Source organism: Acanthopagrus latus, chromosome 11 (genome assembly GCF_904848185.1).
Source record: "Acanthopagrus latus isolate v.2019 chromosome 11, fAcaLat1.1, whole genome shotgun sequence".
Lineage (NCBI taxonomy): Eukaryota > Metazoa > Chordata > Actinopteri > Spariformes > Sparidae > Acanthopagrus > Acanthopagrus latus.
In genome coordinates, this window is record NC_051049.1 from 28440022 (window position 1) to 28512110 (window position 72089).

Here is a 72089-nt window from a genome sequence, read left to right on the forward strand (position 1 = left end):
AAAAATCACAATTTACCTGTGAGTTTAATTTATTAATTGTGTTTATTAACTCATTTGCTATTTTCACATGTGAACACAGTTTTTGACACAAGAAATTTTCAGAAAATAATGTCACCTGTAAACTGGAAATTTTCGAAAGTGAGCCACTTTTTTCAAACCTAAATGACAATTTTCATTGGTGAAATTCCCATTTATATATATATATATATATATATATATATATATATATATATATATATATATATATATATATATATATATGATATGATGTGATAACTGATCACCAAGAATAAATTGTTTGAAGAAAACCAAACCTGTCTGTACATCCAAATACCTTTGGTGCTTTAATAAGACGTCTGATCAATGTTCACTTCAGCAACACATGATTTCTGAGGAAGCTGTGAATGGAAAAAAATACCGAGGAGGACTCAAATGTCTGACTTTTATCACAGTGTGTGTATTTGATCTCTCATTGGAGAAAATATGATTGGCACAATAACTGTACATAAATCTGCATTACTGTTACTGTTAAGGAACATATCGACATCTATATTAGTAGTACAAGTATACACGGGCTGCTTATGCAGTATCTTACTGGTGAGTAAAACACTATATCTTAATCTTCCTACAACAATATGTTACATTACATACATACATTCTGAGGTACGCTGCCTTTCATCCTAATGTGCAGTTTGTGTTAATATACAAAAATATATGAAAGATATATTTAGGAAAAAGAGACTTTTACGCATCTGTAAAAAGGGATAAATACTATAAACACAACACAATCAATTCATCTTGAGTACAAGGCAACCACATTTGGCTTTGTCACATGACAGTCGTTTTGTTTTAAAGACTAAAACTGGGCCAGTGGTTTGCACATAAATGTTGTTGAAACCTGATGCACACATTTTAACCAAAAAGAAAAGGTTTCAGAGTTATAGTCATGATCTACACATAAATATGTGTTTATGTTTAGATTATATGTTCCACTATAAATGTGTTATTTTTGTCAGTGTAATATGGTGCATTAACGGTAAGTTTGAAGACACAGGTGACAAAATCTGATTGTCATACTAGATCCAGTTGAGAAAAGTATCTTTTCTTTTTTGTTACAAATTTTATACAATTATTTCCAGAGATGCATCTCAGCCAGTAGTCACAGCCTCCAGTTGATGGGTTAAACTTTATACATGACAGTCTTGTCTCCCTCTTGTGGCAGCATCCCGGACTGCAGTCAGTACAATATATACCAGTTTATTCTGAAGGATGGACCGACAGGACCAGGTTCAGGAGTATGAGGCTACATCATTTTTTGGGAAGAAAAGTTGGTTCTTCACTCTGCAGCAAGTCTCTTTCTCTTTACTTCTTATGTGACCCGATCATGACTTTCGAGACAAAGTTGACGATGGCGCTCGCCGGCTGCTCAGGGTCGTGCTCAGCGAATAGATGGCACATATTTTCAGTCTCACTCTGCGATTTCCTGGCAACAAATCCAAAGATCCTGGAGGAAACGGAGGGAGATGGACGGGAATATTTATACAAGTGCAGAGAGTCCAACAGTGAGCAGGCAAAAGTTTGGTGTCATGTTTAAAGTAAAACCCCTCCTAGATCTGTTGTTTGAATATCAAACACTCAACCTTCGTAGGTTGGAAATGTCACTGTGAACGGTTTGGACTTTCCTAGTTTTTGTATGAGAGTGTTTTATATTACACAGATTACACAGTTAGCTGAACAGCTGTACGTCACATTACCAAAACATCAATTTCAGTTTAACAGAGACACATTGTTATTTGCTATTTGTTTCTTCCTGCAACCCCTCAGAAGACTCCAGACCTTCCTTCATTATCAGTTTCATCACCATTCGCCATCATTATCAGAAGAGTTCATGTGATAAAAATGTAAACACAATGTTGATAATAAAACAATGAAGCGATGAAAGAGATAAAACATTCAGCAAGTAAGAGGGACTTACTTTGCAGTGGAGCCACTGTCTCTTGTCCATCTGTTTGGGGCAGAACCACATGATAAAGTTATCGCATTGTCATCATTTACATGTCTCATAAAGTATATCTATTAACAGTACATTAAAAATAAAAATGTATAAATGACTCGGCTGATAGTGCTTCTAACCCTGATTCCAGAAAGGTCAGGATGTTGTTATATCTGGATTTGTTTGTGGTGGTTTATATCTTATTTTTTTTTGTTCATTGTGTTTTCCAGATTTGCTTTGGGGCTGCTGTCATCTCACAACCCTGCAGCATTTGTTTCGGACTAATAAGCACCTGCTTAAATACCCTGATCTTCAGCCTGCCTACTGCCAGTGATGATGTCAGTTTGACATGGTAGTCAAGTTCTCTGGCGCTTGTATTTCTAAAGCGTCTTCTAGTGTTTTGTTTGCCAGGATCCTTCGTACTGCTTCCCTATTTCTCTTCCAGCGAACCTGGATCAGCTCCACGCTCCACTTGTCCCCCAGCCCCCCCAGCACCGCCACCACCGATCAACTCTCCCATCGGATCTCAGTGCCTCCCTATTCCCAGTGTAACCCTCCAGGCCCACCGTGCGTTGTCTTCACGTCACCTCCAGCTCAAGTTCAAGCCAAAACACTCCCCTCAACTCCACCTGACCTAAACTCGAGTGGGGTAACACATATCTTTCAAACTGCTCCCTGCTCTGGTGTCAGCTTCTGGGTCTTAAAACACCTACCCAAACAGCAAGAGATGTTTTGTGAATTGTTAAACAGTTTTAAAGAATTTGCAAACAAACTGTGTTTCTATGAATTATTACAATCTCTTTTATTTATGCTTTCAAATACTTCTTTTGGAATCAGGGTTGATACAGCAATAACATATGGTTAAGACAAAACTGTGTATATGTTGTCATCACATAAATGATTTGTGTCAAAATGTGATCTTAGCAGGATAAGGATTTTTTTTTAATTTTATTTTTTTGGCCTTTGTAAGGCTTTATTGATAGTACAGCTAAAGACCGGACAGTAAACAGGATGAGTGAGAGAGACACGCAGCAATGGGCCCCAGGCCAGGATTCAAACCCGAGGCCACTTCAGCGAGGACACCCGCTCCACCCACTGAGCTAAACGACACCTGTGTTCACTTGATTAAAACCGGAGGCTCTAATTCAATATCTGGTGACAAACTCACGTGTCTCATTTTGTGACAGAGATAATAACAATGACTCTCCTCAATAGAAAAATCTGAAAACAATGTTGAATATGGGAGTAGAGTCAAAAAGTCTGTACTTATTGTCAAAGTACTTCTATTTTGCATTTGTTTCAAAAATACATGATTTGCATGACTTGATGGTGCTCCACCAAGCTTGAACACTTTCTTTTTTCAGTCTTCAAGTGCCCACATTAATGTTCGATCAGGTGAAATTCAGGCTTCACACAGACTTGAGGAGTCCATGCCAGCTCCAGTGCAGACTTTTGTCTCCACATAATTTATTATCAATTCATTAGTTTAAGATTAATCAGTTTTTTCTTCCGCTCTTACAACAGGGCTTCAGTTCTTCAACAATATGATCTAGCCAAAATGTTTCTTAACTGCATATGAAGCAACACTTTTGTGTAAATAGTTACCAAAAAAAAAAAAAAAACAGTCACTATCACTGTTAGAGTTTTCTTGTGGAACGTTTCGATTCTGCTTTAATATATAACATAACAAGAGGACTACACAGCCTGGGTGGAAGTGCTCTTTCTTAGCATCTTTTACTTCCTCCTGAAGTCCTGATACTCACTTCCTGCCCTGTGGGTCCAGAGAACAGAAGATGACCGTGTTCACAGCGTAATGTCTCCTGAAGAACAGCCTGCAGTGACAGAGACAGCGAGTGTGTGAACAGATGGATTCTCAGGGGATCACATTTCCACCTGTATGTGTGTGTTTGGACTGAGCATGTATGAACACTCACTTCCTCTGGTTGTCGGTGAGCGTGATCCCCTGAGCCGACACTTTGAAGTGGACGACGGTGGACGCCGGTGGGGGGTCCATGGAGAGCGTCTGTGTGGTCGCCTTCTGCACCGCTTGATGTCCCGTCAGAGACTCCAGCGACACAGAGCCCAGGTACCACACGTTACATGCTGTAACACACACACACACACACACAATAAAGGAACATCTCATCAACAAAATGAGAATTAAACATCTTCTGATTGTATTCACTAAAACAGACAGAGGGAATTTTGTGCACTTGTAGCAGATACAGATTGAAGTGAAGTTTCAATATTTGCGAGTGTGTTTAGATATTAATGAATATCTATCACACACACGTCCAACAAACACACAGCTTTTTGTACACATCTGTCCCGTACCTGCTCCCTGTTTGAGGAGTTCAGCAGCTGAGTTTGTCGATGTCTGTGCAGACGAGTCGTTCAGATCCTCCACCGGGTCTGAGTGCAAACACACATGTTATACACACACACACACACACACACAGTTTACTGAGCAAGAAACAAACTGTGTCTATGCACAGTGCTATCGCAATACAAATATAACCAGCAACAGTGATTTAGAAGCAACTTCTGGTTGTAATTTCAGGACAGTTTTTGATGGTCAAAGGACTGTAAAATGTCTCCGGAGGGCTCCTCTGTATCCAGCTACTTACTTGGCTGAAACTGTTTCATGCCTTGAGCACATAATTCTCGGCCTCAGTGTGGTACACTCATACACATCCATCCATACACACAATTTACCTCTGTCAGGCAGGATGAGTTTGCAGGGCAGAGCCAGAGGAGTGATGGAGTGCTGACAGACGAGAGCTGTGAGACTTCCTGACAGTGAAACAGAAAAATCCTTCAGATTGAATATTTTACAAACAGCTCCACTGTGCAGAGGGCTCATACACTGTGGCTAATCTACTGTATGATGAATAATGGAGCCAGCTGTACCTCATTGTGCTGACCAGAAGAGGGCAGCAGAGGAGACACAGTATAATATTGAGCTCCCGTCCTGCAACTATCTCAGTTGGTCCATCCCAGTAAACTATTTAACATGGATTTGAGGAAGCAAACTCCTCAGTGACTGACTGAAGACACTTTAAAATGTCAGTATAGTCTGATTGAACAAGAGTATAGTAGTCCTAGCCTGGGATCAGTGGAGAGCACTCATGCTATGTTCAGATTTTCCCACACAACACTTCAGAACATTCATCCTTTCAGCATCTAACATTATTCTTAACTCCTGGAGCAGCAGCACGATGAGTTCTGCTCACTATCAACACAGCAACTATTTCATTGTTAATTTTACTCCTGTGTGCTGGAATCTGATTATATTGGTTCCAGTTTGCATTTTCCGCTTGGCACAGCTTCATTATATATAACGCTCTGAAGTCTGATGGGTGACATGATCACATACAAGAAAACAGATGTATGTTCATAAGACACTTCTTAGGAAATTCCCAATATCACGATGTATCATGATATAGAATTAAAGACAATGTGAAGAATTGCAATTAGACATTAGATCAGTCAGAACCAGGTGAGTGAGTAACAATCAAGACACTTTACACTTGTTCTCACCGAAGTACGGCTCATTGGGACAGCCTTTCAGACGAACGCCTTTCTGCGTGCACTCTATCAGGAAGTGTCTCACCAGCTCATTGGACAGGTCCCCTAATGCAGAGGCATGGAGGAAACTATATCAGTATATTTGTATCCATAGAGTGTGTTGTTACTGACTGGCGGATGGAACTTCTTGATCATTTTAAACGGAAATGTGTCTAAAAGAAATGACATCACCTTGGAGCATCTTTAAATCAGCAGCTCAGAAAAAAAATCAAACTCTAGAAATCAAATGCTGTGAATCACATTGTTTGACATACAAAACATCAGTGAAAAGGTGAACTGGATGCTGAAAACTCAACTTCACTTGTATGGAACCTCTCATACAGACATGGAGGCCAAAGTGCTACAGAGAGCCACCTTTTACAAGCACGAACCAAGCAGTAAAAACAAAACAAAACACAATAATAAATAGAATGTTGCAAGACTTAAGAATAACGATAAAATGATTTTAAAAAGTCAATAATAAGTCAATGAAATAATGTAAAACGAAAAGAAAGTCGAAGTCACTGTGACATGTTCTGCTGTTGCTAATGAGAGTTTTTTATAGTTGTACTACATGTCTGCTGTGTTTGATGTGCTGTGTGTGTATTGCTGGTCCTTTGGATTACTGTTTTTGTAGACTGCACTCTTCTGGATACTCTTGTGTGGAGAAGGATTCTACTTTGTGAATCATTCTCGCTGCGTAAAAATGAGGATTACTGTTTTTTTTTTTTCCCTGCTTGGAGAGACGAGTAATGTCTAGAAGCGACATTCGTCTGACTCTGTGGATTTGTGAGTAAGCTCTCTGATGAGATGGCTACAGAGAGGAAAGTTAAGAAAAACAAACAGAAAAACAGACTACAGGCAACCCAGTGGCTTTTCCAAAATTCCATTACACGATAGGTGAAAAGCATCAAAACCAATGATTAACATTTTTTTAGGTTTCTTTTTAAAAAGTAAAATGTCCATTAGATCGTCAGTAGCTGAATGCTACTCTGAAGTCCCCCTCTCTTAAACAAAGTTTGCCTAGGATGTCAGCTGCAGACATTCATTCTAAAAGCAGAGATTAAATACATTAAAAACAGAGCACTTTATCAGTCTTTCCACTTACCTTTCTTACTCTGTTGTATTACAGATGGCGGGGGCGTGGCCACTTTCATGGCCAACCCATATGCCCCACGAAATGAGTGACTGTCCCTGACGATGAACGAGCCCGGCTCTTTGTCCTTTAGCACCGCGATGGCTGTTGGAGGGGGAGGGAGCACAGATAAGCTAAAGGTAGACTGGTGTTCACACTATACAGGGAGCTAACCAGAGCACAAGGGCATATTATTAGCTTGGATGTGGCCGTTCGGCTCTCCTGTCCAACACCAATATTTACCTTGGTCTCTGGAAATGTCAGGCTTGTACCAGAACTTGGACGTGTCCTGAACAAACTTCACAGTGTCCTGCTTACTGCCAAACTCTGCGAGACACAGATTAAGACTCTATGTTAGGTTTCAGACTTGGCTTTGACCCAAATATGACACAGCAGCAGAGAAAAATAAAGTGAGAGAGGGTTTTCTAAAGGGTCAGTGCACCCAGATGACAGACAGATGTGTGATCACTGAGGCATATTCATATCTAACCATGCTGAGCTACAAGTCAGTCTACCTGCTCCTGGTGACGGGGCCCCACTGAGTCCTCTAAAGGGGTCAGGGGTCATCGGGGATGAGAATGGGATGCTGAGACTACTGCCACTGTGAGGACTGGAAAACCCACTTAGAGAGGGGGACTGGGAGCCAAGCTCTCCCCCCTCACCTCTCCTCTTCTCAGGCAGCAGCGGAGGGAGGCCCCCGTGTCCCCCGAGGTTCAGACCTTCAAGGCCCTCCACAGCCTCCAGCAGGCTGTGCTCCAGGCTGCCGTTCCCCAACAACAATGAGGACAAGTCTGTGCTGTCCGTCTCCCTGTGGACACCCACACCACCACCCAGGCCTTTCAGGGCCCCCCGGGGAGAGCTGTGGGCATTGGGAGTGCTAAGGGAGAGAGGAGGTGAGGGCTGGGGGGGGTATGGGGAGTTCTGGGAGTTTGGAGTCCGGTCGTGCCACACAGAAGGAGGGGTGGAGCTACGAAAGAGAAAATAAAGAGGATTAGATACGGAAGTAAAGACATACGAGTATACAAATAATTAATAATCATGTCAATACTTAGGATATCTAAGTTCCCATGCACCTGCTATTTGCATTTAACAAGCAAAGCTAAATGTCCAGAGTCGAAAACACATCAGTGATTCAAGTTATAAGGTTGGATCTTCTAACAGTAATCCAAGAGGCAAACAACTTAGTTCTGGCAGCATCCTTCTGTTTATTCATCCATTGCTGCATCATAAAAAAGCATTTATTTGATGAAAACATTTTATTTTCCCCCATTTTGTTTCTCTGGTTTTTTTTTTTTCAGGAAATAAGAAACTCTAAAATACCCAAATAAATAAGAGTACCTCGAGAATCACTGTTGGGCCAGATATTAGCATATAGATGAGACAGAGAGTGAGACATGTGATAAAATGCTTAAATATCAATTCTGACCTCATGCAAACTTTAACAGCTGATTTTTGATGGCAGTAGCAGCAGAAGTTGCACTGTGAAGGTGCTCTAAGGACATCACACTGCTTCAAAAGATTCCTGTTTTGTGCCATAAAGCTACTGCCCTTTGTGCCGCACAGCATTTAAGCAGATTTCCTGCAGAAAGGTCAAACTGGGCTTATGCACAGGGCCGGAAAGTAAATAGGGCTGTTAGCCCTTTGTTTTGTTTTTTTTGTTTTTTGAGTGAGGTGAATATTATGTGGGAGTATATTACAAAATGTAATATGATTAATAACATATTTGTCTAGGGATTTGGTAGAGGCCAGTTTAATCCCTATGACTTGAACAAGTAAAAACACATTTCTTCTACAATCCCTCTTATCTGGAGAAGGAGTGTATAGGTCACTCAGATAGTTTAGTCATTCGGAGTTTGACTTAAATGGCTTCATCAATTACTGCTCTTCCAAGAAGGCTCAAAGAAAGCCAGAACTTTGCATTGGGAGAGAGCACAAGCAGCACAAACAGCAGTCCTATTATTACTTCTGCTAACTGTATTGCAGACTTGATGTAATAATGCACCATTTAGCAGCATTAGCCAGCCTGTGTGTTTACCTGTCTGTTTGTGGGAGGGGGCTCTCTGACGACACCGAGCACATGGAACCAAAGATCCTCTGACAGGAAGCGGGAGTGACCGACACATCTGATCTGAAGAGCTCTCCATCTGTGGAGCTGGCGGAGTGGTTCATGCTGTCCAGGAAACTCCTGGAATCTGACAAAGAAAACAAGACAAAAAAAATGATGTAAACCCTGTTTTTACTACATACTGTAGTTCTAAAATACCAACCAGATTTTTTCTTTTTTTTTCTTTCTGCATTATGATAACTGCCTTTAAAGCATTTTCCCACCATCTCATCTCAAGACAACGCCTTTTACTTCTGAGAAGGCAATTAGTTAAACTTAGCCTAAAGACTGGAAGCATGGAGAAACTGTCTCCCTCTGAAATTTAAAAAATGTTCATACCAACAACTCTTTGTGTATAGATAAAAAAAATGGAGTCTTGGGAAGGAAGTGAACATATTTCCCCAAATAATTATTCTTTCTTTAAGGTGGACCTTGTACAACCTGCTTTGACAGTATGAGAGCCAGTAAGGAACATTTGAATGTAAATTTGAATCCTCACAGGTTGACCTCATACAATGTAAGTTGTAGCGTGTGTGACGCTGGAGGGAGGGCACGCCAAACATCCCAACATGACATCCTGACACTGACAACACTGTGTGTCATTCAGCAAACATGTGGGCAGGCCTCCTCAGGCCACAGACAGGCCTGTGAAGTACGATGAGTCACCATGTAAAGAGTCAATCATTATAAAGAGCTCCTTGTTCGGGCCGGCTCCAACACCCCCCCCCCAACCACCCCTGCCTCCCCTCCACCCTCCTCCTCCTCTCTTCCGCTCCTTCTCCCCATTCAGGAGCTCTGAGATGGAGGAATCTGGCCTCAACAGCCGGCTTTGTTGGTGATCATATTGGACGAGCAGCATCACCTCGAGTGGGTTATATAATCGCCGTGTCCTGTTAATGAATTTGAGGAATGTTTGAGTGTTTGCATGATGCAACACACGCAGACACACACACACACAGAAAAATTAAGTGAAAATGTACATGTTACCATGCAAAAGTGCATGTGTAGAAGGACGTGGTGGAAATTACACTTAGTAGTTTGAGTATTTCAAATTTACATGACGTTATACTTCTACTCCACTACTTTAAAGAGGCTAAATTCATGAAGAACCTGTTTTCAAGTTCCACAACCTTTGTTTATGATGCAGACTGGAATAGTTTACAGTATATAGTGATTAGAATTGGCTCCATCATAACTGACTACAGTATTTAAATGCTGTTTATGTGTTTGTGCTTGTATTAAAACACATAAATGCCTCTTCAACGATAAAACACAGCGAAAGGGAGCATAGCTACTAAACAAAGATGTTTCCTTTTTCTCTGTTTACTGGTAAATACATTATATTGAGGAGAGTGAAGGTTTATTCTTGACTTTAGAGCACATAGACTGTAATAAACCACTTAATAACTCTGATGAATCCAGAAAAGCCAAAGATTCACTGTGTGTCTATCAATTTCTGAATATAATTAATTACTTAAATATAATGTCAATCAAGTGTGAGTATGTCCCATCATCGTCTTAGGATCTGAATATTTCCCAGTACAGTTTCTAGGGTTTACTACAATGTTCCCACAGCTAAATGCTTCCCACGCACATTTCTATAGCGCCAACATTATGCACGGTGTATCAGATGTCCTTAAGTGAGAATTTAGTGGCAGCTGCAGCCAGCAGGACTCATTAAACATACTGAGAGTTATATATTGTATGTTCAGTATCTATCTGCCTGTCAGCTCGTCAATTTATCTTATACAGGAGTACACTGTATATGGACTGCTTCAATAGCAAATGTACAATATCACTAATAATATAACTTAACTTAAGTATTTACGCTTTTAGTATAGAACAAAAAGTTTGCTCTTTTTGTACTTCTTACGAGTTAGATTGCATATTTAAGGTTTCTACTATCATTGCTATACCTGATATATGGCATCTTTGTAACATATTTATTTATCTAACCTTGTAGCGCTATAAGTCCCATTCTATAAATGCAAAAAGTTGGATGCTAGATTGGTGTAGTAATGAGTGATAATGATTATGTAGAAAGACGCTTAGTTTAAAGGCAGGAACAAACCGGCCCAACCGTTGGACGTCTGAAGTGTTTGGAGAGTCTCGGACGAGGTCGGGAACAAATATGTTTGGTGTGTTCAGCTCCATCGGAAGTTTTCGGAGCTGCGCAGACGTCTGCTCCGACTAAACGTGCGAAGTCTGAAGACGAGGGCCGTCGGACGTCTGAGCCATTGGATTCTCTGATTGGCGGTGTGCTAGTGAATCAGCGCGGTGTGTGGGAGGGGCTGAATACTGTGTGTGCATTGGTTTTCTACACACGCCATTCCGTCATTCCCCGTTTTCATGCTTTGCAGTACTGGCACAAGACTAGTTGTTATGTCCGTTCAGAAAGAATGAATTTGTGTTCGTCTGGTAATGCCTCGCTGCATGTTTATTACGCAGCTGTTTTTATCTGACATAGTTAAATGTCATTTTGATTGAAAGTAAAGAGAGTAAGCCTCTCGTTTGCAACTCGCAACACTAGCGCCGCCCGCTTATTGCATCTCGCGCAAGCGCAGAACGTACACGCTACTGTGGAGTAGGCAGCACGTCGAAGCGGTGTGTTTCAATGCAACTTTTCTGCCCAACGGGTCAGACAAGAGGCAACGGAGTGATCGGATAAGGCAGTTGGACATCTGGGCGGTGTGTGTGGGGGCTTAAGTCATGTGACAGTGATGTCATCTGTTTATAGCTTTTTACTAAAGTGATGTTCATCAGGGAAGATTATCTTGAAGAACAGAACATGCAAATATCAAAAACTTTGTCGCAAAGTTTATTTTTTGGCAATAATCCAAAATCCAATTAAAAAATCCCAGTCTTTTTGTCAAAGGAGCCAGGGTGATGCTAACTTTGGGGTTAGCCTACAAACACATACGTCATCATCACTACATCACTCTATTACGATGAATAAGAGTCTAAAATCTCAGAATGTTGTATTTTACAAAGTCAGCCTGTAATCCATGATTTTAAATCCAACACTCTCAACACATTATTTTCACATGGTGCCATCTCATGGTACCTCAGATACACCATAGGTGGTTGACACCCAACTTGAACTCTCAGGGGTTAAAGGTCAGGAGCACAGTGCCAGTTATGTTGTGGACCTTCCCATACTGACACACAGACACTCACACTAACTCACACACGTCTCAAATTAATACATTTGAGATGTGTGTGAGTAACACGCAGTAACACACGTTTTCTTGTAGTGATTTTTTTTTTTTTAATCTGCTAATGGAACAAGTGACAACTGCCTTAAAACAATTAAATTCTCTATAGCACACTGAAATATCACTTTGCAGATCATTGTGTTTATAAGTAATGTGATATGGTGACAAGTAACAGACAATAAATATACTTGGAGATATTTAGATTTTTTTGCAGTGTTCTCCATAGTTCAAGTTGTTGCTGCTTGAAGTAAACAAACACAAACAGGAGGGAATTCAATGCGGGCAGTGGGATTCCTCAAACATTCCCACAGACCATCGCTGTCAGTTTCGCTCTCTCGGGACGATTCCCAGAGAGCCATCGAGCTGCATCTCTCGCTCTCTGTTCCCACGACCGACTCTCCTCACAGCGGTTTGTCACATCTGCAGCTCCACAGCTCATCCAGTTAATTACAGAACAGCCTGAAACTGTGGCAGCACCGGCTGACCCCAGCCTGACCTCTGACCTCAGACCTGAATCTGTTCTGTCAGGCTCCACTTGTGGTTATGACACTCAAATACACCTTTCACCTCCTGTATCCATGCCGCTCCGTATCCATAGCTACTCACTATGAGCTGGACCTGTACTAATGGAGAAACCTGATGTGAGAGAACAATCTGTGCCAAGGCTCAGTGACGGAAGATCATTTATACAAAGACGTCATACATGATATTTCCCCCAAAATATTCTGGGCTCTTCGCTCTCAAAGTGAATCTGTTATGGTGCCAGAAGTGCAGTTATAAATTTAATCTCAATTTCCCTTTTGCCTTTGTCTGAGTATTTTGACTTGTCTTTCAAAATGTACATGCTGCATTTACTTTAAAGGACTAGGACAGCAACAAAAAAAAATCACTCATTATCTCCATGCTGATGGAAAGTCAGGTGACGTTTCCTACAAAACATTTTTAGGGCTTCACAGAAAAACAGCGTTGCGGCCTTCCATCCACAAGGGGGTGAGTACATTTCATTTATGAGTGAACTGTTCCTTTAAATTTGACCCAACATCGTCTGGATTGTTTCCCCTCTCTTAAACTAGCATCTGTTGACGTGCCAGAAAGAGGGCAGGGTATTGAACTGGAAAATAAAACAGAGGTCTTGTCTGCAGACTCATTTTAAAACACAAAAACATCTGACAAACGTCGTTATTTTTATGAAATATTTTGAGTTGACTCGCCTACGGTCTATTCATCAGTGTTTTTCCTGTCCATTGTTTTCTCCTCACTCTTGCAGCTCCCAGTGAGCACAAAGCCTCTTCAGTTTGGGTTGAACCTTGCAAAACCAATTCCAGATGGCACAGACCCATGTGGGCACGACTACCAGCTACCACCAGCCAATAACTCCCCCCGAAAATACCCATAGCACACACACACACACATACACACACACACACACACACACTCAAACACACACACTTTCCAGATCTCAGAGAGTGATGGTCATATGGCTCAGACTGAAGATGCGTGCATACCTTCATGCTTGCTTCAGAGGTGATCCCATTAATCAATAAAACCACAGTGAGGTTATCTGGAGCTGATACCTCAACTCACACCATCGAGCTGATGCATAAGCAGGAGTTTGAAAGGAAAGGCAGAGAGAAACAGAGAAGAAGAAGAAATGCAGAGAGATGAACAACATACAGCCGTCACATGTTGAGTGCAGCTGAAGTGCTCCTGTGTTGTGTTGTGACAAAGAAGCCCTTCTCCTCGTCTCTCTTTATATCCTCCACTCACGCATCCAAACATTTACTCTCCGAGCAACGTCTCCGTGGACAGATGGGAGAGCCTACACACCAGCATCAACACAATGATGCATATGGAGTTATGTAGGACAACAGTGGGCTTGAAGACTCCCCGATGACCACAGGAATGTGAGTGCAAGCACTCTGTCTGCACAACACAAACACACACACACACACACACACACACACACAATGAGGCTGACAGGTCTAAAGGGCTGTGGCATGTTACAGCTGTTCATAGTGATCACAGGCTGTAGTGTCTCAGGGGGATGAAGGGAAATAGGAGTGAAAGAGTAACTCTGAGAAGAAGCAGGAACAACACAATGTGGAGGAAAACACCTGCTGTGATCCACTGAAAGTCTGTTTCATTGAGTCGTAATCATCTTTAAAAAAAAATGATTCAGGGTGAAATAATGTTCTTATTTATGCTTTAAAATCTTGAGTATCTTAAACTCACATTATGTCATTTTTTGCCGTTCTCTCAAGCAAAACATAAACTGACAGTAGAGTGGGATCATGGCATGTTTTTTCTTTGTCGTTATACAGCCGCCGCTGATGAAAATCTATCTGACGTGACTCAGGCAGAAATGTTTGCAGACAAAGGGCTGTGCACAACTCAACAAAATATATACTAGACAACAGTTTGGGAAACAAATCTTCGAGGATGATCGTAGAGAGTTTAAGTGTGTTAAGTAAGTGAAGGTGCAGAGCAGGGATTTCTGGCACAACTTCCCCAAATTCCAGCATGCACAGGGAAAGGGGGGAAAGCCTGAAAAGGTGATAGCTCTGCACTTCAGAGTTTGGCCAGGGAGGCTGAGTCAGTCTCACAATAAAGTTGCTCTCCGTTCTATAAATGTTGAAGGATTATTAACCGCTAAAGCTACAGCGCTGCTGCTGGTGCCTTAAAACTGCAATGACTGACTGATCTCCGGCCACTTGAATGCCAAAAACATCTGAAGAACACAAACTCATTGTTGGCTGCTGGCTAGAATTACACATTGACACTTCCAATGCAGCATAATCACCCCATCAGACTCGTGCATGTGCCCACCTGATGAATGCAGGTCTAATAGTTCTGGTGCTCCTCTTAGCTCTGATTTGGTCTCAACCAATGTTCCACTTTTTCCACCAGCTAATTTCTTTACTGTGTCTATCTGTCTGTTCACTGCTGATTACATAGTCTACAGTTGGTTTGATGGGAGCGATGGGACTGAACTGTATAATAAATGTGCAGTAAGACCAAAACTAGGAGCCAAAAGAGCTGAAAACGTTGTGATAATTTGGTGGCTGACCCCCTTGTTTGATCCTTTAGTAATAAAACATTAATCATAAGAGCTTTAACAATCACTTCTTTCAGGAGCCATGCAGCTCTCTCCTTGGTATCACTTGGCTCTGCACCAGAATGTGATCAGTGTCTCCCTCCTTCAGTAAAAGTCAATCAACCTCAGACCCTGCTGAGTCTCTCCGCCTCCTCCTTCTAGTCAACATCTCCGAGCGTCCAAGCAGAGCATTTTTATGTAGAAGAGGACAAACTAGTAGGCGGTCGCCTGTAAATCAGATTCCTCTGCTCTCTCACAGCTTTATCGACTCAGTGAAGTGGCAGATGAGAGGAGGGAAGAATAACAACAAGAGGAACAAGTGGAGGGAGAGAAACATGGTGAAGGCTGACAGTAAAGAAAAGGTTATGGGAGAGAATGCTGTCGCTATGGTGTTTACTGGCATCTGAAGCATTCTGATAAAGAGATCATGGCTTTGTTAATCACAGTCAGACTACAGGTTTGATTTATGAAGAATATCTGACTCGCTTCATTTATCCCACCCTGGATGCCTGAGATGATGTGATGGTGCTGAAAAAATTCAAATGGATGTTTTAAAATGGAATAGAAGTATTTAGTTAGTCTGAACGGCAGAAACATTCCAGATATTTGATCATGTTTTGAGGCTGAAGTGAAATTCCTCAGACTGTACCCATCTGGGGAAGTGATCACAGACCGTAACTGCTTCTCCTTGTGCCTTTATACATGTTATAGTAGTTATAACATGCAAAACACTCTGTTTAGCATAACTTAATGATTGCTTTTCTGACTGTTTTGTGACCCTAACAAGCCACCATCAGGCTAATCATCTCAAATTTGTGTGAAACATTTCATTTCGTTTTCTTTCCGCTTATCCGTGAGGGTCGCGGGATGTTGCCGTTTCCCCCTGAGGGGCTGCAGGTCTTACTGGGGCCAAATCCAGTTCACACAATGGGCATAGGCCAGGGTTCACCCTGGAAGAGTTGCCAGCTCATCGCAGGACCCTCACCGATGGCATCTGCACTGCATCTGCAACTTCGGGGTTCAGTATCTTGCTCAAGGATACTTTGACAGGTAGCTCCGCCCAGGGGAGCCTGATCACCACCAGCTCTACCCACTGAGCTACAGCCGCGACGTCCATATAACATTTCAGTAACAATATATTCAAGTTGTATTTAGAACCTGCTTCACACTGAAATATGGTCAAGGAAGTGCTGTTAAAAACATACATAATATCAACATCTTCAAGGTTCAAAATAGTAGTTTTATTATGACACACTAGGCATAATCAATGTTTTCTGGGAGACGCATCAGCTCTGTCTGTTCACAGCTTTGATGTCATCACAAACTGACTCCAAGTTCTCCCTAAACTTGACTAGCGTTGTGTTTGTGTGTCTTTTCCTGCATGACTAGCTAAATGTAAGTAAATAACATTAATTATTTAATAGATATTTATTTGTCTGTATGTCTACTAATATTTCTGTTCCAAAGCCCATATGATCACCACAAAGCACTTGCAGACTTCAGTCGTCTTGGGCACAACTCAGCACATTTACAGTCAACATGTGATGGGCATGCAAATCAACACAGCATGGTGCCTATGGAAAGGGAAACTAATGGTAATTCAGTCTGTTATCAGGGTACCACAGCAGTTTGTTGGGGCACATTTCAAGTATTAAACCTTAATAGTCAAGTTGTGCAACCTCAGTGGTGTCTGGCATCTCAAAGACTGCAAATCAGACTTAATTTGTACTTGATCTTCAGAGCCGAACCTGTAGAATCAAACAGAGTGCTGTTGTCGGTCTGGCGAAGGTATGCACTCTAATGAGTCCCAGCTGTTCTCTTGAATTCAATCCAGTTTAATCCAGTATCAAACTCCTTGATCACCACCCATAACTGCTTACCCATAATTAAATCTCATCAGATCTAGGATCCGCATCAATTTGTACTCACTTATAGATACCAGCCACCTAAATTCACGTGGTTTTTTTCATCAAGATTCATGCATCACTCCCTGAGAAATTAACACAAAATGTGGATACATTTTGTAGTGTCAAAGGAAATGAGCAGAAACTCCTGGATCCATCCTTTTATCTGGATCCACACCAAAAATTAATGGAGTCTGTTCTGAGCTGAGACCCATACATATATTTCCCTGCTTTAATGCAGCTCTTACAGAGAACTTGACCCATTGTCTGCATATAGCCTCTATACTTCCTTCAGTATCATCTGTCTCATCATGTTGTCTACTGTAGTGTAGATAATCCAGACACCATTACATCATCACATGTAGGACCTCTGACGCTCTGGCACGTATCACTCAGGCGGAGCTTGTGACACCACAGACCACTTGTTGATTATTGCTCTGAGGAACAAAATTTCCATTCTGGTCTCTGCAGCCTGAACTGGCCTTCTGTCCACTGTGTTGTCAACATTTTCCGTCCTTGAGGTTAGAAGTGTTCTGCCTCTTTGCCCTTAATTCCCTGCAGTGCTCTAAAAGTCAAATATTTCTCACACAGCAGACGCCTGAACGGAACGGCACTCGTCAATGACTGTGTCCTTCAGGAAAATGTCAATTATCTCCACACTCACCAGCTAACGTCTTCAGCCTGCTTCAACACTGGCCAGAAATACCTGGTGTGCTTGGGGCTGCAAGTCTTTGATTACTGATTGACCTGCCAGTTATTTTCTACATTTGAAGGTGATTTCCTCCTTCTTTTCCATATCTCAATACTCTGATAGACTCTGATGAATCTGTATTCACTCCAGAAGAAGCTCCTGATTTCAGCTGTACTTGTGTTCAGACCAACAATAACACTGCTCGAAAATTCAGGAAAACAGTAAAGGCAGAAAGTTAAACTTCGCTTGACTTTTGCCCAAGCGCACATCCTGGTTGCAGACCTCTGGATCAGCACTCACATGCCCGATTTATTCAGAAATTCAATAGGTCTGGTGTTGTGCCCACTGAGAAACAGTCGACGAATCAGAGAAAAGTTTCATGTAATATAAACATTTGTTCATTTCTGTTCATAATTATTCCAGTTTCAGCACATGGAAAATATGTGCTGACGCTCTTTAAATAGGTTTAGGTTTGAAACTAATGAACTTGTGGCTCAGCAAGATGTTGTTTCATCGCGTACAACATCTCTGGGAGCAATAAGCACACCAACAAAACACAAACCATCAAAGACTTTTTTTTTCGGTTCAACTCGGGTCAGTAGAGCAGAAAAGAGGGGGAAACGGCCTCCCTCGGTTAACCACCAATACATCAACCTTCCATGTCTGCACGGCGGAGGCCAAAATAGCCGAACGAAGCGGTGAGCAGTGGAACAAACCATTTCATCATCCCACCGAGTGTGAGTCGCCAGAGTGGCTGCAGATGCCGCTGATCAGAACATTAAAACCGACAACAACAACAAAAAGTCTGTTCATGCACAAAGAGAGATGAGCCTCAGAAGGGGGGTGTGTTTGGAGGAGGCATCTGACAGAAAAATTCCAAAGGGTGTCTGCAAATACCAGCAGCCTGGAGGAGAAGGGAAGCGTTTCAGTCCATATGTGCCCTCCTTAAAATTCCCAGGAGGGACAGAGATAACTAAGTATAAACAAGAGAGAATGAGCAGAAAACAGAGGAAAACGCTCAGAGAGAGGAGGAGTGACTGAGAGGTGGAAAGTGAAGAAATTCATTCAACCACACACTCTTGTCAAGCTTTCAGACACACGTGTGTGTGCACGTACATACCCAGAGATGCAGTCATTTCCCTGATTTCCCTGAAGTGTCCCGTTATTTTCTGGTTTCCTGTTTACACCAAACTTTCAGATCACTCCTTCACCCTCCTGCTCCAAAGTCTCTGTCCGTCTCTGGTATGCTCTTTCTCCCAGCGTGAATGAAACTCTCCCTTTACCAGAATCTCCTCCTCTCTCTCCCTCTCTGCTAGAAAGCAATCTGAGCTCGACTTGCTGAAGCTTTATGTTGTCAGGGGCCGGATCGTTTCGCTGCCATGCCCAATTCCTTTCGACCCCAGATGGAAAAAATAGGCTCTCCGTTTGTTCCTGGCTTTGTTGTGACACCGTTCGACTTCTGGGTTTGTATGGAGGGAGGACAAGAGGTAGAGAATCCCCCCCCCCCTTTTCCTCCCCTCCATGCATGTCTACATACCCTCCCTCCCTCCTCTTCCTCTCACTGACCACTGAGCATTGTTCCTGCCGGGCCACAGCAAGCACTTTCAGCCAATCAGAGTGGATTCCAGAGGGGTCGGAGGTCGTGAGTGGCCTTTTATGGAGCGGAGCGAGGAGGTGGTGGTAGTTGGTGGTCGTGGGAGGGGGACTCTATGGCCTCTCTGTCACGGCATGTGTGTCCACTCCCACCATCTGCTCGCCACAAACACACACACACACATACACAAAGGCATGCAGACACACACACACACACACACACGTCTCTTGCCATGTGCCTAATCTTAGCACATCATAAATTTAACCGTAAGGCTCTTGATTGAATTGTGCTCAGTTTACTTTTGTGTCAGTGGAAGCATGTGCTGCATGCCTCGTTTAACCTCTGTGTTACAGGACGTGAGCTAGAGTGGACATCAGCTCAGTCTGTCTGTGACGCTCGTTTATAGTTTAAAGACCAAAGTCCTTGTCCATTAAACTACAAGTTACTAAATATGACAGAAACAAAAACCTTTAACAACTTCAAAAACAATGTAATAACCTACAGATGCTAATTGTTTTTCTGTCTGCTCTCTGGTGCTGGGCAGAGTTGGTTTATCACACATTTTTTTTCCTGAGTCTGCGACTGGAAAAGCATTTGTTGATGAGAGTGAACTGCGACAGTAACGTTGCAGGATGGAGAACCCAAACAATGAGCTGAAACTCCGTTCAGCCGAGGAGAAATACAGAGTTGGGCAACAATTCTCTCAGACATTTGACCAATTTTTAATATAGATATACTGATTGGTGCAGCTTTAGCATTTAAGATATATGCATGTTCCAGAGGCATTTCAAGACTGTTCGTTCAATGTTAAGTGTCAAATTCATCCTAGTTAGACCTCTGGACAGCTGTTGATCCACAACATCAAGTCTGCAAAGTCAAATCTTGCGTTGATCACTTCAGTAAACACAGGCATGTCATCCAAAGGAAATGGTTTTGGTGACATGCATGACATTTGAGAAACCTCTCTACTCTTAGCGCGAGGTCATTGTAGTTCTGACTAGATATATACTGCAGAGTGCATACCTCTGCAAACACCCAACAGCCCTTTAATCCAAGAAGTCTTATCGTTGACAGCCCTGTATTACTCAATCTTAACCACAATTTAAGTTCACCAGATCTGTAACAACCAACTACAAGAATAACAAAACATTAAATCATAAAATTGACTAAGTTTATGAAGTTTTACGTGTTCATCCATCCTTTCAGCTCCATTTTGGTAATGACCACCTCTGATAAAGTATTGCTAAATGCACCCTAGTGATTGTGGGACTGGGCCTTGCCGATTACTGTTCGAATACACAAATGTATTACTTTGTTTACTGATTTAGGAGAAACTGGGTCATATTGTATGGAGATAAGGTTTTCTTGTTTTCCCTCTGATGCTGTCGGGCTGCTCCACCTGAACCCTCAGTGATTTACGGAGGTTGCCGATGAGCAGATGGCTTTACTCGCTGCTGATGTATCTGCTAACTGTGGCTAACTGCATCTGGCTCCAAGGGAACACAGCTGGTGTTGGATCGGTCACAAACTAAGAGATCAACTGCAGCTAGTTTGATGAGATGGTTTACAGACTTTAGCTGCAGTCTACTCCAATTAGCAAAACCATGTTGGTTCCGTATTCCGTGTCATCAAAATGGCAGTCTCAGATGTAACCTTAGGTCCTGCTTGAGCCGTATTTGGTCAGCGCTCTCAGCGCGTAATCAGCAGTCAGACACTTCAGTACTAAAGCTATTGGTTATAATAAACTCAACTCAATATCCTCGACAAGCAAACTACTGTCTGCCTCCAGATTCATGAGGAGTTTAAATGAAGAAAGTGAGAAAGAAATCTTGGATCTGCTCCTCAATCCAAATCCACACCAGAAGTTATTGGGGCTTATTCTGGGCTGAGACCCATCCTCCAAGTTTCATGGAAATCTGTTCAGTAGTTTTTGTGTGATCAAACCAACTAACCAACAAACACAGGTGAAAACATATCCTCCTTGGCAGAGGTAGAGATTTATAAATGATAGTGAAAGAAATCACTGAAAAGCAGTAAAATGCTTCAGCCAAATGCGAAAACACTGAAATCAAGATAATTACACAGCTACATCATCATACAGCAATCTAATGTCATGTTTCAGCTTATGACTATGGATTGATGACAGTTTTACATCTCTCCCAAACCTTATCCTTTGCAAAGTCATTCCAGTATGTTCCTACAAATCAACCTAAAGATGAACTCTGCTGCTGTTTACTTTCCTATCCTCATGAGCAAAAAGCTCTGTAACGTTACGTAACATTTCCTTTGTGTACTTGTGGCCAACTGAAAATAAACATTGATATATATATACAGAAGCTCTCCGCCGGCGGAAGCAGGTTTCAGCCAGAGGAATGTAGATGTTATGAGCTGAGGTTCAGCAGAGGCAGATGGTCCTTTCAGACAAACACTTGACTGTCTAAACCTCAGGGGTCAAAGGTCAGGAGAAAGTGCAGGGGAGTGAGCAGAGAGGACAAAGGGAAACCTCTCCGGCTCCTTCAGATGAAGTGCTGTATTGATCTGAACAGGTTTTGTGGATAAGATGATTCTTGGTGTAATTCTAAAGAATTCTACTACTCTGTGGTCATCACTTAAAGGAGTAATTAGTGAACAAATGTAAACGAAGTGAGCAACAGATGCTGTAAAATTGATAAACGGTCTTAAAATACACAGTCGACTACAACTCATTCTTACTTAATAGTGTTTTTGGGTCCTGTTAATGGTTCTTAAATATACAGCATATGATCTATGTTAAACTCATATTTATCTGCTAAATATTAAGCTGGAGGCAGCACAAAGACTGGAAACAGGGGAAGCAGCTAGCTCTCTCTGCCGAGAACGAAATTCATCTGACAATTATGTGCTTCTGTTTTATTCATCAAACAAACAAGATTTAACGTGCACATTAATGAGCTTTTGAGGTGTTGGTATTTATTATTGTCAGAGCTAGGACAGCTGTTTCCACTGGTTTCCAGTCTTTATGCTGCCTACACTAACCAATTCCAAAATAGAGTCTAGACTTTTCTTTTTTTATCTCAAATCACCAGATTTAATGACTGGAGTAGTTTACTTTTACCAGCAGGATCCCAGTGTGATCAGCCTGGTGATAACACAGTGGAAACTCAGCTGTGGTGTTCACATGGCTCGCTGTTGTTCTGGAGCTGTCTGCTGCTGCCCACGCTGCAGTAGCCTTAGGTCCTACTGTGATTGCAGTAATGGCTCTAAACATTTCAAAAAAAAAAAATCATTTAAATGGGGAATCTGACTGTTCTGTCTCGACATTCTAAATTGTTTCCCACACAATCGTCTGTCTGCCTTTAACGTGGGAAACAGGAAACGCTCGTCTGCTCCCTGAAAGGGGAGCGAGCCGCAGATATTCTGCCTCCTTTGTTAATTCTTCTGTCCATCCAGCAGAGAGAGAGAATCAGGTGTTTCTCTGTAAACAAGTAATAATTACGCTTTCATCAGCTCCTTCTCCATCCTGCCGCCGCTCTGTTCTGACAAACATGTTTACAATAAACAGGCAGACCTGCCCTTTAAAGGACTGGTCTGATTTGTCTGCAATACACAGCAAAATGCCATCATAAACATTACTTTGCTTTTGTTAACAAGAGTTGGATTACTATATGCCAAGGTCACAATGTTGTAGGATTATTTTCATGAGAAGGAAAACTGGTGGATACGTCTCACAGTTGTGAACTGATTATAAAACATATTTCATATTGACTTGTCATCAAATCTTAAATCAATTTCATTAAAACGAGCTTGACTTAAATAGGTCAATGGCCTTGAGCTCCTCTGTTCAGGGTGGAGGTATTGACCCTAGAGAGTCAAGGGCAGTCGATTCAAACAAATGTTATTTAGTCACTTAATTTTATACTCAATTAATTTGCATCCTCTTCGATTTACAGCTATGTCGCAGAGCAGTATTGTCCTAATTAGTTTAGTTTAGTTAGTTTAGTGACTTCTTCCTATATATTGGTTTTAGTAGAGCACAACTTTGGACATTTCGTCCCCACATGTGAACACAAATTTCTGAACTATGTATTTGCGTATTTGCAGAGACCTTGCAGCCCTCTGCCTGGACTTTCTTATTTTCTCACTGTTTTGCCATTAGGGACTAAGACCAAAACATATAGTTAGTCACAACACTGTGTAAAATGTATTATTGTATTATTAATGTATTATTCAGCATTTGCAGGGGTGTGATCATTTATCATCCAACTAGGGATGCAGGATATTGAATCTTTCTTTTTCCAGTATCCAATAATCTAATATTCTCATACTTGTTTTGGCCAATTGCTGATGTGTTAATTTTTTTTTCCCACCTCATTGCAGAGAACACAATGCTTCCCTTAAGAGGAATAACATCATTATGTCTTCTCTTATCATGATGGCCCATTGGTAGATGCAAAATTATGTACACATTCCCCGGGCAAAATATGTAAACTACTCAGTCTATGATTTGCATCACATGCACATAATTAAAACTAATTATTATTCATTTGGGGCTACTTTTGTCTTAAAGCCCATCTTGTCTGATATACTGATATCTCTGAGAATTCCTACATGTTACATGGACTCTTTTGCCTATTGTAGGTCCACAACTAGTCAGAGGTCTGCACAGTCTTACTTTATTTGTCATTTACGTATTTCTAGGTTCCCTCCTGTGTTCTTGTGTTCCTCTCCAGTCTGCTTTCCCTCCACACCTACGCTGCACCTCCACATCAGCTCTCTTGGTTTCTTCCACTCATTCCCCCCCAGCTGTGTTTCTCCTCTTCTCTCTTTGCAAGCATTTGCAAAACTGTGCATATATATGGATTATTGTATTTCATGTTATTTTACTTATTTAAGGCTGCATGAGTTGTTTAATGAGTCTCTTTAGATACTGTACTGTAACAGACAAACTGAATACACCTGCTTTACATCCTAAAGCAACGAAACAAAACGAAATGTAAACATTTTTACCACTGATAAATATGACTGACATTATACTGTGTGTTGTCTTTGTTTCCTCAGCGGGAATAGTTTTTAACTCTGAGAGCAACATGACAGCCATAGACATCAGATATGACACATGGCCGCTGAGAGACACTTTTGTTTTTTGACACTACAGTGAATTCCTTCTGCAGCTGCGGGGTCCATATCTCCTCAGGCAGGATGTCCCAGCAGCAAAAGACCCTCCCCTCTTCTCCCATCCCCTCCCAGAACAGGACGTGAGTGGACATCCTGCCAGCAGTGGTCTCTTCCTCTGTTAAAGTCGACTATTATTAGCCACAATCAGCTGTCCTGCATCCCAATCCACTATTTATTAACACCTACACTGTTTTTTTTTTGTTTTTTTTTATGTCAAACTTCCAGAAACACGTCTGTCTGTCTGCCTCTAGTCTGACACAACTTACCAAAAACAGAGTCATGCCCACAGAACCAGCCAGCAGCAACAGAGCCCAGGCCAGGCATGTGTATGTGTGTGTGTTATATGCCAGGAGGACATTCCAACCGACTCTTCAACCCTATCCGGCAGCCATCAGGAGTGTTTGGGTCCACACACACACACACACACACACACACACACACACACACACGCTCATACATGCATATGGTCACACACACTCTTGGGAAAGTCTACCTTGTGTCCAGCTCTGTTGGTCCCACTGCCTGCCCATCCTGAGCTGGGAAAAGTCTGAGAAATGTTTCACTGGGAGAAGAAAACAGACATTGATTAGATTATAAAATGCTGACCCATCCAGTGGTGTCCATTCTGACTTTATCTCTTACCGTAGGGCGTCGGAGGAGACACAGGGAAGGCCGGAGTAGGAGGGACGATGTCAGTGTGTCCCCGATAGTCCACACTGTTGGTTTTGTAGAGATGCTTTTAAAAAGAACAACAGAATAAAATAAGGGGAACAGTCAACATGTTTTTATTAAGTTTTACTTCATGGTGTAACAATCCCACACACACACCAGCAGACATCAGTCTTGTGATCTGTGTGTGGCTAAAAGCTTGTGTTTTGGTCTAAACAGTTGGGCCATTCATGCCACCCAGCCATAAGAATGAGGCAGGAGCAGAAACCCCAGCTCTTAAAAAAAGAGGGGAGGGAGAAAAGACAGAGTGTTACATAACCATCATCTTTTAAAAGGATCACTGTGATTTATTTTTCTTTAAAGTCATTTGGTAACAAATAAATCAGTCTTTGGAAGTTTGGTGTGCGACTGAATCCAAAATAATGTGGTCAGATCTGATCACGGCTGTTGTCACGCAAATTGACTCTGAGACACGCAAACAGCTGGAAATGAAATTTATGATCTGGAAACAAAATGCAAAATGTTGCATTATTCACAAAAACTCTGATTACAACTCTAAGGAAAAACAATATTGGAAACCAGGGCTGTCCTGTTCTGATATGAGCCATTTTGTGTGGCATGTGAATAAATATTGATATTGAAAATAAATTATTTTCCATTTTATAGCCATGTCTTCCATAATGTAAGCTTATGGTAAAGAGTCTCTTTGGGCTAATTGCACGATTTGGCCACCATGTTAAATTAGCTTCAAAGCCTGGCGCTCTTACCGGGGGCTTACGAAATGCTGCACCAGTATTCTCTACCTGTGTTTGTCTGCTATGTGTTACTGAGTAGTGTATAGTGGGCTGTCAGATCTTTTTCTCTAAAAAAAGCTGCCTACTGTGGCCGACGAGAGAAGTGTCATTAGGCAAAAACACTGTAGTTGTAGCCGGCCTACAAAACGATAACTCTTTGCATACCAGGGTGCAGATGCAGAATCAGGGGATAATTCTCTTTATGTTGCTCACTATAGGCACCCTTTTTCACATTATTTGATAGTGACACTTTAAATAAAGGTTTTCTCAGTTATCCCTGGTATGGGTGAAGTTCACAGTCAAAGCTGCAGTCAGATGAGTTGAACAGGGAAACTGTGGTTACCTGAGTTTGTGAGAAGGAAGGACTGTGCACCTCTTGGCCTCTGAAGCTCTGAGAACCAGCCCCTCTCCATCCTGGACTATGGAGACCAGCGTAGTCCACCACGTCACTGACCTGCTTCTGCTGCCTCCAGCCTGACCAGGAGCAGAGAGATAACGAGAGCGGGGAGGGTAGGAGGCAGAAAAGAAGAGCCAGACAGTCAGATTGTGATCTGAAAAAAGATTAGTCACGTCTTCCTCTATGAAATGAACCCAAACAGTTGCGTCTGTTCTCGTCTAAAAAAATGACACTGAGCAGTAGAGATGCCGAGCAGATGCCAGCATGGCAATGAAAGGTGATGTTGATCGTTCATGTCTAGAGTGTTTGTCTCTGACAAAAACGTCTATCAGCAAGTTGATCAGCGGTGTGTAGCTCCTATCATCAGGCACAGACTGTGTGAGTAAGCAAGACTTCAGCAGACCAGATGGTGGAAAAAACATGTCGGAAAAACATCTGTTGGAACATTCAGTCACTGGTCTCAGATATGGGTAGACTGAACAGCTGAACCTTTCTTTTCGATATAAGTGGTTTTGAAAAAGATTCAACAACTCAACAAATGGATAAGAAAACACAGTATAACAGTTCTATGAGTATATTAAGCCCAATGCATCAGTATCAGACTAGATTTCAGCCAACACACAGCTTGTTTACAATTCATTAATGAGAAAACTGAAGGAATCCTCATCAGAAATGTTTGGAAATGTTACTGTACATTGGATTATATGTTGTTATCAGATTCTCAAATATAGAACTCCTTATTTGTTTTGTTCAAGTGCTCTAGAGGGATGAGCTGCACTTTGTATTGAGCTGTAAAAGTTTTAAACCATATCTTGGAGAGGAGTCATCAAACTTTTTAAGCTGTTTTTTTATCAGATTTGACTGGTGTTTCTATACGTGCAGTTTTTTTGTCCCACCGACCGTTAAAAATGTAGTTTGGGTTTCTCCCCATTCGTTTCTAAAGGGGCCTGGAGTTGTTGCCTCTTGCCTGAAAAACACAAACTGCCCTGGTTGCCAAGATGACTGCTGATTGGCAAGACTTGCCTATGAGGACTTTGGTCATAGTAACAAGGAAGTACAAAGTCATCAGCAACTTCGGTCCAAAAGAGGTTTTGGCCTTGAGGAACATCATATCTTCTATCAAATGTTTTTGTTCACAGCCGCCAAATTAACATGAGCTTGCGAGGCAGCAAATTCACACTGAGTCCTATGAGGAGCTGCTGTCAGTTACACACAGACGTACTTTAGGTGTGACGGCCAGTGAGTATAGTATATATAGTTTCCCCTAACTTACAAGTTAAAACATTTACGGATACACTACTTGTCAGAATTGACACATTTTGATGTTTCTTGCTGAGCTAAAGTAAAAAGTGAAATTAAAAAATGATCTTATTATCTTGTACTGCAGCCCCTGAAGACAGTGTAAACACCAAGAACACACCATAACACAGACCCAGACGTGTGTGTCATGACTCGTGATAGAGCCTGTCCTTACATGGGACCACATATCAGCTATAAACAGCAATGTCGGCTTTCATTGTGAGCATCTCAAAAGCACATGAGAGGGCGAGCCAGTCCAACTGAAACTAATCCAGTTACTCTGCTGCACCCGCGGGCCTGCTGAGGGTGCCTCCGTGCAGCTTCTTACAGCGCCAAGGATCACTTGAAACCCGCCGTTTTTGTGACGCGGGGCTATTCTCTGTTGAAGACTGCAACTCAAGATTACAAGAGGGAGACGGAGGGCACGATGCTGAACAAATGCTTGTGTCAAACTTCAAAAGCATTCCTGATCGCTGACAAACTCCTGCCTCCAAACATCGGCTTGAAAAACACACGTTACAAAAGGACACCAACTACACAGTGAAATATTACTGTTACCGCTTCAAATGTGCCCTGGGGTGATGTCAGCCCCCTGACAAACTCCCTGACCTATACATACAAACATGACGCTCCATTTCCTGTGCTCAAATTCCACGATTAGAGGAAGAACCACAAGACCTCTCATTGACCTGGCTGCATATAAAAACATAGGGTCAGAGGTTAAAGGTCAACACTAACGTAACCCTGCATGGCACATGGCTCTGGGTCACCCATAACTACCGCAGAGCCCCTGAGAGATATGATTTAGGAGCTGTCACAGCCCGTTATGGCGGGAGCTCCCACATGGGCCACCGGGGTTCTCCGGGGTCAGCTTTGATGGAACAGCTGCTCCGTATGTAAAGAGCTGGGAAGTGACGACATCACTCGTACACCTATGACCCGCAGTTCTCAAACAAAGAATGAATCAAGGATGGAGTCTGCAGCTGAAATGTGCTTCGTCCTCCTGGCTGCCTCCCGATGGATGCGGGAGGGAGTAAATCTGTCATACGTGCCGGCAGAGTGAGAAGAAACGGTGAGGAGGAGAACAGGCAGCATCAGTGTGACACGTTCAGGTTCAAGTTTTCAGTCCTAAATTCACCTCTTCCCACATGCCACGATGTCACACTGATTTAATGAATGTGTGCTGTGAGGAACATTAAGGGGTATATTCACGGTAAACCTGGTTTGTCATATTTACTTGTTATTTGGGTTGAGAGAGGATGTCAAGTCATTTCTGAGATGAAAGGCTAAAATTCAAGAGCGTCAAAGCTCCGATCCCATTTACAAGTTTTACCACTGCACCTCATTTCCCTTCAGAACAGAATTACAAGGACGACAAACATCATAGCGGCTGATGTTGGCAGCCTTAATGACATGAGATGTCTGACTTTCTGTTTTTCACTGACATGATTCCTGAATAACATAATCAAGGCATGTTGGAGTAACTTAGATAGGGCTAGAGTTAGCTTAACTTTAACTGTCTTTGAATTATATTAATATGACACTTAAGTTAGCTTTGACTACAAATGTCCTTCAGAGGGAGACTTTTTACTTTGATACTTTGAGTAAATTTCCGAGCCTGTACTGTAATACTTTTACTTGTGTGTAGAAGTTGAATCAGTACTTGTACTTTTACCAGTCTTTTTACACAAGTCTCTGAAGTTCTACTGGACAAAGGTTTTGTGAACCACCTCTGCAGGTCTGAATGACAACCAGCTCAATAAATCAATGTCTTGAACTATGTAAGTTACATTCAGTCTGCTCTCTTTGAATTCTGACATTAATGGAGAAGATGTTTCATGGACAAACATCTTATATCTTGGCTGCTAATTTTGTCTCTCACATAGCACCGTCAGATACAGGGCACTTCGATATGCACACATCCTGTTTACCAGCCATCCCAAATCCACACACATTCACTACATTTTTGTATTTTTGGAAAAATCCACACAACGTGGACCCTGCACAGGTGAGGGATTAATTTGGGCATTTAGGGCATTTATCAGGCAGTCACTGGTCACTGTGGCTACTGTGGCTTGAATACCATGAGAAATTGTATTACTAATATCCAGATTTAACAGCATTTCAGTGCCTAACATCCTTGATATCTTTTAATCCCATTCAGCTGCCTCAGGCAGTAGTTCTATCATAACGTCAGTGGATTATGTTTGGATGGCTTTAATTCATCCTGAGAGTCACTGTGATGAGAGGTCAGTTCGGTCCGTCCTCACACATACTTTTCTTCAAACTGTAGATTTCCATTTAAACCCAGACAGACTGCAGAGTAAACACCTCACTGAGAGGTAATACTGCTTACACTGCAGGAACATTACTGCCTGTTGAACTTAAAGCTTCCACCCTTTCAGCAAATACCATGAACACTAACAAACACACCTTCTGATGTATCCGTCTTGGTGGAGATTTCCACAATCAGGCAGCGCTTCAGTCCTTCAGTCTGAGTTATAAAAGCTTCTCTGTATGAACTGGACTGAGCTCTACAATGTAAGACGTCCAGCCTGTGAGCTTCATCTGCAGCCAGCTTGTTGGCACACCTGTATTTTCTTTAGTGTGGCATTTCAACCAGTCATAGTTTCACAGTGGACTGTTTTATGTCTCTGAACAAGTAGAGGTGTGTAAAAGGAACAGTGCACGGTTATAATTTTGCCAGCTTAAGGGTCAGTTCAACCAAAATACATTACATTTATAGAGGCAGCAATGCAGAAAACACTGGCTTAGCAGAGGTTAAATGTCAGCTTTAGACATCTCCCACCCACAGCCATGCTGGCAGCTCTGTGGAACTATACATGCAGTGCAGGGTGTGGAGCTAAATGCTAACACCAGCATGCTAACCTGCTAACAGTAACAACTGCTGCCTTCAAATTGGGTGATATTTCCCATGTTCACGAGAAGAGTCCAAACCATTGTGTGATATTCTCAACCTCGAAAGTTGAAATTTTCTGAAAGCTATGAGATCATGATTTCATGCTAGAATAATGATAAAAAAAAATGCACTGTAAAGCAGAAACCTCTCACAAGTCTAATAATATTGCATTTCCCAGAGATAATGATAACAAAGATGTCGGGGCAATAGAATAGAAAAGGCCAAAAATAATTGAATCTCGCAGTTTTAGAGCCATACTTCTTCTGTTGTGGTATAGCAACACATTTTGAGCCACGGAAGTTAATTTTTGAGTGGATAGTGGAAATACACATTCAACATTTTTTGGATAAAAAATCTTTTGTCTTTGAGTCTTCAGTTACCATGCTAACAATTCCACAGCTGAGCCTGATTTTCAGGTATTCCTCATCAATAATATTTTGGATCAGTTTGATTCCGTCACAATCCAATCAATCAAGTTGCTTCAAAATTTTACTCACGGCCACATGTTTCAACCTCATGGTGGTGCTAGAAGAAACATCCCCAAATGAGGATTTATGTATTACTAAAACCAATTAAATTTTAATCCAGAGGCAGTTTTGTAAAATGATAACAAGACAACACGTTCATATAACCTTACATTTATAACTCGCCCTTTGAGTCAAAGATAGTGCTGATGTGGCCGCGTCAAAAGAGTTTGACGCACCTTTCCATATTTTTTTCTTTGTGCATTTTCAGTGGTCTTACCCGACTGATGGGTGTCTCCTTTGTGGCTGAGGCCATTGGTGTGGAGGGAGGCCGAGCGGGACAGCGGAGCACAGCGGGTGGGAACAGGAATAAAGGTGGGGTCCAAATCCAAAATCAGCTGGTTCAGCTGCTCTATGGACTCATCAATGTCTGTGGTTAACGATGCCAAGTCATCATCGTCGCAAGACGACATGTGTGTGTTATTGAGGGACTGTATGTTGTGCATCACTTGTGTGTTTTGTGTGCCGTCCTCGTCCACCAGTCCTCTCTGCACTGCCTCCCTGCTGCTTGTTCCTCGACTTGGTGCATCAGGAGCTACCAGGGATGGAGGCTTCTCTTTTTTCATCCTGCTCACCCTCTGTCCCCCATCAACTGCAGGGTCTTTCTCAGTGATGACATCAACCTGCTGCTGCTGAACCCAGGACTGTGTGGAGTACTCAGTCTGAGTCCCAGGCAGGCTGTCGGAGGAAAGCGAGCAGACGCTGCTGGAGCTCGGCAGGTCGACAGCAGAAGCTGCTTCACCGTCTAATTCATCCTCATCATCTAATATATCAGTCTCCCTCTCGCCAGATAAAGCCTCTCCACTGACAGTTTGCCCCAGTTCAGACTCATTCCCAGAGACCCCCCTCTCCCCATTGGCAGCAAGCTCAGCCATGACCTCCAAAAGAGGCTGAGCAATCTCGAAGTCCAGCCCAGTGACCAGCTTCCGTATCTGGGCGCTCTTTTCCCACGCAGGCCTACTCTTGTGCCCTGCTCCGGTCCGTCCCTGTGAGGCCACAGACAGGCCCGAATCACTGCTGGCAGACGGAGTCCGCTCACTGCAGTTTGGGCTGCTGGTGGTCAAAGAGAACAAAACCCCTTCCTCACCACTCTTCTTCCTCACTCCAGCATACAAACCGCCATTACCAGGGTCCAGAACCAGAGGTGGAGCTGTGGATACAAAATCAGTATGGTCAGAAAACGAGGTGAAAACAGATGCAAATGTGACCTACTGAACCAAGGTTATAGGTTTGGTGTAAGAAGCGAGGGGGGCATGATGAAATCAGAGGTTCTTCAACAATATAATAAAACTAATTCAAACTATGTGAATGCTTTAATGGGTCTGAGCTCAACAGCTCCATGACCATCTCAGCCATTGATTTGACCTCACTCATGTGCATGGAAAGTGGTGTTTCGCCTTGTCAGACTGTTTGGGTGTTTTTTTTTTCTGCTGGAAACCCTCTCAAAAGCAAGCCATGTTGGTTGAAAGGATTGTGTTCATGATGTCCACATGGGAAATCCTAGGAGGGAATTCAGGTCCCATGTTTTGGAAGAAGATTTGAGTTTTACTTTTAGATCTGCTCCAGAAATGTTTCCTGGACTACAACATGTCTTTCCATCAGTTCGCCCAATCAGAGGTTTACAGGAGCCTATAAATATAGAATTTCCCAATGGGAATTAATGGAGTATAAAATAATATATAATATTAATTTTTAAAAAACTCATCTCTAATCTTTATTATGGCAGCTTCAATAAAGATTCACGGAGATTAAAGTGATTAAAACAAGAGTACTTACATTGTGAAATTTAAGCAACAAACAGAAATGATGTTGTTTGAAATAAATGTTATTGTTACATGACTCCATACTTGCTGCTTATGATTCACTATGATACACGTTACACACTGAAACACACCACCTGTTGGAATGCAGCCATCACTCCAGACACACTCCATGTAGACAATATAAAGCGTCTTTGTGTGGGCAGGCAGACGCAAACATGTGTAGTTTTGTATGCGTGTGTGTCACGCAGTGGATGTGTCTGTCACAGACATTTACCTGAGGTCAGATGAAGCCGATTATACTCAAACACACACGCACACACACACTCACACACACACACACACACACACACACACACTTTGTCATACTTTAACTTGTTTGTATCTAAAAGAGTGCACACTTCTAATTGATTAATCAATTAGTCAGTCAGCAGAAGATTAATCAATAATGGATTCTTTGTTTGATTTGTATTTCTCAAGCAAAAAAGCCAAACGTTCTCCTGTTTGAGTGTCACCATTCTGAGAATTTCCTTCTATGACAGTAAACTAAGTCTTTTTTGTGTTTTGAAATAAGATACTTGTGATATTAAACATTTTGTGGACCACACAATGTACTCAAGCACTCGAAGACTGAAAATGATCATTAGTTTCACCCTAATACAAGACAGGCAATATCACCTAAAAGTTCTTGCCTGATAAAGGTTGCTCCATTCAGATGAGATAAGCCTGCCTCAAACAGTGACTGCAACAATACATACAGTGCATACCAGAGCTGTACGAGCACAACCTCTTAAGAGTCCAGAGAGGCAATAAAACTCAAATACCAGACATGCATGGTAAAACCTCACAGCTGGTCTCTGAGTTCTCACACACACAGATGCACACAACTGATAAACACTCTGTATAACTTTCACAACAGTGTAAGAGCTTCATAATGAACAGAACTTTATCACTTCAGTAAAAAAGACACACAAAATTGAAGCTTACTTCACCGGCACTTGGGAGGAAACTTTCACTGTTCCCACTGCAGACTAGAAACAGGATGGAAATGCTCACTGAAGCGTCCCTTTGGAGTCCCAGAAAGGAAAAGAGAAGCAGATGACAAGCTGAAAGGAAAGAGGGGCGAGGACGAGGACAGAATGAAAAGGATGAGAGAGGCAGAGGGAAAGCGAAAAGGATCCAGAGCGGCTCAGTTGAAGTCTCTCCTCTGCTGTCGTCCTCTCTCTCAGGCTGCCACAGGAAGACAAGCAAAGAACATTCTTTCTCTTAAGGTGCTAACAGCCCCCCGGTGTCCCCCCCTCCACCCTCTCTCTCATGTCACTCCTGCACTCCTTCCTCGCCTGCTCCGTCCCTGCACTATGAATCCCCGCCTTCTCGGTCAAAATTAGCCTGGTTCCTCCTCCCCCTGCATCCTCCCCCTGCATCCTGTCCCAGCTGACACAGGTAGCTGTGGAGAGAGTGCGCGCTCATGCATTTTTATGTCCGAGGGGAAAGCAGTGGAAGGAAACTCAAAGGTGGATCGTTCAATCGACTGCATGCACAAACACACACACACACACACACACACACACACACACACACACACACACACACACACAGGTGGAAAAGTTTGTGCAGGGCAGAAAAGAAAAGAAAGCAGAAGGACACTGAGCTGGCCAAATATGGAGAGGGGAATGTAAACATGGGGGCGGCGCTGGAGTGTGTGCAGAAGGGGGATGGGGACACGCTGGACAAATTGCAACCTGCAACTTGAACCTGAGAGCAACATGCACGACTTGAAAAACCGAGACCGAAGACAAGATAAAGGTGAAGAGAAGAAAAGACAGATGGGAGATGGAGGCGGAGGGGAGGGGATAAGTAGAACCACCTGTGGTTGAAAACAACATTCTTGTGACTGGCTGCGTTGCTAACTGGCTGGCACCCTCATTATGCTCATGTGCATGCGTGTGTGCTGGTGGTTAAAGGTAATGGCCATGTGTGTTTGCATTTGTGTGCGTGTGTGTGTGTGTGTGTGTGTGTGTGTGTGTGTACATGTGTGTTTACATGCCACTTTTCTGCATTTCTGCCCAAATGATTGGTCTATCCAAATTACATGGCTGGTAGAGGCAGATTTAGCAACAGCATAAAACAGCTGGAACTGAAACCTCAACCGCCGGTTTTAAAGTGATTGTTTCAGCTGTCTGGATGTGTGTTTTCATGTTGGTGTTTTCTCTGCATGAACGGTTATTCTAACTAAATGGAAACCCTTTGAAAAAACAGTCGCCCTCCAAATACACAGGTCCGGTCTGGCTAGTGTCTGAATGATTGTCGTTACACCCAGTCCCAGGAACGTGAAAGAGGCCTTTTGTGACCACAACAGTTGTAAGCTGTCACACTGATGACCAGACAATTACCCACAGCACTGACCACAGTGAAGGCTTGTGTCCAAACAGAACTTCTCAGAGACTGGATCTTAGCCCACAGAGGGATAGAACTTCTGAATAGCAGCCAGAGGTACTCTTTTTTTTTTGGGCCACTTGGGGCGAGAAAAAATCTACAACAAGCTAAAAAAAAAAGAAAAAACAACTGATCTAACAACTGGTTGTTGCAGCTAATAATTTAGCAAGCATCTGTTTAGTTCCACATCCAGCAGTGAGAGCAACATGATTAATATTCCTATACACATGCAGCCATGCTTAGTCTGATTCTGATTACCATGTCCTCACAACAATTGTTTATCATGTCAAAATGTGGAAAAGGCATCTACATGAAATACACTTTCTGACGGTGGCAGACTCCTGAGTATGTCATCAAGGTAGAGGTTCCTTGGAGACCACTATTGTAGCGAGATGTAACAAATGCGGTTCGTCACGAAATTTAACAGGTTTGTGTTAAAGATTAAAATGAAGGCCAAGTTGGAAGATGGAAGTTGGACGTGGTCCGAGTGAGGGGGCCAGATGTAAGGGGTGGCCCTCCACTCGATTAATATGTGTGTGGCCCACATTTTTTTTTTTTTTTTTTTGATGCAGTCAGAAAACTTCACAGGTATATCATCAAAGTGAAGGCAGAGTTTGAAGGTAAGTTTGACCATGTTGATGGCCATCGCGGCTGGTGTGATTCCATCGCAAGATGGTCTCTAGCTTCTGCATGATGTTTTTGTTGCGCTTATTTTATGTACTATGTTGCTTTGCTAGTGTCTTAGATCAACCAAATCTGCTGAAGCTGGTCAGACTAACTGCTAGTTTTTGGTAAACTCAGGCTGTCATTTTCTATAGTCTGTAGCTCAACAGGAACATTAGGTCTCCAATCTCATGTTAAAAAGTTGTTTCAATCACAGTTTGTGAAAAAATAACTTGATGCTCATTGTGATGGACTATATATCCACAGTATAGCAGTTAACTGACTGCCATCATGTCTGAAAATGAATGGTAGCCATATTGGTATTCTAGTTGTCCTAAGACTGCCACGGACAAAGACAACTAAAGGTCACTGTTTCATTGTTTTAAAACCTGACTAATAAAAGTCAGGGACACTGCACGAATTCCCAGCAACAGGAAAAGAAAGTGAAAGAAGTTCCCTAAAAAGGGGGAATTCCTGAAAAAAAAATTAAAATGCACCATACCTGTTTCAAGAGAAGAAGCGTCTTGATACGAGTCTCGTCTCACCAGAGGGTCCAAGGTGTCATAGTCCACCGTCACAGCGCCTCCGTTGTGCCACAGCTCTCTGCCTGCACATGGAAATGACAAACAGAGCAGCAGACAAAGAGGCAGAGCTGGTCAGGAGTCAGTGAAACAACAACAAGACACACACACACACACACACACACACACACACACACAATAACACCAGCTCATTCCAGATCTCATTTAAATTTTGATTTGAGAAAAAAATGAAGGCTTTAATTTAGTTTTTTTGTTTTTTGTTAGTGTGTGTGCGTGTGTGTGTGTGTCCTGGTTTTCCCCCCTGTGTGTTTTCCCCTGTGTACAGTCTCTGCAATCTGAATTCCTGTCAGATGTGTGTGTGTGATAACCCCTCATATTACTTCCTGTTGAGAGGCGAGGAGTGTGATTGTCTGAGCTGAGGGCCAGTTGGGCTGCTACACCCTCCTCCCGGTGTCCAACACTGCCCCCACTTGGAAGACTGTTTGGTGAACTCAGTGAAAATGTTTTCATTCATGGGTAGTGAGCGTGTGTGTCTGTGGGTGCGATGCACCAAACTGAGTCATTTCTGTCTCTTCTGCTTGAGCAAGGAGACACAACGAAGCTCAGTTCATCAGCACCACTTGTAGCCCAAATAATGTGTCAGTGTGGCTCTGGATGAGTGTGTATCCAGGGGTGTGTTTGCATCAGTTAAGAGGAGCTATTCCCTAAAGTGAGATCAGAAGATTCGAGGTCATGGGATGAGAGCAAAAGATGTTTTTTTTCTTCTGATCTCTACTTTTTCTCATAAATTATCAGATAATTTACTACTTTAGGATTCTAAACCTTAAAAAAAAAAGAAGAAGAAGAAGAAGAAGAAGAAGAAGAAGAAGAAGAAGAAGAAGAAATGCCTGTAAGGATTTTTACAGGCACTGTAGGCTTTAAAGGTCCAGTTCACTTAAATTACAAAGCTTTGGTGTCCGGCCATGTAAATAGTTGTTACTCTATAAGTTGAGCTCACATTTTAGCCCCTAACCCACTGGAAGTGCACTGTGCTTTGTGCTTGATGCAATAAATAATTATATTTTCATTGTTACTCTGTAAAATCTGCAGTCTTCACCGTGAATATTTCCTTGGGACTAATTTCCAGCAGAAATTTGATATGTGTCAAAATGTGCCTGTAGCATCTTTCAGAAGTTTCTGATGTTATATATTTTGGTTAGTAGATAAAATCTACTAACCAAAATATATCCTGATCATTAATAATCCTGATCATTATGGGTGCAGTCAACGTGTTTCTTTTGCCCCATTGTGACAGCATGCCAAGGTTGGTCTTTCTAAATATATAGAAAGACATCCATTCCATCAATGTACAATCTCAAATACTCATTTAGCAGTGATGCTTCATACACTGACCCAGACCCAGTTAGGAGGCGAACATGAGTGTCTTCGTCATCATTTCCAGAAATCGCTGTTGCTGCCCGCCATGAAACACCGACAATGAATTTTCTAAAAGGTCTACCTGAAACGCTGTTTGTGTGTGTGAAAGGCTAAGATTCATGTTCAAAAAAAAAAAAACTGTAAGAACTACATGTGTGCATGTGGACAGGGCCTGAGGAAGTCTTTTAGACGTGCTAATGTTGCCATGTAAATTTGCATCAATATTCATTTTCCCCACAGGATGAATCAAAATTGGAAAAACTCTCTTTAATTGCTATCAATAACTTTGATTTATGACTAAATAACATAAAACAAACATATGACATTTGTTGCATGCTAGCAGGTTAAATAGAACAGGGCTGGCCGGAGTGGGGTCTGCAGGCCAGATTCAGTAAAAATCATAGACTTAATCAGTGTATGCCCTTTAATTTTTGTGAGATAAAAATGTTCTTTGAAGGTACATAACACCTTTGTTAGCATGCTGACGTTCACATTTAGCTCATGGAACAGACTAACAGACCCACAGACTCTTAATCATCCTTCCTTTAAATAATAAAATGCATATGAATCATCGAACATACGCTGTGGGTTCGGGATCAAAGCCTGGCACAACTTCTGAAAAATCTGAAACACATCACCTGCAGATTTATTCTCTGTTGTGTTAGCCATTTCACTGTAGTGATGTGTGCTGGTGCCATATGTTTATGTAACTGAAGGATTGATTTTTAAGAGTCAAAGAAAATAAATCTTCCATTCTGAGAGGGAGTTTACCTCGAATCTTTTCAGGGCTGTCAGAGAGCAGAAGCTCCACTTTTCCATCTTCTGGGAAACGTGGATCTGGAAAACAGTTTCAGACAGCTGGACAGTTAAACTTGGCACACTGAACATGTTTCCATGTGTGCTTCACACCTGCACACTGATAAGGGGTCCAAGGTCAGTTCAGGTAGGAGATATTTACAGAGGGCGGGGGGGGGGGGATTTATCAGTTACACATTAAGATGGACACAGCAGCAGAGTGGAGTCTGATGGTAGCTGACACAATAGTTGGCAGTCTGTTGGAAATACCTTGACTGGCACAGTCGAGGTCCGCCTTGAAGAAGGTGAGGGTATGTCCCTGCACGAGGCCCGTATGGAACTGGAGACGGAAGACGACCTGGCGGCTGGATGAACGGCTGTTTTTGTCATAACAAACCACCTAAAGTCAGGAAGACGATGACATGTGTTCACACATGTGCTGAAAAGTCAGTACAATCAGATTAATGACTTTATGATGAATATTCAGTAAGGCAAAAGTGTTTAGTTCAGTGGGGGAAATGACCAGATCCTGCTCATGTGGTTTTCAGAATTATTTATGTTGTTGTAAGTCTTCAGAATATGAGCCATTACGATGGGGGGAAAAAATGTAACACCATATTTGACAGGTCAGACATTAGTAAAAACACTTCCAGTCATTTCATGGAAAAAATTATGCAGCATGGTACAATTTATGAGAAAAACAACAGGAAACAGGAATTAATTCAAATTAATCATCAACATTTGAACATGTGAAGGTGATGTGAGGCAAGCTTTTAATAAAAGAAAAGATACAAATATTTATATTTCTATGGAGAATAGTTTTTCCAACTATCGATAAATACAGTTAATTCCTATTAACATTGATTCAACTTGTGTTTTTTTCAAGGAAATTCACATTTTTCTGACGATTTGTATCAAATTTTTTTCCAGGAAACCTATTAGGAGATGATTTGGAAATCGGAACAGAACTCCAAGAGCTTAAATGCATTTTATAAATGTATTCAGTAAGTAAAATAATATATACATACATATATATTGATACATATATACATTGACATATGAATACAAATAAATAAATAAAAATGTAGTAAATGATAGTATACCATGCTGCTGCTAATCAAAACTGATTTTAAAAAAAATGAATTGATGTAGATTGAGCCTCACCATGATGTCTCCCTTTAGCAGCTGAGCTGGCTGGAGCACAAAGTAGAGTCGGTCTGTCTGCGCTACGTTAACATGGCTGAGATGGACATGAACACACATTAGTGCCTGTATTTTATTCTGAAGAATCCTGACATGTTCACGGATCAATATGTAATTCAGTGTTTTCAAAGTTTCTTACTAGACTGCTGATGTGCAAACAGCTTGTAGACTCTGGTAGACTCTCAGGAAGAGACAACATCCTAGAGAGAGTGAGAGAAATGAAATGAATTCATTTGATAAAAAAAAAAAAATGGTCCGAATTGTTCAAGAAGCATGTCGCTATAGAGGAGTTGTTGATTTAAGCCTTAGACTTAAAGGCATCAGAATTTTACATCTCATACTGATCCAGTTAACAACCACAACAGTATCCAGAGATTAGTAGTATTTGCATATTTACTTGTAGTATGCCTATGAAGAAGATTGGCCAGCTGACTTGGTTTTTCACTTATGACCACATTTCAATAGATTTAAAAAGTACTTAGGAATTCATATAAGGGTTTTTTTGATCCTAGAACATGCATTAAATTACAAACATCTCTTACCTTAATCAGATGAAAAGAAAATATACAGTAGATGTCATCTGGAGGGCTTGTATAATAACCAGCTGCTGATATTTAAATGGCACTACTACCTGTAGATCACACATGTGCTCCTTACCTTCATCTGGTCTCATTTTGGGGAGACCGTGAAGAACAACACAGAGGAGGAAGGATGGAGATGGACTCATCCTCAGTCCTCCCTTTAGCATGCTGCCCAGCATCCACACATACCTGAAGAGCACAGATACAATTATTCAGACAAGTATTTGGAATAAAATTATGACTGGATAAAGATGATTTTTCTTGCTCCATTATGTTGTCTTTTTCACAGGAGGATAAATTGGGTAATTGCTGACCTGAACCATAGTTGACCTTTGACCCTCAGTGATCCTGCCCCATCCAGCCTGTTCTTACCGTTTCTGTGACGGCGTCATCAGAGTGGACAACTTGTCGTTGTAGAACCTCCTCAGGGAGAAGTGGTCGAGAGAAAGGTCTGCACTGAGAGAGACGCAGATAATAACATGATGATGCATGAACATGACTCAGTTCACCTTAATTAGGGGTAGATTCTATTCATGCAGAGAGTTTAAATTCTACCTTCTAACATAGAAATTCACTGAGCTTGGATTATTCTAGAACAGCTACTAAACAGTCCTTATGGTGTCGTTGTTTTATCAACTAATGCTTAAAAAGTCAAGGATAAACTTTGAAACAACATGGATGAGAAGTACCCAAAACCTAGAATGATGCAGCCATAGAGTTTTATAATTTAGTCGTAGCGCAGCTGCCTCCTTCTGGGAGAAAAAAAAGTAAGAAGCTCCAACAAAACATGGCTGAAAAGCTAGGAAATCATTCTTAAATTATGCAACTTGCAGTCGTACACGACTATGTCGGGTGATAGAAAAGATACTCAAACAAAATATTTGACATCGGGGCCAGGCTGGGATCAAGAGAAGTTAGAAAGATCCCTGTATTTAGGTTGGCTTTAGCCACATCAATTAACCCCGGTGCTTTTGGGTTCTTTGCCTAAATTAAAGTGTAAAAAATAAACAGCCGGCTCAATAACTGCTCTCTCAGACGTGGTTGGGTTAGGACAGATATGTTATATATAATAAAATATTTTATCACTAATAAATCTGCATTTGTCTTTGTCTGTTTGAAATCTCAGAGATAGAATCTCAAGAGAAAAACAAAAAAGAAATATCTGCGTGATGGACACGACTTAGCAAATATAGTTTTCTCTTGTAACTTGCGTGAACTGACCCTTTAAAAACCAGTTACGTAAGCCTTGCACTCCTTCACAAAGCTTTGCATACCTGCACTCCCTCACTCACACCAGCACACAGATAATTCTCAGAGGGACAATGGTCACAATCAGGTATTTCTCAACAGTGAGTCAGCCATGATCAGTGTGTACACACACACGTGCACACACAGTGTGGAAATCAGCCGCATTTTCCTCTTTCTGCACTTTTAGCGACTTGGCTCAGATTGGCCTTTCCCTTCATTCCATTATTAGACAATGTGTAAATGAGGATGTGCTTTTTAATAGCTCATGAAATGTTGCCACATAAACTGCAAACTTTAATGTCTCAATTCAAAAATATCTTTGGGTTGAATTAAAAAGTACTTTGTGTCTTCCTGGTTCAGGCTCTGATATTCAGGTAAATTAAGAGTAGATCATTTCACTGGTGTCCAACAGCAACAGGATCCCTGCCCAAAAATCAAACAGTGTAGTTCAAAGTCTCTTCAATCAGCCGTCCTGCCCTTTGCCTGTTGCTGTTGAGCAGCAGATCAGCCTCTGTTCACCATGTCTGCTGTATTGTCAGCGCTCTTTGATCTGCAAACATGGCCCGTAAATGTCATGATTTCACACTTCCTTGTTCTATAACATGGAACTCTGATTGATGTCTTTCATGTGAATGAAGACAAAGGACTTACTAATTCAAGAAAGTAATGATGTTTAGAGCCATTAGTTCGACTAGATGCAGGAAGCTTTGTTGTTAGATGTAACAAAACCTAAAATTGATCCATGTCCAAGTGAAAAGTTTCCATGGATACGTTAATCTGTATGTTTTATACATATCATATCTTTTTTTCTGCAGATTGCACCATATCTCCTGCACATGTTAGAACGTTAGCGTGCTTAATTAGATCTTAATAATTAAGCTGAAGTTGAGTGCTTCTTTACCGTCCACTGCTCCGATACTGTTTGAACAAACTCAGACTCACATGGCTTCAGTGTTACCTGGCTGACACGTTGCTGAAGTGGATGTAAGAGGCCACCAGAACTCCGAGTCCACCTTTACCTCCCTGTGGAGAACAACAGCAGAATCGGGATCAAGAAACGCACAAGTTCCAACAGTGCGTAGATCCACTTAAAGAACACGTTTACCCTGCAGTGTAACACCAGGACGTGGTTTGGGTGTGTTTGCAGCCAGTTCTCCATTGCCGTGCAGACGCTGAAGACCTGATTCAGGTCAGGAGCCAAGAGATCCACCCAGCCTGTGTCCAAAACCTGACAGAGGGACCGCACACACTGTGACATACATCATACTGAAGTATTTTACCTCTGAGACTGGTGCTCTGAAGAGTTACCTTGTGGTTCATTCTGGTGAGAGTGTCATTCTTCTGTGAGAGGTTGATGAGCTGAAGAAGAAAGAACTGTTTGCATGAATTGATATTAAAGTATCAGCAAAAGTATGTATGATGTATGATGTGTGATTGGTATTTAAACTCCTCTGGAATATATTCCATCAAGGCAAAAAAAAACCAAAGTGTGTTGTGCTACTGTATAACAATAAGGATTTGTTGTGTCATTGCTCGTTTTGTAGATCATTTTTAGTTCTATATCTTACTGTTTTGTGCACATAAAACAATACGAATCTGATATTCAAACTTCCAAACTCTAATAGGTTTGGTAATGTAAGATAGACACCAACATACCTATTTCCTATGAAAGTTTAAATCTGAGGAGGTTTTAAATAAGTACAAATAGTCACTTTCAAAATAAATGTCTCCTCAATTTTGCGGAGTTTTTCCTCATCCAATTCAAGTATCTAATGACAGAGCGTCTGATGCTGAGCAAATTGTAAAGTGAGACAAATATGTGATTTTGGGCTTGTGTAATTAAACTTGTCTCGACATTAACGTAACCAAAATGATATTTAAAATGACAGATGGCCACTGTGACTTCAGAGGAATGTGTAGTTTAAGAAGTGAAGGCTAAGAATTAAAGTAAGAGAACAGCCATTGTGAGTGAAATGTACTTATCTGTATTCTTTATACATGTTTTTCATGTTTTGTTGTGTATCGTGTTTTTGTGTCTTGAATAATGCCATTTTTCTCCATTGTATCATATTAATTTTCTTATTGACTACACATTACTCTTTACATTTACTCATGTCTCTCTTGAAAAAAAAGTTGTCATTCACAATGACACGAATTTAGAACATGCAACAATCTTCAAGTTCCAATGTGTTTATCAAATGATACAAATGTACAGACAACTGTACGATGTACAGCGAGGTATGATTAAAAATCTCTCTCTGTTTTTAATATCGCTGAAATATTTCTGCTAAAATTTTTGACACTAAATACATTTTGTCAGAATAATATGTAGAATATTTTCATTTGTTACCTTTTCTCTTGTTTTGGCATATTATCATTGTACTGTAAGTCCTAAACAAACAAACACAAACGCTCTTATTTAGCTCTTTTCCCAGTGGTGGAAAGTAGCTAAGAATATTTACTCAAGCATAGCTTTACTTTTGTACTATTTGAGTGTTACATTTTAAGTCGCTTTAAACTTACTCCACTACATTTCAGAGGAACATTATTGAATATATTGAATATAACTGGTAATAATATTACTAAAGACATTACTTATATGTTACTTTTTACTTTGCCAATTCAGTTTCATTTATACCAGCTGCAGTATTAATCTGATGCTTACACACACACACACACACACACACACACACACACACACACACACAAACACACACACACACACTAAATGTTATTCTGAAATGGGCCATTCTGCATAATAAGTACTGACACTTTGGTACTTTGTAAACATGTTTGTACTTCAACTTCAATAAAATTTTGAATGCACTCTAACTTGTATCAGATTATTTCTTCTTTCACTTGGTATCTGACTTCTTGTCTCTTCCAGCAGCCTCACCATGTATTTGTGTCCATGCTTGGACTGCAGCAGCAGAAGAATCTCCCGCAGGTTCTGCAGGTAGATGTCCTCAGGACAGTCAGGGGGGCAGAATATGGTGATGATGCGTTCAGTGATGTAGGTCAGATCTATTCGCTGAGGCTCTTCCATGACTGATGTCAGTCACGTGGGTGCCCTACAGGAAGTGAAATGCAAGAGTGTGAGAATAAAAGTTATGGATAAATCAGGGAAGTGAGAATTTTCTCTGCAGGTCAGCAGATATTTACAGAGCGTTCATCTGAGTTTGTGTCACATCAGCGGATCTCCAGAGGTATGTGAGTTCAAACCCGGTCAGCCTTATTAATCTTCAAAACCTTTTACGTGACATGAAGCTAAAACAAAGTGGGGTCAGGGTCAGATAATGAGGAACTGGACCAAAAGCTGAGTCACTGGAATCCCTCATTGAGCTTGTGACTGAAGGAGATGATGATGCGTCAGAGAAGAATGATGCTGCCCAGAAACAGAAAATCGTTACCTCATTACTCATCAGTACAAATCCACAAACTGACACACAGAGTCTGATAAGGATGGAACACCATGACCTGAGTTAATAATAGTTCATACCTTGAAAAGTTTGATTTCAGTGATGGAATGCATCTAAGTACATTTACTCACGTACTATACTTAAGTACAATGTTGAGGTACTTTTACTATATTGTCTGCTGTTTATACTTCTACTGTGCTACATTTTTGAGGCAAGTCTTGCACGTTTTAGTAGACTACATCTATGTGATAACTTTGGTTACGAGTTACTTTGCATACTGTATGCTGCATCACAGCTTAAGTGGTGCATTTTTAAATAAAAGTATCTGGACATGGCCAAAAGAAAAGCCACTGATTCCAAAAATCTGAAGAAAAAAAGTGATTTTGGATACTATCACCGGCCACACCAGAGTATGCAGTGTATACATACAGAAAATGTAAATATATGTCTAATTTACATTTAAAAGCAGATACTTTGAGACTTGTACTCCAGTACTATTTTTACCAGTGATGTTCAGCATCACAAAACTATTAAGATTATCATCGCTACAGTGATTAAGTGAAAGGATCTGGAAAAGAAAATGGAGTTGTGCTCAACTTTTAAGACCTCGTAATTGATTATCTCATCAAGTTAAACCTTGAGCAGTGTAAATAACCAGAATAAAGATGTCACATCAGTTGAGAGTCATTTTGTTTTATCTTATGTGAACTGATTAGGTACCGTGCTAGTAGATATAATTAATGTTATTATTGATAATTTAAAGTTACTGTGATTGTGCTGGAATTATAAACATTAAGAGAAATACCCGTTTGCTCTTACTGGTCTACATATGAAAAAGTCCCGGACATAATCCTACACAATACAGCCCTGTTTTTCTCTACACTTTGGTCTTTGTGCCAAGCTGAGCTAAGGTTGGTATTATTCGTGACTACATTCAGAGGATGCTGACAGAGAGATAAGGCCGCATTGAAAAGGATGATACAAATGGTAACCTAGCACAGGGACAGATAGCATTAACAGAAATAAGTAGGGAAACATTTTCTCAAGTAAATTGCACTGAAATAAATCCTCTCCTGATGAGAGCACACCCCTAAACTGTTTTCTGCGTCCGAATGTGTCCCAATAACTTAGGTTGAGTGTATCAAAAAAGTAAAAGCAAGCAATGGTATTTGAAACTAAATATATAGAGAACTGACCTTATGACTCAAGTCCTGAACACCCTACAGGATGCCATATTCTTCTTTAAACCATGGAGCTGGTAATTCTGTGGTATATGTGGGCTCCATATGTAAGCATATGGACCAGAGCAATTACATGCATGCTAGTGCATGTCTATGGGAGTGAGACCAACAGTCAGGGGAGCTGAGGTTAACCTCGCCTTCACCCTGACCATGTGACCGCAGCAGAGTAAACAGGGATAAGACCATTTTCACCAGCGCAACATACAAGAATAACCTACTGGGAACCAGTAAAGTGTGGATTAAGATGAGACGCTGTGCTTCAGTTTTAATACTGACACAGGTTTATGATAATCAGAGCATAAGAAAACAGGATGAATCAATGAGGATTCTCAGACATTTAAGTTATGGGATTCAAAGAACTGCTATATGGTCCTCAAGACATTTTGTCTTTCACTTCACAATCAGCATCATTGGATTACTTTTATTCTTTCATGTGTGCTCTGTAGAATAATGAAGGATGCAATGTTGCTCAAATTAGAACGTGGCGTCATTATAACAGGATCATGAGGTCTGATGAGTTATTGATTTCCAATTCCAATGAGAAGATCAGAGTCACCATCGTCAGAATACAATCAAAGCTGAACTTTAAGTTTCATTCAAACAAATCAAAATGTTCTATTCATTGCAATCTAGTGTGGTGAAGTTCTCTCTTAATTAGATATTGATTATCAATATTAGTACTTAAGTACTTAATATTATATAACTTAATATTAGTTCAGAGCATTCAAAGTGAAAAAAATAATTCAAGAAATTACATTTCAACATTATGTCAAATACAAGCTCCTGTGCGAGCAGTGTGAACAACACCAACACTCCCCCAGTGCTCCTAACTGTATCTTATCATTCCTTTTTTGAATGAGAATAATATCCCACATGGACAAGTTTCTCTCTTTTTTTCATTTCAGTGTTTTTCAAAATACAATAAAGTGCATGTATACTATATTTTATATGCAGGTATATTAGGGTGGAGGGAAAAAATCAGTCATTAATCAATTCTTTGATTTCTGCTTTGATTTTAATGAGGGCTTAAGGCCTCCAGTGCTCCGAACTGTCAGTCTGGTCAAAGTAGATGCAGTATTTGTGATAGGACCGTTAACTGAGTTGAACCAGCTAACCAGCTAACGGCGCAGTACACATACAGTATCAGCAGTTAGCAGTCAGCCTATTCTGCCCCCTATGAACTCAACAGGGGGCCAGGTGTGTGGTTCCCTCCTTCCTTTTGGGGGTAAAATGCAAGTCCCCCTTAACATACACTGTTATATTTATATTCATAGGCTGTAGACTGAGGTACAGGTTAGGTCAGAGGTACTAAAAATACAAAAAGGCAACTGGAAGTCTATGACTGATCTTGTCCATGTTTTCACAATACCAATATGGTCAGGGTTAGGGTAAGTCTCCAGGAAATCTACATCAATGTAATGTCCTCTAAAGTCATGGAAACTGTGTGTGTGTGTGTGTGTGTGTGTGTGTGTGTGTGTGTGTGTGTGTGTGTGTGTGTGTGTGTGTGTGTGTGTGTGTGTGTGTGTGTGTGTGTGTGTGTGTGTGTGTGTGTGTGGGTGGGTGGGTGGTTTGGGTGTGTGTCTGTTAGAACATAACTTGCTTTTCTTTTGATTTGATGATCATGAAATCAACATAGGACATTTTGGGAGTACACATACGTAAGCTACACATACAGTATGTATTCAAACCGAAATATTCTGTAATCATAGTGTTCCATTTTGTATAATTTCCCTTTTTTTTCTTTCAGTTTTGCGAAGAAAGGAAGTGAAATATACCAACACTGGACTCACTAGTGCTATGAGAAGACTTGATCCCTCACTGGCTTCCCTCCAGAGGTCGATGGGGCACAAGCTAGACCAGAGACCAGGAATCTTCCCTGAGTTACCTAGGCAACTCAATCCTCATGCCACTGACCTTTCAAACTGTACAATACCTTTAACTGAGCATGAATTATGACAAACTTGTGCCATGAACTATCTGGAAGTAAGTTCCACCTGGTTATTTCAAATGTGTTTCGGCACATGTGTGAAAAATGTCCTGTTTCAATACAAACAGGCAGTTGCTGTTTGTGAGCGTGTCTGCTGTTGGGTTGGGCGAACAATCTTAATGAGCAACTACTCTCCAATTATGTATTTCCAGCGTGTTTTTTCAGCATTTTTAGACGGCTGCAATCTAAATTTGTCAGGGCTCCGTCTGAGGAACCAAAACAAACGGAAGTGTGTGACCAAACCACATACACACACATACACACATGCACACGAGTTGCTATAGGGAGAGCTGCTTAGCAAAGTCCTTGAGCTCGAACTGGCCACGTCTAATTATAGTCTCTATTTCCCATTTTAAGGGGAAGCATTCTGAAATGGATTAGCCATCTCCATTTCATTCGGTTCTACCCTTTTGGCACAAGGTGGTGGTGGTGAAAAACATTTTCTGACTTTTTTTAAATGAATAGAGCCATCAGACTTTGATCAAAGTGACAGATTATTTAAAATCAAAAGTGTTTGTCCAAACACCAGGAGTGAAATTGACAGCCACTTCTTCATCCTGTGCTCTCCATTTAGCTCCTCTTCTTCTCCCTGAAAGTGCTTTTATTACAGCTGTAAACTAATTTGCCCACCTGATTCCCACAGCAACTCTTTATTGAGTCACACACTCTTGTTTTGTCGTAAATACATTGAATTATACCCTCCAGCAGGGTGAGGTGATTTAATTTCATTCTACTTGCATCAAGAGAGTCTCAATCAACTAGCGCTCCTTCTAATTAGTATCAAATTCATGTCACCCTATTCGAGGACGTTCATTTGCATTGGTAATCAGTGTAATCCTCACACCCCCACTGGCAGGGTTTTTACTTGTCCCAAGGAGCTTTTAAGGCTTGATGCAGGATTAAATGACCTCTTCAGATGGACTGAATCCCAGTGGATATGCATCTCCTGGAGTTCAGCCTTAATGTGTCAGTAGGCTAATCTCCCCCCTCTCAGTGCATCTGCAGGGAGACACTTCACACTGTTAATCCCCTGATATCTGCCATCCATCACATGCTCCTTTGTTTACTCAGAGCGGTGGACAGCGCTTAAACTTGGACCAGCGTCAGGAGCTGTTAGCGTTCAAGGAAAGAGAAACAGTATGACCTGTCTGTCGTCCATGAATGAACATATGACTGCATGCTCAGAAAGTAACAAGCCTCAAAACTTAACTTTAAATCAAACTCAGCTGATGGAGAGAAATCAGACATATCGGTATTAGAGAACAGGACTGGGGCTTACCTTGGCTGGTGTTACAACAAACAACAAGAAGTGAAAATCACAGCCTGATGAGTGAAAGTCTGAAACAGAAAACAAGGAGGAGACTTGACTAAAAGGGAGGGAGGAAGAGAAAGAGCACAGGAGAGAGAGAGGGGGAGAGAGAGAGAGAGAGAGAGAGAGAGAGAGAGAGAGAGAGAGAGAGAGAGAGCATGATAAAGTGTCACAATGCAGCTTGCACTTTGCCCTCTGTTGGACTGTAAATCGACAGCTCTCCACCCTGGTGCGCATGTGAGAGCAAAAGACTGAGACGCTTAAAACATACTGATGGTACCTCAGTCTTAAAAGCATTATCAGAACACACAGCAACTGATTAAACTGTTTGTGCTCCACAGAAAGAAAATCAGATATTATATATTCTTTTAAAAATATGACACAAATTCATGTTTTTTTTTTTAGATAATCAACCTTCATCTCATAAACCATTGTACTGCTACTATGAGTCATATGAATGATTTATTTTATTACAGTCATGGAATGTAGCTGAACACATTTACTTATACTGGATTTGCTCAAGGTAATTGCATTTATGTATTCAAATGTTCTGCCACACTGCATGGGAAATGTTTTTACCTTTTATGTGGATAAAATATGAGTTCCTGTTGTTCTGGGTTAAACTCCAAAATAAAGCACTTCAATTCTTCAATATGACCCAATATTACATTAAACTGCAGGTTACATGGTTAAATAGGCTAATACGTCATTAAAATATAATGATATAACACTGACAGGGGCCATTCTGTTGCATAATGAATGTTTTTCAGATTTTGATACTTACATTTTACCTTTACTCAAGTAACACTTTAAATGCAGGACCTTTTACACATTATACTGTGGAGCTCATAAGGGTGACAGAGGCAGGGGAAAAGCTTCCCCTAAACCTGCTGGTCCAGGTGCAGAGTGACCTGTAGTGGAGGAGGGCGAACAGTGTGTGGGTGGGGTGAGAACAGTCCTTGATGATGCTGCGCACCTTTCACTGACACCGCTTTCTCTGGAGAGCCTCAATGGAGGGGAGTGAGGAACCGGTGATGCCTTGGGCAGTTTTCAACACCCTCTGCAGTGCTTTCCAGTCAGACACGGAGCAGTTGTCATACCGCATTTGGTAAGGATGCTGTCAATGGTGCAGCGGTTCACCAGAATCTGAGGAGACAGATGGACCGTCTTTAGTCTCCTCAGGAAGAAGAGATGCTGGTGAGCCTTCTTGATAAGGGTGGAGGTGTTGAGGGTCCAACAGAGGTCCTTGGAGATGTGGACACCCAGAAACTTGAAGCTGGTGACACGCTCAACCTCTGTTCCATTGATACGGACGGGTGTGTGTGTGCCATCATTTGACCTTCTGTAGTCCACAATGAGCTGTTGTTGTTGGCGTACCCCGCCGTTAGGTGCTGGACCTCCTCCCTGTATAGGCCGACTCATCGTTGTTGCTGATGAGACCAATCACCGTTGTGTCATCTGCGAAAGTGACAATGGTGTTTGAACCAGGTACTGATGCTGAGGTCACTGAGTTCGGTGATCATTTTGGAAGGGATGATGGTGTTGAATGCTGAACTGAAGTCAATGAACAGCATTCTCACGTGGGTGTTACCGTTATCGAGGTGGGAGAGGGCAGAATGAAGCAGCGTAGAGATGGCAACTTCTGTTCTCATGTTCGGGCGGTAGGCTAATTGGTGGGGGTCCAGTGTTGGTGGTAGACTGGTTTTGAAGTGAGCCAGGACCAGCCTCTCGAAGCACTTTGTGATGATGGGGGGTTAGTGCAACTGGGCAGAAGTCATCAAGGCTCGCTGCGGTGGAGTGTTTTGGCACCGGCACAATGGAGGAGGTTTTGAAGCAATTGGGGACCGCTGCCTGACAGGTTAACAGTGACAGGTTAACTATGTCAGTCCAGACTGCACAACACTGCCCTGAGGACACGTCTGGGGACACCATCAGGACCAGCAGCCTTTCATGCATGAAACCTGCTCAGTGTGAGGGGCTGGTGGTCTGCTGGGAGCACAGCCTTGATGGCCACCTCCTTCTTGTCCCTGTCAAAGCAGCCATAGAAGTGGTTGAGTGGTTGAGTTGGACCTCTTTGTTCATCCATGGCTTCTGATTAGGGAATGTGGTGATCCGTTTGAGGGTGGTAACACTGTCGATGTTGGAGTCTATACAGTCCAGAACGGAGGAGGCATAAAAGTCAGTGTCTGTGTGGGAGTCAAGGGTAAGACTGGCAAACATATTCCAATCAGTGTTTTCAAATCACTGACTCTGCTCCCTCTGGCCAGACTTTGACTATCCTCACTGTGGGTTTCACATGTCTGATGAGTAGTGAGTACTTAGGCAATGAACATATATGATTAAATGTAATCTTTTGTGTGTGCAAAAAAAAAAAAAAAAGACAATAACTGCAACTGATGTTTGTAAATGCAAAGCTGCCAACTGACAAATTAACTAGCTAGTTAACTTACTAACTAACTGACTAACTAAACAAATTAATTAACCAACTATTTACCATTTCTTAATGATGGTTATTATCATATAAAGTGCTAACGAGTATATTTCTGTTGTCTTTTTGGTATTTTTGTTTTCTTAATGAAGGATCTGAATAACTGTTGCACTGACTTATTAGAAAATAATAAATGCTTCTTAATTTACTAGTCTTCACGGTGATACAACCTCTTTTCCACTAGGTGCCGCCAGAGGACGAGTTACAGCTAATCTGTACTGATAAGAAATTCAAAACTGTACAGCAACTGTCGGGTTAGTTTTACTCCATAAAGTTAAAGGATAAATATCATCAGATAATCAAAAAATATTCTTAGTTTACGAGCATACTCTTAAAATGTGACAGCAAAATAACCGAGTAAATAAACCTACTGCGGTTTGTGTTGCCTTCATGGCTCATTTATGATCGGACTTTCTTTGGCATTCATGTGCTTTTTAGTGAAAAGATACAGGTGATCAATTGTGCTGATCAACAAGGATCAGATTTATTGAAATGTCAAAGCAGTTTATGATAAACGATCTATCTAATTATATTAATGCCAAAATTCAAAATTATTTTTAAAAAGATGTGCATTAAAGTCCGTAAATGTATTATTTTTGGAGGGGGAGGAAGGAGGGAAGGTATCAACTTTTTAAGTTTTGCTGAAAGCAGGGAGATTTGACTTGTTTGGGAGAGCAAGGGAGGCTGTTTTCTTATTTTTTATTTATGAGTGCCCCATGTGTGAGGGGGGCCACGTTGCTCTGTCGTATCTGATTACGCCGTGTGGGAAATAACTCCGCAACAGCCTACAACATCATCTTACCTAATTCATATTTAGGTATATTACTGGGCTGAAGGATTGTAATTCTGGGTGGAGTGAGCATGTGGCACTCAAGCCCTTGCAACCACACTCCTTGAGGCTGTTCGGTGTGTGTGTGTGTGTGTGTGTGTGTGTGTGTGTGTGTGTGTGTGTGTGTGTGTGTGTGTGTGTGTGTCTAAAATAAGGTCAAAAAATAGCCCATACACACCAAAATGGTGTAAAGTATTCGCATTTGAGAAGCAGAAAACACAAAATTTACAGTCAGTGTTTTTGCCTTTTGAAAGAGGGAGTAAACATGATGAGGCTCGCCCTTTTACCAGTTTGAATCACGTAATAAGTGGGATTTCCCCACTTACACACGCCTTTACAAATTCCGAGCGTTCGTGTAGCACGTGAATGCGTCATAATTCATATCCAATGAGACCCCGCCCTGGCCACCGTGTCCCGCTGACCGTCACTCTCATCTGTGTGTTCAGCAACAGTCGCGCCTACTCGCGCTGGCCTCCATGGCGACCAACTAGAAAGGTATTTTGTCACGTCGACCAGCCGGTTAGCTCCAGTGAGCGAGCTAACGGGCGTTCTATGAGATGGGATGATGTAGCGAATAACTCTTTTGGACGAACCGCGCAGTACCTTAGCATGCTAAGCTAAAGTGGAGCCGCACACATTGGCCAGGACAAACTAGCCAGCAACTAGAGCGAGCTAACGGCTGTGAGCTAACGCAGGCTAGCATTCACCTGCAGGCTGTTCTTGCTAACTAACTGACGCAGCCATCGCTAGCTAACATGATGGAAAGTGTGAAGGGAAACGAGCCCGGAGCGCTTTCAACTTCATCAACGCCACAGGGGGTTCTTGATTCTGGCAGCGACAGTAATCTCGCTAAACTGAGTGGATTAACACCGCTGTCTGCGGGGAAGAGAACCTCAATCGGGGAGGATGACGGCGGCGGCGCAGAGGCGAAACTCTTCGGGAAGGGACTCGCAGCCACCTCCCTTCTTCAGATTGCGATAAGGAACGGGATTTATCAAAACCAAGTTGCCAACGCTATCGGCGGTACGGCCAAAAATATAAACATGCCCGCCGTCAAAACAGCCAACATTTACAGTCTGACATCAGTTAACAGCACCAGTTCAGTCAACTCTTTGCTGAGCAGGAGGCAGCAGAGACACAAGCGGAATCTGTCGCTCGGGGCTCCGCCGACCAGCAGCTCGCCCGGCGTGTCCTCCGTCGAGGCGGCCAGCCCCGCTCCCTCTGCCTCGCCTTTGAGCACCCTCAGCCTGGATAGGAGGACTTTTCTCCGGCAGAAGCAGTCAAAGCAGCTTCAGGCCTCGGATAAAACATGGGTGAGATCGGACCTCCGGCGGGGCTGCATACACGTCCACGACTGGCTCACGCCCTCCTACCCGCGGCCGGTGCTGTGCACAATGGAAACAACAGCTCAAGAGATAGCCAGTAAGCTGGAGGGGAGCAAAGCTGGGGCTGTGTTGAGAATTAACTACAAAACTACAACTGCAGTTGATTTAAAAGATAACTGTAAAGATACTAATGGACAGACTGATGGAACTGAAAGCCTCAGTGACAGTGTGGATATCAAAAACACTAAATCAGAGGAGACTGAGCTCTCAAAACAGTTTGATCACGATGCTAAACTGTCCTCTAACTTGTTGGATGATAAAACAGCCAGTAACTCTTCATCTGAGGTCTATCTGAATGAGATCGGGGTGGATCTGAGCCTGAGTGTGGCAGACTGCTATGGAGTCTACTCTGGATCAGATATGGAGAGCAGCACCTGTGAGGACTTCAGTCCAGGTGGACTGAGGAGCACAGAGCACCGGAACTCTCTAAGTGATGGGCTAGGTTTAGGCACAGATTCCTCAATGCTGAGTCCAAATTGTGACAGCGCCACAGAGGGACCTGACCCATTTGAGAGCTCCTCAGATGAAGTGGACCTCACCTCTTCTCCAACACATTCAGCAGGAAACTCTGCTGCAGACCTGCCTGCCACGGACCCCAGCAGCACCTCCAGCCAAGTCACCGCCACGTTAAATGACACTGAGGCCGAAGCTGGTGATAACGCAGATACCCCCAAATTAATCAGACCTCCCTCTAAATGCCCCAGCAGCTCACAGACTCGGCCCCTGACCAGCCAAGCATCTGCCCAGCCTGACCCGGAGATCCCTGTGGGGAGCAAAGCATGGCCAGAGCCCATCAATACTTGTCCGACCCCAGCTCTCTTCATCCAGCTGCATGGTGGAGCTGTGCGACGGCTGGGAGATGATGAGAGGCCTCTGCAGATATTAAATGAATACCTCAGTAATCTGGGGTTTGAAGACCCATGGAGGGTGCAGGGAGAGGGGATGAATCCAGAAATTGGCTGCCTGATACGCTTCTACTATGGTGAGTCTAAGCTGAAGAAAAAAAATCACAGTTCAGTATTTTTATACTAGTGCATTTCTAGAGAAAATATCTGCAGACATATACTGTATGTCTGTGGAAATTTTTACTATTTTTATTATAATTATTTTCCTCAAATCCCTTCGCTGTCATCCTCTAGCCGTAGTTTCACCGTCCCACTTTAGTCGTCTCTGCTCATTCATTGTTCATCCATTCTCAGTGTACTATGAGTGCTGTCATTGTGTTTGGTCAGTCAGACTGTTAAACAAGTGTACGCAATTGTCCTGGCTGGACAATACCCAGTGTTTATCCTATAAACCCACCCAACCCCTCTGTGTGTAGGCCTACAGGCAGACACATCTGGAGGTAACAGGTGTGCTCTGTAGGCACACCAAATACCTAGATCATGAGGCTTTCTGGCTCTCTTCTTCTGCTGCTGCTCTTGTTGTTGTTATTACTGATATTGATGAAGATCCTGTTTTGCTGACATGCTTGGTAAGAGGATGGAAAAACAGCCATGATCTCTTATGGGATTAGCACAACTGGATATTGTTTTTGACCTTGTTTTCACACCATCAGCAGAGACGGTGGAGATAAAGACTCGGGGTGTGATGATAGTGGATGCAGTTTTACTAAATCAACCCTCAGTCCTGCCTGAAATGTTTTGGGTGTGTCTCTCAAGTCTGCATTCCCTCATGAATTATTTTCGTTTTTTAAATTATCTTTTTTGTTTGTTATTTTGTGTTTATGCAACAAGAAAAAAACAGCATAACTTACTTACTGTTACTTCTCATACCAACAACATATTCAAGACTTGGTAGAAACAGGCATTCCTCTGCCTTGAAAATGTTACACATAGAGTTGGACACATTCTCCTGCCGTCCCCTCACCCCCTCTTGGCTTCCACAGTGACATGACAGAAGAACAAAGCATAACGCAGAGTTAGTCCACTGAAAGCAGGGGCCATCCAGCTAGCGCAGACAAACACACAGCCATGAAACAAGCAGGGAGAGGCTGCTGCCAGTCCTGGGCATGGGATGGGTATAGGGATGCTGCTTATTGATACTTCTGTCCATAACTTGGTGCAAAAAATGACATGAAAAGGTGATTATTAGAAACGCTTAAAGTTAGGCTAACTCTGCTGTGAGTTAATTATTACGGATGAGCCTTTTACAATGAATATATATGAATTTTTTACTCCTTAATGTAATAGAATCAGCACCAAAACTGCATAGCAGTCGGGTTCTACAAACAACTTAATGATTAACCAAAAAAATATTCAGGAGATTAGTTGCTGCCCTACTGAGCAGTCACGGCACCAGTGTTGTTCCCGATACCCACCCCAAGATGAAACAGGGAAGTAGAAGTACTTCAGACATGACGGGGACAATTCCAGAGGAGTGGTGTGACTGCAGACGTCATGATGCTGCCAAAATGAGAAGTTAAATTGGAAAGATCCTACTCAGTGGTCCCAACCCTTCTGGCGTTTTTAAACGCAGCAAGGTTAACTATCAAGTCCCAGTTGGGTGATGTATTTTTTTTATGTTTTAATTGGCTTGACATAAAAGTACCAGTTAATTCAAAAAAGGATGTTTTACTCCACACTGCCCTGTCCTCTCAGTTTATCCAGATGTATTGTTTGTTAATGTTGACTTTCATCAGGCTACAGTCTGTCTCAGCATAATCCCCTCGGCAAAATGCAGATTGCCAAGTATTCTTTTTCCTTTTCAAACACGCGCGCACACACACACACACACACACACAATGTGCTGACAGTAAGAGAAAAGTGACCTTACTGGAACTCAGATTTCACCTCCTCAGTGTTTCAGATCTCTGAGACAGTCGCAGCAGCAGACTCAGAAATGCAGTACCCAGAGGTCACTGCTTCACTTCACAAGGTCAAAGAATCTACCGATGAACTCATCTCATACTTCTGCTGAAAATGTACTCAATACCTGCAGACTGTGAAAGCAAACCTGTGATTAAATCCTTGTGGTGCTTCAATCACAGCATCACAGCTGTGCAGCTCGTGATGCTGTTAATGAACTGGGATGCTGCTTCAGATTTAGCCAGTTTATTCTTGTAAGTGTTGCTTATAACCAAGAAATCATGGATGTAAATGGTAAGATCTTCATTGCATTTCAGGACACGTTATCGACAAGATGCACCAAAACATTTTGTTGTAGCTTGAACAGGAAACGGTTTGTGGCTGCTTGATGAGAGACAGGATGTTCCCCATCCAGAGAAATAGACGGAAGGAAAGGGCATGTATGTGTGTGTATATTAACACATTACGTCTCGCCTGCACCACCCAGGGAAGGGTGGGCCCTCACAATACACATTCCTCTTTATTGTTTTGTTAAAAAAGGCTGTTTGAAAGAATGAGATTGATCTGTTCTAAGAGTTGTATGTTTACATCACATTTATCCAATCACAGCTTTATGCAGTCAGGCGTACGTGGTAAAAGACCCCATATGATTGTTAGATTACATCAATAATGCATTGAATTGTTGTTTGTATTGAAGCTTTGACTATATTTGAATCATAACCACCTGATTGAAGTTTATTCCTTCATCAGCTTCCATCATACCTTTATTTATTAACATCGTCAGTGTCTGTACTAAGGGTGTCACGATTTTGATTTTAAATTGAAATCGACCGAAATTAAGTCACAATCTCGAACTTCAAATTAAAAAAATTGAATCGTTGATGCTGCCACACCCCCATGTCACATCCGGTCGGCTTGCCAAGTGGAAAAAAACACACGTGTTAAAGTGCTGCGACTCACCCTTCTCTAACTTAGCCACTAGCTAAGCCAGTATCTATTAGCTACAGCCAGCCAAATGATAGCATGGTGTTACACCATTCCTGTTCAGCTCCCGGACCGTGGTCGGGAAGCACAGGGGAGATGATTCCTCCAGGGCCGAAGTTTGTATTTACCTACGGGCTGAACCCCCTTTCACGTGTTAAGCTGGTCAGGAAATAATACCAGGGAGCTTTGCTGTATCTAGAGGAGCCGTCGCCTTTATTCACAGTCAAACTGGAGACTATATTGTACACTTTATTGCTGTCACTAAAACTGCTACTCCTTTCGCTTCTCCTTCCTCTCCCATTCATTCACTGTCCGCACGTAGGCACGCTCCCTCACTCTCGCTCGCCCACTCACACCTTACATGCTCACCTCACCCACCACCCTGTTCCTGAAAGGGGCGACGCCACTCTTACAACAATGGCAACTGCAGATGCAGGAGACCCATCGACAGATCTTCAACCCCCTCCTCTTTCCCTGAAGTCGCAGGTGTGGAAGTACTTTAGATTTCCAGTGAGTTATGTTGACAACGTTTGCCTTGTCCAACAAAAAGCCACACTTTGCAAGCTCTGCAGAAACTAGATGTTTAAGTTTCCAATTGAATGAAGACATAAGTTATTGTTACATTATGTTGTTAACAAATGTTTTGAATTTGACAATGTAGTGAGGTACATTGCGAACAAAGGTCAGATATTATATTGCATAAAAGTCTAGTCTAAAAATGGCATAGCAACCGAAAATCGAATCGAACCGTGTCCTTAGAATGGAAAATGTAATTGAATCGAGGTTTTGGACAATCGTGACACCCCTAGTCTGTACTGTCACAGCTCCCTGTTCCTGTTCAAACCAAGGGTATGTACAGAACTTGGAAAAAGGAGTTTTCATGTTGGTAGATCCTTTATCTTGAAATGAAGAACCAAAAGCTCTGAAACTATATATGGCAATCACCCAAGTGCCATTGAAAAGAGTTCAGGAAACTGTGTCCTAAACACCTGATAGGGTTTAATGTTAATGGCTGTCTTTACTCTGTGAAATGTCAAAACATTTTTGAAAAATACCCCTCAAAATTTCCCAGAGCCCAAAATGTTGTCATTGAATTGCTTCTTTTGTCCAACCACCAGTCAAAAAACCCCTGACACTCTCCAGTTACTTAGTGTAAACGAAAAAAGAGAAGCAGCAAATCCTAACCAGTAAGTGTTTGACATTGTTGCTGGAAAAAAACTCACTTATTTTTATTTGATTATCAAAATAGTTTTCTTTATGCTGACTTATTGATCGATGTACTAATTGTTGCAGCTCTCATTAACAGATATCAAAAAAACGAGTATAAACTAGGCCTTTCATGATAACAAACTTTGGTGGATGATAAATTGTCCTAGAAATTATTGCAATAAATGTTAACATTGTCATTTTGGGACCATTTTTCAACTAATATAATGATAATGGCATAATAATGCAAGTACACCCTTTCAAAGATCAGTACACTTTTATTTCTAAAGAATATTTAACATTGGAATTGGAATGTGAAGAAGACATTTTAAATATCCAAAACAAATAAACAAAACAACAGAAACAATAAATAAAAAGCACTCTGTCTCTGTTAGCAAAAAAATTAACTTTACATTTACATACAACCAAGAACAATAACCCTAACCCTTTAGAATGTCGTCTTTAATTGCCATTTGTGACACGTACATTCTCCTGGGCAGTTCGTACTGGCTGTCAAATGTTTGCAGCATTTGTGGAAATGCTGGCTTTTCGACGGTATTAAAGGGCTGCATTTCTTTAGCGATGATTGTGGACTGTCGGGAAGACGGAGATGGTCCCTCTGTAGCTTTAAGGGGGTACACACATAATGATAATCAGGCTGATTTTGCTCCGATTTTACCCCTTCCTGACCACGGAATATTATCTTCTGTCTTATAAGATTATCCTATACGATTATCCTGTGGTCTGTGGTGTGGTAAGAGTTCATTTGTCCCGATAATTTGCTCGGAAACGGGCCGCGGCCGACAATCGTAAATGTTATACTTGTTCAGTATTTACGACGAAAAATCTTCGTGTGTGGGGAAAGCTGATGACTCCTGAGTCACTGGCCAACCGCAACATAGCCAACCAGCTAACTGAAGAACACGGAAGCGGACGTAAATAAAAACAGAGGCGAGATCTAACTTTTCCTATGGGGGTGTTTGAGTTAGCCATTTTAATGTTTTTAATGGGTTTAGAGTTGGTGCTAACGTTAACTGTTATGCCCACATACTGGTGGTTAATGCAAGTATTGTGTGTTGTTCGAAAAGTTCACATTCCCTCTTCTATGTCTTCCATGTCTTTCATGTTTTAAAACATTTATTTACGCTTTTTTATATACAGTCTATGCTGTTTTCCGTTTATGAAGAGCCCGGTGACGCTGGGGTTGCTGCCATTGGTTACTGTAGATCACGTTTGATCACGCGATATTTCTGGCTCCGAAGACTAGATTCTAGATCGGCTGTGAGACACATAATCTTTGGAGCCCGGTTAATTTTGCAATTGTGAAGTTATGTTCCCGGTTTTACTGTTCTGTCCACATGCAACTGTGCTTTTGGAACACTGAAACCGTGGTCTTTTGAAACCGGGGTCCAGGGTAAGGTTTTCGACCGATTCGGGTTTCAGCCATTGCGTGTAGATGAGACGACCGCAAATATTCCCATTGCTTACGTCAGAGCTGAGCGCGTGTCTTTGTAAATATTGCACGCGTTCTCCCACACTCCAGCTGTGGGATTCGGCTATGAAACCAATTCCATCTTTGTTTTTATTTAATTGAATCTCAACTAGCTTTACCTCTGGCTTGCTACTCTTCACTGGGCTTTCATGCTGCACTCTGTGTTGTGTCAGGAGCAGGGCCCCGCCCCCCCACACAGAGACAAAGAGTGACTGACAACAGGGTTCACGTGAGAGACACGAGGAAAACAAACAAGCATGCAAATGGAAATTATCAAGGCTGACAAAATTATCGAGCTCATTTTTATTTATCGTATGATTAATTGATATATTGATTATCATGACAGGTCTAGTATGAGCTCTAAAAATCGTAAGCATGTTTTTCTACAAAATCCTTTTAACATTTAACAAAAGAAACAAAAGATCTCAAATATTTAATGTTCTCCTAACAGAATTATGAAATAAATCTGAGTGAGGAAACCAGACTAAAAAAGAACTGAGGTTGAACATTCAGCGCTGTTAGGAATTGGTAAGTCCCTGTGAAATCTAAGTGACGCTCTGTTGAAGTCACTGGAGGAAGCAACAGTGAGGATCTCTGTGCTGGTGCTATAAGACATTACGTAACAAGCTAATCTGATTTCAGGCCTCTCAGTGGATCAGACTTCACGTGTCTCCCTGCTCTTGTTCTCTGGTGTGTGATCACCAGAGCTGTGAAAAAACAGAGCAGACAACACTGTTTCATAAGAGAATATTATAAATGCATTATGTTATTTATATGATTTGCATAGTCAGAAAGATTGTAGTCGACTTAACTGTGTTTAAACACGCAGTTAAGTCAGGGGAACTCTGTGCTGTTGGTGTCCTTAGTGTTTCTGTCCAGTACCCTGTGTTGCCTTGTGGCTGTGACTGAATTCTGGTTGCTTTTAGTGTCAGGGAGGGGTTAATGTAACAAATCACTCTCTCTCTCTCTCTCTCTCTCTCTCTCTCTCTCTCTCTCTCTCTCTCTCTCTGCTTACATAACCACACAGAGCTCTTGACACTCTCTCTGTCTGAGGGAGAAACCCCAACTGAGAGTTGATTCATAAAACTTAGACGGCTAAAAATAATATGTTCTATTGAGCAAGAAGGCCATTTGTTAACACTAAAATTGTATTGTAAATTATACAATAAAATTGTGTAACAATCACATTCAGGCTCATGTATTAAGGTTGTATCTCTCTTTCCAGGTAAGCCTCGCAGTGTGGGCGGTTCTGAGCGTGTGCAGCTTTCTGGGGTGTTCAACGTGAGGAAAGGGAAGCTGGCGCTGCCGGTGAACCGCTGGTCAAAGCGTCAGGTCACACTGAGTGGAACCTGCCTCATTGTGTCGTCTGTGAAACACGCCCACACCGGCAAGATGCATATCCTCCCTCTGATCGGGGGAAAGGTACTTTCTGAAGGGCTTTCATGTCTCGAACTTGTTTGATTAGTATGCTGGCTTCATACCACTTCATCCCACATATCAGCCTTAAAGGGGCAGAATTCCTCTCTGTGGTACAAAACATTTTATTTTTATTTTTTCTGCAGCTGTAAGCTCCTCCAGGTTACACTTTAGCTCCGGCACTATTCCCAGCTAACCCTTAGTATTCATTTAGATCATTGTTATAACAGCCTAAATTCAGTTATTACTTTCAAGATAAACCTCAGGCACCACTCTGATGAAGGCACTCTGAAAATGTTCTGTGTATATAACGTGGTATATTAACTTGAGATGTGCAACATGTTTTCATCTGGGTTTTAGTTAAAGCTCACAATCATATGCACCTTATTGCGTGTTCTCAAAGTTGGAGTGTGACTTTTCCAAGCAAAAAAGGATGGATTTGGGCTTTAACACTTTACTTTTAGGATACTTTTAGGAAAATGGAAATTAAAATGTTTTCTGTCCTTTAGGTGGAGGAGGTGAGGAGACACAACCACTGTCTGGCTTTCAGCTCAGCTGGTGCTCAGAGTCAGACGTACTATATCAGCTACGACTCTTACACTGAGCATCTCCGCTGGCACAGGACAGCCTCAAAGGTACTTAGGGTTATATGTCCGCAGTAATGTTTATTTATCTTGAGGTTGATGGTAGGATTTTATACATCTTGTCGTTGTCACAAGTTGCTCATCACGTTGTCCTGTCCGTCGCTCTCTGTCAGATTGCGTCCCAGAGGGTGAACTCAGTCGACCTGTCCTGCTGCAGCCTGGAGGAGCTGCCATCTCAGCTCTTTTACAGCCATGACCTCACACACCTCAATCTCAAAAACAACTTCATTTCCCTGCACAAAGGTGTTCCAGCACTGACCAGGTGAGTTTCTGTCACTCCTGCACTCACTACACTCAGACTGAATCTACTGCACCCTGTGTGTTAGGGAACACAAAAACAGGAGGAGCCAACAGATGAAAAGCAGTATTCGCCTCTTTGTCTTTCTCTCTTTTGGATGTGGAACGTCCTTCAATGGCTTTTACTGTCTTGGGAACTACCATATGCTTTAGAAAGGAAGCGGCTTAGATCAAATTACAGATGACGTGTGAGTGGGAGATTGTGAAGTTTGGATGATTAAAAGAGAGTCACATTGGTGATGAGAGATTTGACATGCAACCACCCGCCGTCTGGGACACAGGGCTTTTCCTTGTTTCCCAGGTCAGCTGGTCTAATTTGTCCAATATCACAGTCATTTGAAGCTCTTTCTTTGTGAGTGCCTTATCAAAATACTTTAAATCTGAAATGCTTACTGAGATCAAATCCAACCTAACAGGTAGCTACAATAATGTCTTTTTACAGCTTTAACAGCATCTGAGCAAAATTAGAATAAAACTGGATCCAGACCTACAAATAAAATTAGTAGCAATATTTTGGAACCTTGTGCTCTGTCATACCTTAAGCACCAATTTGCCAGTATTCTCAATTTTTAACATTTTTACAAATCCGAAAATGCCAGATCTACGTGTCAGTCCATCTTTCAGTACCGACTGTCAGCCGCAAGCTGTTAATCAATTATTTTGATTTAGAATCACTTTGAGTTTGCCTACTTTACATAGTGTTGCTTTAATTGTCCACCTTAATGCAGCCACGCCGGTTTTCCTCTCCTTTCTGTATCAGCAACATCATCTGCTTTCTTCATCAGCATTCAGTTTTATAAAGAAGCCTGAAAAACACACCTTGCATTTAGGATTTTTCACCTGGGATTCCGTTTTCAGTAGGTGAGCTGCGTGTGGAGGAGGCAATACATTGTTTGTACAAAACAACGGCATGAGTAGACTCAGATCAAGTAGTAGAGGTTGCATCATTATCAGTGCATTTACAGGAGGGAAGTAATACCAATGTGTGATTGAAAGTAGAAGGGAGGTGTGTAGCGAGGGCAGATTGCGTCCTATTTATCCTACACGGATGGTGTTATTCTCTTGTTGGATGAAAAAATTATTAAATGTAAAAATGGTTTGCCAGATAGAGATGGGTGGCTGTTAATATACCGAGGCAGGCAGCCTAAGTAAAGTCTATGTGTGGGAAACACTGCTGTTATCTAAATGTCAAGAGGCATTTATGTGAACATCAAGCTGTATATTTTTTTAACAAATATTTTATTTCCCAAAAAAAGCAGAGCAATCTTTGTTTTAATCTCTTCTTTGAGCTTCTGATCCATTATTTACCTTCAGCAGTTTCTCTTGATTTTGGCGCCTCTGCTGCCACTGTTTGTCAAGAGAACATGATGTCAAACCCTGACATTTACATGGTAAAATGAACATGTATATACTGTGTATATATATACACAGCCATTGTTCCTCCAAAATCACACTTCCCAGGCGGTGTTATGAGGAATGTGTTTTTCTTGTGGTATGACTTTCCTCAGTCCTTAGTCTTTCACCCTGACCCCTCTGTGAACTGGATTAGGTTGAGAAAGCCAAGGAAGACACACGCACACACACACACACACACACGCTACCGAAACCAGGCGCTGCATTGTTATGGTGAAAACTTTTAGTCGTGTAAACACTGAGCTTTAATTAGTGTGTGTACACTGAGAGTTTTTTTGTTGCATCCTTGAGACCCCGTGCAGGCTTCCTCTTATAATTCTTCTTCTTTATGACTCATGTGTTACATAACTAAAAAAGTGTTTTTGTTGGAGCCTCTATTGAGAAGAAAATCTGATTACAGCACTGACAGATTTATCTCTGTCCTTCTTTGTCTGCCCTCTTCTTCCTCTCCCTCTCTCATATCTCAATGACTCTCACTGTAACTCTCTAGGTTTTGTAAACTGAGAAGCCTCAGTCTGTCAAATAACACTCTGTCAGAGTTTCCTCTGGCCTTGTGTGACATCTCCTCGCTAACGGAGTTAAACCTGTCTGGAAACCGTCTCTCGTCACTGCCTGCAGACGTAGGAACCATGCACAAGTAAGTGATGTCTGTTTTGCAGTTATTAATGATAACAGAGTTGAACATTTGGCAGGTATTTGCCCAAGCGCAGAGTTTATCCTCAGTGACCTGCACTTTGCTGACAGAGACATCAGGCAGGAGTTGTTGTCAGTGTGCTTCCATCAGTGCAGATTAATCTGTCTCTGTATTAAGTGAACAAATGGCTGAGCACCAGACTCCTGTCCTGATGGTGCAGAGGTTTTGTCCAGGTGATCAAACTGCAGAGTCATGCTGCTGCTGCCTCTGCATCACAGGGAATTTGGGGTCAAGTGCTCAGTTACTGCTGTGTCCAACAGCAAATTGTATCTGTGTGTGTGCATAAACACTTGTTCTTGCATGTGTGTGTATGTAATATAAGTGAGTCAGTTGAAAGTTTCTAAGCATTGGATGGAAATAAATCCAGTTTCAGACACATTTCAGTATTTTTCCTCGTAACTGTTATGCATAATAGATAGAAAATAATAGCAATACCCTTATATTTTACATTTCCACAATGGCAACACATGACATTTGTATTGCTATAGCACATTTCATACATCACTTCAATTCAGAGTGCTTTACAAGGTAAAATTATAGCCAAAGCTAGAGATTAATAATGAAAAAAGTACAGTAAATCAATACAAGAGAAACAATGATATTACAACAGTTGAAATCAAGTGATGATAATAAGCTAAAATAATACAGTTAGTACTCATATTTAGGTGCACAATTAAATTAGAATAGATTAATTATAAGCAAAAGTTCAAAAGCTAACTTAAAAGCCATTACAGTTTTGGTGTTATTGACCATACAGTAATTTGTGATTACACAGAATAAGTTAAAAAGTCAATACAAACAACAAGGACATATATACTGATCTTATTTTCATCAAAAATCATTTTAATCTCAGTGAAGGCATGTTTTTTTTCCTCGTAAACTCACCTTTATTGTGAGTTTCATGGATAGTGTTAAAACATGGATCAAAATGTAGCTAAATCATCACTCTCAACTTAACTCCCTTCTCTTGTTGTATCCAGCCTGCAGACGCTTCTCTTGGATGGTAACTTCCTGAATTCACTTCCTGTAGAACTGGGCTCTCTGGAGGGCCTGACCTACCTCGGCTTGTCCTTCAACTCTTTCAGCTGCGTCCCTCCCGTCCTAGAGAAGCTGCGGGGCATGGAGAGACTCTGTCTGGCAGGGAACCAGCTCTCTGTCCTGGATATAGCTGGACTGCAGTGGCTGCCTGCTCGCCACATAGATCTCAGGTAAACATAATCCACAAGGACATATTTTTAGATGCAGCTCATCTAAAATCCAACACTTTCCGAGATGCTGCAGGAAGAATCTACTCTGTGTTATTTTTTGCATCGTTTTGTCCTGATTCAGAAATCTTAAGCCCGAATAATTCAAGTTCAGTGTATCCCACTTTCTACAGTATTTCCTTATGTTTCTGTTCTCAGACTAAACCGGCTTCAAAAGGTGACAGTTGGACACTCAGATCAGCTGGTCCACATCGTCCAGCTCGACCTGAGAGACACTGGTTTACAGGAGCTGGATATCATGCCTCTCTGCAGGCTGGAGCTCCTCCGCTGTGACAGAAACACTCTCTCCAACCTCAGAGTCAGTGGCCACGCCCTCAAGAGCCTGCACGCTGCACACAATGGTACAGATGTTTGCTGTGCGTTGTATCGATGTTAAACAGATCCTGTCTGACACTGCATACACAATCACAGTCAAACTCTAAAAAAAAAAATCTGCATGTTGTGATTGTAGAGCTGAAGCTGCTGGAAGTGCAGCCGGTGCCAGAGAATCTGACTGTTCTGGATTTGTCCTGGTATGAAGACTTTATGAATACTTAACTGTCCTATTTACTGTGTGGGAAAGAAGGCTGTGTTCTTGTTCTCAGTGGGGGCTGACTGTATTTGTTTTCTTTAAGGAACAAGCTGGGATTTGTCCCCGAGTGGGTATCTGAGAGCAGCAAACTGGAGGTGTTGGACATCAACCATAATGCTATTACAGAGCTGCCCGTATGGTGAGCATCTCACAAAACATGCAAACAACTGCAGCATATGTCCACAAGTTTTTTTCACAATTAAACTGTGTAGGCGGAGGTCCTTCGAATGCAGAAGAAATGGTGGGTAGCTGCAGTTTTATGGCTTACGTAGCACGTAATTATAGTTTTCTAAAGGACGTTAAACACAAAGCTGGTGATTAGATGCATCAAGCTTATAGAAGGTATACCATCTTGAAGGTACCCTGCATTCACATGCTCCCTGGATGGTCTCATATCCCCAGTTGGGAAGTCACTCTTCTTTGTTGTTGTTCTGACTTAAGGGGTCCTTGACATCAATTTATTTCAGCTGGGAACTCATTTTTCTGATTATTTTGATAAAACACGAATACACCGTCAAGTTCTGTCTTACCCTACTTTCAGACAGACGTTTCAAATACAGCCTCCTAAATCATTTCAGAGACATCACTGTGTTTCTCTGCAGCTCTCTGGCAGTGCTGATCAGTCTTTAGGCTCAGATGTGTTAATTGAAAAGGTTTCATCGTAACCTGTAGCAACACACCCACACTGATTCAGGGCTATTTTCATGTACCATAGCCTTCAGATCATTTGATTGCAGCATTTTTAATGTGCATACATGCATGGTGATGATGCTCTGTGTATCTACAGACTAGATGAAGCGCAAATACAATTCCAACACAAGCTCAAGTACTCATTCATTTCCCCTCCTTGCGGCCAGTCGTGATTCAAGAGTTACTTCAGCATAAGGTCACTGTAACAAAGGGCTACACAGCGTGCTGTTCTGTCTTCTCTTCAGATTTACAGTCCGCACACAGAGAGGCTGAGCTCACTGTGTGTTTGTGTGTTGTAGGTTGATGTCCAGTGGGAGCCTGAGAAAACTGCTGGCAGGCTGGAACGAGGTGTGTCAGCTGGCTGAGAGGCTGGAGAGATCCCAGCTGGAGGTCCTGGACCTCCAGCACAACCATCTGACTGAGCTACCACACAACCTGTTCATTAAAGCACAGAGGTGAACACAATGACACAGCATCCCTCTTCTTATCCTATTTCTTCTAGCTCACTTTGTCCCTTACCACCAGTCTTATTTTTGACAAGTGATTTGTTCAAGCACTAACTTTGTCTCCTCTGTTGGGATTTCATCTCAGCTTGCGATACCTAAATGTGTCAGCCAATAAGCTGGAGAACCTCCCTGCAGCCAGCCTATCAGAGGACAGCTTCAGCAGCCTGGAGGAGCTTTATGTGACCAATAACAACCTGACAGACAAGTGTGTGCCTCTGCTGACTGGACACAAACACCTCAGGGTGCTTCACCTTGCCTACAACCAGCTGCAGACCTTCACTGCCAGGTAAAGATTTAATCAGTGTTGGACTTCGATTAAGTGGCAAAACAAAAAGGTCACACATAGACGCTCCTAAAAGTGTTCTTTGTTGGAGTTATTAAATGGGACCTATGATGCTTTTCCTCAGTTTCTTTCATGTTGCCATGTTACAGGGTTAGTTGTTGATGTTAAATGTGCAAAAGTTTCAAATCATGAGCTATGTAAAAAAAGTAATCCCTGTGAGCTAAGAGCTCAGGTTTCATGTTGCTCTGAGTACTAGGTTTCCAATGTTTTTTCCTTCTTTAATGATAATCTGATGATTTAGTCTACAGCTCATTCATTGGAAATACATGAAGCACAAGGACACGTCAATTCACAAGCTCCAAAAAGATATAAAGCATCGCCAACAAAGAATATGATCAGGATCATATTTTATTGGGAAAATATTTTCTGTTTTTTCCTCAGATATTTTCCAGCTGCTCTGCCTCGACTCTTTGTGATTGATAGAGTTTCATGATGGATGGTAAAATAGCTTTACTAGTTGGTAAAAGTAACTGTTTGCCAGTTATCCTTGCAGTTAGCAGTCCCTTTAGCAGACCCTCCCCGCTACATCTCCTCATACTGAGTCTGAAAACCTCCTTCTCCTGGTGGTCCAAAGCTCCTGGGTTAGAGATGTAAACCCCTCTTGCAGTCCTAGCAGAATCAGATAGCTAAAAGCTAGCTTTTATAGAGGCAGGCCTCACAGAGTCAGAAGGTAAAATGGCTTGTTTCAGACTGAGTGTGCACTGAGGGCTAACATAAACGGCCAGTTTAAGATGAAATAAAACGGTCATGGCTGAAAGAACACAGAAAAGACAGCGGACAATGAAAAAGGTGCAAAATCGCTGGCAAGTGCCTGACATCACAGTGGATCTCTGGGAAGCAGTGTGGTCCAAAAATACACCTACAATTGCAGCTTCCGGAGATCCTTGAGACTGAGATCTCTGACCACACTGAGGTTGAGATATGAGACTTCCTCTGACTGTGTGTGATGGGAGAACATCACCCAGTTTTGTGCACCTATTTTCAGACTTGTAGGTCCCTTAGGCTTACATTAACTCACATTCCTTTACTTTGATGAGTTGTCCTAATCCTACAAACACAGGACATTATGATCCAGGCTAAATTCTGAGCCTCGGACCAGAATCTGCTCGCAGACACAGGAGAGATGAGTTTGATGAATGTGGCTCCCAAAAATAAAGTCTGCAGTGGCAGCGTTGTGATATAACCGTATCTCCCCCTTCCTGCAGTAAACTGGCACGGCTGGAGCAGCTGGAGGAGCTGGACCTGAGCGGCAACAGGCTGAGGGCGGTGCCCACCACCATCCTCAGCTGCCAGCGTCTGCACACTCTCTCCGCCCACTCCAACTGCATCAACGCATTCCCAGAGGTTCTCCAGCTGCCGGAGATCAAGGTTAGTCTGATACACGCAGGTGTTTTAGACACAGCTTCCTTTCATTTAGCTCTGGTGTGTAAACATGTACATATCTCTCTCCACTACACAGAACATCCACACACACACACCAGCGGATCAAGCTGTGATCCAAGTCAGGTGTCTTGTGGAATTAATTTAGGGAAATTAAAGATTCTGACAGACAACATCACTCAACTCTGATGACAAAAAATGTTCCACCAGTCTCTTTTTATATCTGTCTGTCTACCTCCGTGTTCATTATTGGGTTAGGCCAGATCAGGAAATCCTTTGTAATCTCCCTGTAACTCCCTAATCTGCCTTTCCCTGAACCCAAATGACTGCTCCATTCTTCTGTCTGTGCACAAGTGTGTGTGAAGTAAGGTTTGGGACAATCATTTATCCGTATATGCTTCATGATTATGTATGTTTTTATGAATACATGATTTTTGTAGCCAATATAATAAAACAGTAGCTTCAAAATGAGATGAAATATATTAAAGTGAAAACACATGTATATCATATCAACCAGCAACAGCTGCACCTCACGTGACAGATCATATGTGGGTTGTCTCTGGGAAATATAGCATCTTATTAATAGACCTGCTGTGTTTAGCACACACTTAATCAAAAAGTTTAATCTTTTCATCAGACATATTAATAACAATGATTTAATACATTTTTTAGACATTTTAGATCAGTGAAGATTCTTCTGGAATTGTTTTGTAAATTGAATAGTGAGGTACACAGAGATTGAACTGACTCTTTGTCACTTCCTCAGTGTGTTGACTTGAGCTGCAATGAGCTGACTGAAGTGACTCTGCCAGAGACGCTTCCTCCCAAGCTTCAGGAGCTCGATCTCACAGGAAACCCCCGTCGCAACCTGGACCACAAGAGCCTGGAGCTCCTCAAGTATGAACCACAAAGATCCTGCAGTAGTGATAATTACAGGGAAATATGTTTGACTTGTGAAAGAACTGGCTGACCCTTTGTTTTCTTTTTTCTTTTTTTTTTCTTTTCTCTGCAGTAACATCAAATGTTTCAGGGTGGATCCATCACCTTCAGCTCCATGTGTGAATGAGCGCCACGGTGCCCCGGCTGTCTGGAGCCACGGCTACACAGAGGCCTCTGGAGTCAAAAACAAGTGAGTCCTCCCACTCTCTCTTTTCTATTCATGTACTTACTGGATTTATCTCCTCTGGGATCAAATTGTTTATCTCTCAAAGTCTGTAAGAACATATTTAAGTAAATGAGTACAGTGGCCATTTTCAAGGTGGGGGCGTTTTGTCGGTTATTATCTCGGTCTCTTTGAATAAAACATAAATAACGTATTGATGTTGCGATTTTCGGTGTCCTCAGGCTGTGTGTGGCTGCTCTGGCCCTCGACAGCTTCTGCGGGATCCGCGAAGCTTTGTATGGCGTTTTTGACGGAGACAGGAACGTTGAGGTGCCTTACCTGCTGCAGTGCACCATGGGAGACGTGCTGGCAGAGGAGCTTCACCGGGGCCAGAGGCAGGAAGATTATATGACCAACACTTTCCTCACCATGCAAAGGTAAACACACAGCTTTATATGATTCCCTCAACAACACAGAGAAAACTTTCACAACTCTTTGTGACTGTGATCGTGTACACACACACACACACACACACACCTACACAGCTCAATGTTTATCTGTCTTTCTCCTGCAGGAAACTTGGCACAGCAGGCCAGAGGATGGGCGGCTCTGCAGCGTTATGTCATATCAGACACGACCCGGTGGCTGTTGGTGAGCACGGCGGCTGCTTCACTCTGAAGGCTGCCAACGTTGGCAGGTGCCAGGCGGTTTTGTGCCGTGATGGGAAAGCTATGCAACTCTCCACCACACACACCGTCAAAGAGGAGGCAGAGTATCAGAGGGTCCGACAACACAACGCAATCATCACAGAGGTAAGACAACCTCTTGTCTTTCTTGTGTTTCACTAGTGCTGAAATGAGATTTTCTGATCAACAGCAGTTGAATTTTGATTATAAGTCACTCATTTACAAAGTTAACTGTCA

General features: G+C 41.9%; 2 protein-coding genes and 1 long non-coding RNA gene across 4 annotated transcripts in view; 2 read left to right on the forward strand and 1 right to left on the reverse strand.

Moving 5' to 3' along the window:
- Positions 1-319: 319 nt before the first annotated feature.
- si:ch211-191a24.3 (tensin-3) lies at positions 320-49723 on the reverse strand. Of its 2 annotated transcripts, XM_037115079.1 has the most exons (27): positions 49625-49723; positions 44595-44769; positions 43007-43057; positions 42804-42926; positions 42657-42721; positions 40823-40906; positions 40527-40639; positions 40009-40069; positions 39831-39906; positions 38937-39066; positions 38643-38708; positions 36416-36520; positions 31275-32204; positions 26258-26388; positions 25094-25187; positions 24945-25013; positions 8731-8887; positions 7211-7662; positions 6939-7022; positions 6669-6800; positions 5534-5626; positions 4709-4786; positions 4328-4405; positions 3928-4096; positions 3757-3825; positions 1976-2005; positions 320-1504 (listed from the first exon to the last, which is right to left on the reverse strand). In XM_037115079.1, exons 2-27 carry the CDS (start codon positions 44742-44744, stop codon positions 1363-1365), a joined length of 3732 nt encoding a protein of 1243 aa, XP_036970974.1. In that variant the 5' UTR covers positions 44745-44769; positions 49625-49723; the 3' UTR covers positions 320-1362. The 2 variants fall into 2 exon arrangements, with proteins under 2 accessions (XP_036970974.1, XP_036970975.1); XM_037115080.1 differs by lacking the exons at positions 44595-44769; positions 49625-49723 and having other exon boundaries at positions 40823-40901; positions 42657-42926; positions 43007-43026.
- LOC119028809 lies at positions 39072-40874 on the forward strand. Its single transcript, XR_005077805.1, has 3 exons — positions 39072-39112; positions 39597-39670; positions 40740-40874. It is a non-coding gene; the product is annotated as an uncharacterized LOC119028809 (long non-coding RNA).
- Positions 49724-53372: 3649 nt separating the features above from the next.
- The window catches only part of LOC119028481 (PH domain leucine-rich repeat protein phosphatase 1-like), a 20689-nt gene continuing 1972 nt past the window's right edge, over positions 53373-72089 (forward strand). The window contains exons 1-16 of the mRNA XM_037114523.1: positions 53373-55338; positions 62071-62267; positions 62771-62896; positions 63019-63167; positions 65106-65252; positions 66290-66517; positions 66713-66915; positions 67026-67086; positions 67189-67284; positions 68135-68290; positions 68427-68627; positions 69890-70052; positions 70831-70961; positions 71077-71193; positions 71409-71603; positions 71741-71978. Coding sequence (XP_036970418.1) covers positions 53727-55338; positions 62071-62267; positions 62771-62896; positions 63019-63167; positions 65106-65252; positions 66290-66517; positions 66713-66915; positions 67026-67086; positions 67189-67284; positions 68135-68290; positions 68427-68627; positions 69890-70052; positions 70831-70961; positions 71077-71193; positions 71409-71603; positions 71741-71978 — 4020 coding nt within the window. The 5' untranslated portion in view covers positions 53373-53726. The remainder of the gene's footprint in view (positions 55339-62070; positions 62268-62770; positions 62897-63018; positions 63168-65105; positions 65253-66289; positions 66518-66712; positions 66916-67025; positions 67087-67188; positions 67285-68134; positions 68291-68426; positions 68628-69889; positions 70053-70830; positions 70962-71076; positions 71194-71408; positions 71604-71740; positions 71979-72089) is intronic.

Bases quoted from the DNA above. Each gene is read 5' to 3' on its own strand.
- si:ch211-191a24.3 (XM_037115079.1), bottom strand. From the start codon at position 44,744: ATGGAAGAGCCTCAGCGAATAGATCTGACCTACATCACTGAACGCATC. The intron at 43,058-44,594 runs GTGAGGCTGCTG...TTTCTTCTTCAG, and splicing joins AGCATGGACACAAATACATG to CTCATCAACCTCTCACAGAA. The intron at 7,663-8,730 runs GTAAACACACAG...TCTCTTTCGTAG, and splicing joins CCCCTCCCACAAACAGACAG to CTCCACCCCTCCTTCTGTGT.